Below are 72,089 nucleotides of genomic sequence, written 5' to 3' on the forward strand. Positions count from 1 at the left end.
TAGGCCTCCCAAAGTACTAGGATTACAGGCATGAGGTACCACACCCAGACCCAAACTAGGTTTTTTTAGACCTCAGTTTTTTGACCCTTTCTGTCTTCAGCATTCTGAAGGCCAGGCAATGTCTTTGCATTCTGAATATGTTAGGGGGCATCTGAATCAATGGAACGACCTTAAACAGAATTGTATAATTGTTTCCCTTGTTGCTATTTACTTTCCCAAACCATTGCAGCAGTTTCTGCTGATGACATTTTCTCATCTGTAGTCAGCTCTGCAGCTCCCTCTTTGATACTTCCATTTTATTTTATTTAAAAAATAAAATTCGAATTCTTTTTTAGTTTAGTCAATGTATACCTGCAGCAGCACACAAATTTGATTATAACTGTACTGTGTTTTGGAAAATCTTGCAATTGGATTCCAAAACGACAGGCAATGTAAATTACAAAGTACAAAACACTGTATGTGAAAGCATTGTCAGCAATAAATAAAAATAGCTTTTGGGGAGGAAATAACTTTGGAAAGGAGAGAACTGGGCTGGAGGAAGAAACAATCCAGTTAGGAAAGAAAGGGCCACATTCAGGGGAGCATCTGAGAGACAAGGACAACAGAAACACAGAGACTCGATCTCTAGCAATCCTACAAGCGGTAACAGAGGGCAGTTAGGTTGCCTTAGATTTGCCAGTTTCTCTTCTGTCAGATATACTGGACCTTTATTTCCAAGGACGACTCATTCAGCATTTTTGAGCACCTAAATTGTGCCGGAGATTGTACAGGAACTAGGTTTACAAAGATGAAAAGTGCACAGTTTCTGTCCCCAAGCTCTCCTAGTATTTAAAACAGAACATCTTAAGAGGTAAGTATAAAGAGCCCTGTTACAAAAAGGGAGCGCAGCAACTGAAATCTTGAAAGAGTCCCTAGGACTTCACCGAGGAAGTGAGCTGTGGTCCGAGGGACAAACAGATTTTTGACAGGCGTTCGTATCTCTCCAAAATAAATGATAAAGTGAAATAGATTGTCCAAAAGTGAAACAATTGGGATGAAGGATGAAATTTTATATGGAAGGTTTAAAACATATTTAACTGGAGCAGGGGCTTCACAGACAAGTCCCTTATGCCGCCCTTAAAGAAGGGCCCAGACTGCAAGCGAGCGATAACCGCTCAAACTGACATGCGCCCGTGCAGAGCGTCTCCTACGGACTTGCACCTCGCTGGCACTCCACAAATGTTGACAGCTGTTCTCGAATATCTAGGCAGGGGCGGGAGGAGAGTCCACCCACTTGTATTACATTTTGTACACAACATAGTGGGAAGGCTAATTTCATGGTTCCAAACCCTTTTCTCCCTGCATCCCTTGCCGTTTTAGGGCTCTGTGAGATGTCTGTAGGGATGTTAGAGGTTTTCCTCATCCTCTCTTGAAGAGAATAAAAGCATTTAAATTAGCGGGAGGGCGGTTAACACCCGCAGCTCTGGCGCCACTGCACGCTTAAGCGCCCGCCCGGGTTCACTCCGAGCCTGGCCTCGGGTGCGAGCCTTACAACGCCAACGGCTGCAACCGATCCCAGCGGCGCGCGGCGGGCGTTGCGCGGCTGGGTCTCTCAGGCCAGCCGAGAGTTCAGAAGGCGCCGGCGGGGAGGCGAGGCCTGGCTGCGGGCGGTTTTTGATGAGCATCCCTGAGAGCCAATTGGAAACCTGGTCGACTTTTCCCCTGCCAATAGGGAGCAGGATCCAGGCTTGGGGGGGGCGCTTCCCGCGGGCTGCTGCTGGATTCGATCCTGCGCGGCGGCCGCTAAGGCGGGGGCGGAGGCTCGGCCTGGGCGGCGGGGAGCGGATTAGGGGAGGGGGGAAGACCGGAAGCCACGGTCGCGTCCCCATCCTTAGAGTCGCTCCCTGGGGCTCGGAGAGGAGACGGAGGAGAGAGAGGCTGAATGTTGGCTCGGTAATAAAGGGGAGCGGCCGCTCCGGAGCCTTCTCCCGGGGCGACCCCTCTCAGGCCCCAGGTCTCCTCAGCCACCCGGCTCCTGGGCGCGCGGCCCCCGCGGACCGCCCGGCAGCGGAGACCTTCGCTGAAGAGGCGCTGCCCGCGGCGGGGACTGGCCGGCGGCATCCGAGGCCCGCGCCCCACCACCACCACCACCACCCGCCTGCCCGCCGGTCCCTCCGGCCGCCGCCATGTCCTCCTCCTCCTCTTCCCCCAGGGAGACTTACGAGGAGGACCGGGAGTATGAGAGCCAGGCCAAGCGCCTCAAGACCGAGGAGGGGGAGATCGACTACTCGGCCGAGGAAGGCGAAAACCGCCGGGAAGCGACGCCCCGGGGCGGGGGCGATGGCAGCGGCGGCGGCCGGAGCTTCTCACAGCCGGTAACAAAGCGCGGCGCCCCGTCCGCTGTGCCTGGGGGCTCCCCGGGAAGCAGGGCCCTTTTCCTTTACCTTTTCTGCTGCGCTGACCCGGTCGGGAAGTGCCCTCTCTTCTCTTTGGGGCTTCTGTTCGTGCCTCTACCTGTTTCCCGCATCCCGATTGCCAGCCCGGCCCGGCCTGGCTGCAGGCCCCGCAGCGAGTCGGCCGCCGGGCCCTGAACTTGGGGAGGGTCGCGGGGCGGGGGCGGCGGGGAGGCGTTGCTTCCGCTCCGGGGGGCGATGAGCTCTTTGTTAGTTTAACTCCTCGGGCTTGGGGCCAGCGTCCGGACCGCCCGCTGCCCACCGCCCCGCTGCCCGCTGCGCCCTCGCGCTGGTCACCGTCGCGGGATGGGCGCCTCGGTTCCTCTGAGGAATGAATCTCTTCGCCCCGGTCCTGTGGAGAGCCTTGACTAAATGACATATTACGCCCTGGCGCTTACTCCCTAGTTCCTTTGAAGGTTTCATTTAGAAAAATGTAGTCTTTGCAAGCATGGCGTGCGTGCTTTGCTACCCAGTTTTGTAATGATTGCTCAGTACTTTTACCTCCTCGGTTACAAAAATGAGTTGGCAGGTGTTAGTACACCCCTACCTTCAAGTAAAACAAATCTTAAAATTACTTCAGTTCTTCATCGGCAGTTTATTCCCTATTTGCCCCACGAAAGGAGGAACTGAACTCAGTCAGGGCTGCATTAAACACACATTCCTGGAGTCTTGTCTTACTGTTACCGAAAATGTTAGCTGGAGGCAGGAGGAACGTGAAAATCATTTTACCCACAGCAAGTAGTCGCTCAGCTTCAGTGGGATGGAGACTTTAAGGAAACAAAGCAAAGCAAAAGTTTTTGCCCTTTTTGGTGCACTTAAACTGTCTTAATGACTTAGATGTTTTTTTAAACATTTAACACGTTTGAATTGTGATTAATTCAGCAAACTTTAACCGAAATTTACGAAGTTGTACACTTCTCTAGTATTAGATTAAATTGTTTTCCACCTTCCTTCTACAGGAGGCAAATTAGAAGCCTTTTTTAGCTGTTTGAATTTTTATGTAAAAAATTCTGGTTGGTATACTCAACGTAAGAGTTTCCAATTACAGGAATGTGACGGCTCAGTTTCTAACACATATAAGGAACTTTTTCTCTTGCTAAATGAAAGTTTCCTTATGGTTAGCCATTACTTTTGATTTTTGTGTCTAGCTATTTGAAATATTCAAAATGTAACTTGGAAGTATGAATAAAGGAAATGCATTTCTTAAGTTTCAGTTCAAAGCCAACTCTTGTGGAAGTTGGAAACAAGAATAGGTATAACTGATACTTAGGTGTATTTGATCAGTATACCTCCTTTGTCAGAAGTCTTGTTTGGGTTTTTATGCAGCAGCATGTAATGTCTTCAAGCGTCTCAAAAAGGTACTTCAATAAGTTTATAAAAATTTGTTTTTGAAAACAGACAAAGCATGAAACCAATAATGTTTTGTATACTGGAAAGAAAATAATATATAACATATCCAAAGTGAATTGTATAGAGCAGTGGAAATAGCATTTGAGCAGGGTTTGGGGAGGGTCTTAGCTAGCATAAATTTATGTGAACTTGAGAAAGTTATCTACTACTCTGAGTTCTCTTAGTCTGTAAAATATTAACGTTGAACTACGTGCCATTTTTATCTGAAGCAGTTCAGTGACTAATGCAGCTTTTATCAGGCAAGAATTAACATACACAGATTGAGTTACAAATTCTAATTTTTATCTTACTGCTGTATATTTCTTAGGAAAGGGCTAATTGCTTTTATTTAACAGTAGAACCAATGTTGTACAGTGAAATCTAAGGAAGGGCTGGGCATAGTGACTCATGCCTGTAATTCTACCACTTTGGGAGGCTGAGGACAGGATTGCTTGACGCCAGGAGTTTGAGACCAGCCTGAGCCAGAGTGAGACCCCCGTCTCTACAAAAAAATAGAAAAATAAGCGGGTGTGGTGGCTCTAGTAGTTCCAACTACTCCAGAGGCTGAGGTAGAGGGATTGTCTGAGGCCGGGAGTTTGAGGTTGCAGTGAGCTATGATTATGCCACTGCACTCTAGCTCAGGAGACAGAGCGAGAGATCCTGTCTTAAAAAAAAAAAAAAGAAAAGAAAAAATCTAAGGAAGGTTTTTTTTTTTTTCTTGTTTTTAAACATTTTTTTCATCATGTAGTTTTTGGTACTATTTTGAAATCATTGCAACTATGGATACCTGTACATAATAAAATTTTATTATTAGGGTAGGCATTCCCTGGATAGATGTTTACCATCTAGGGTTGCTTCATACAGAAATACAGTAATTCATCTACTTGAAAAGGGTTTGACAATAGCGCAGTGGTCCTTCAGCCCAAAGAAGAAATACTTTTGTGGTCAGACTATTAAAGTAAATGTAGATTAGGTACAATGATAGGCAATCTTTTCAACTCTAGTTGGAAGTTTGTAAAGTACAAAGTAAGATTTTGAAGATTTACATTGTTTGGCTTTTTATAGTTAAGTTTCCTCGAGTGCTTTAATAATATATTAACTAGATTTAAAGAGGAAAATGAGTATTTAAGAAAAACATTGTGGTTCTACAAATGCTCTTAACTTAAAGATTATGGATCATTGTGAATGATCATGATGTTTGAAGGTGTGAAGAGAGAGAGTTTTTTGGATATGAGGAATAAGACATCCTTCAAATTTATGTCTCCTGGCACTTATTTTTTATAGAGCAAAAACTTCCAGGGTTTTTCAGATTCACTGAGTTATACTGTTAAACAAGGGTTGCTTAGAGAGGTCCATGCCATGTATTATACAGTTACTTTATTCTTGTGGAGTAAATAGTGTCCTTAAATTTAGTAGGTATGATCTTCAAGATCATATTAATAGTAAGTTTCTGTAGTTCCTTACTTCTAAGAAGGCAGCTTGACTTTCAAATATTAGAGCTTCACTTGGCAAAGCCACTTCAGGAATTGAATTGGGATATATCTCTAATTTGTTTTGGAGATGTTTAAGTTTTTCTTTTACTCTATTCTGCTGGTGAATAAACAGGCAGATCGTAGTATTAATTGTTTGCTGATGAGGTGAAAATTTAAGTTTCTCAAACTTTAATAAATAGACTTGCAAGACAGCAAAATGCCAAGATAAAATTGTAGCTTCTAGGATTTCCAAACAGGATTGTACACTACATAGAGAATCCGGTTTGAATGTAGTTCAAGGATGTGTGCCCCAGAGGTAAGTGCCAGAGCCTTAAGGCTTGCATAGCAGTAGTGTCTTGTGTCTTCTTTAGCTAAAGTGCTATAGCAGAGTAAGGATTTTTAGGCCTAGTTTTGGGAAAGAAATGAAAAGCAGTAGGTTTTACTGTCTTTTGGCTTTAACAAGTGACTATTTCTTCATGTTAGTACATACAGTAAAAAGAGCTGCTATTAGAGCCAGTAGCACAACCAAGGCAGGTGTCTTGGCTGTGCTACCAACCAACGTTTTGACTTAACTTTCTGAGGCTCAGTGATCTCTATGATCTCATACCTCATTGAAAAATAATAATTGAGCTTCTACCATGTGCCAGGTGCCTGTCTTGGTGATGGGGATATAATAGGGAAAAAATACTCCAGATCTAAAAATCCCTCATTCTGTGTCATATTGCTTTTATCCTCCCTGAAATTGAATTCAACTCTCAGGGATTATAGCCACAGCAACAACTCAGATGAGCAAAAGGCAGGGAGGGGTAGGGAATTTATTGGCCCATGTAACTGGGAAAGCCAAATTGTGGTACTAGTTCCAGGGATGGCTACTTCTAGGAATTTAGATGATATCATAGGGACTTGATGCTGTCTCCTTCCATGTTTCAGTTCTGCAGAGTCGAAAAGTTAGGCTTATATTCTTATAGCTAGTAGTTAAAAAGAGCACTCTCTCTCTCAAAGCCCATATTTAATCCTCCCCTCTTTTTTAAGGGAATGGGGTCTTACTCTGTTGCTCAGGCTGGAGTACAGTGGCACAGTCATAACTCACTGCAACCTCAAACTCCTGGGCTCAAGCAATCTTTCTGCCTCAGCCTTCTCCTGAGTAGCAGAGACTACAGGTGCTCACCACCATGCCTGGCTAATTAAAACAAAAAATTTTTTTTGAGATGGGGTCTTGCTATGTTGCCCAGGCTGGTCTCTAACTCCTGGCTTCAAGTGATCCTCCTGTCTCAGTCTCCTGAGTCCCTGAGATTACAGGAATGAGCTACCATGCCTGGTTCTGTCCCTTCTTATCAATCATTTTTGCTCCTCCCCTCTTCTCCCAACTAATCAGTGGTCCATCTCTGAGGTTGGGGAGGGAGGCATAACTGTATGATTGAAAATACCAGTGTAATAATACGGAGTTGAGGAGTTTAATAAAAACAAAAGAGGTAGAGGGCTCTGGTTAGACAAAACCAACCATGTATTTTTTTCACATGAGCAAAAAAATAAAGACTATTATTTTTTTTTTTTTTTTTGAGACAGAGTCTCACTCTGTTGCCCAGGCTAGAGTGCCGTGGCGTCAGCCTAGCTCACGGCAACCTCAAACTCCTGGGCTCAAGCAATCCTCCTGCCTCAGCCTCCCGAGTAGCTGGGACTACATGCATGTGCCACTATGCCCAGCTAATTTTTTCTATATATTTTTAGTTGTTCAGCTAATTTCTTTCTATTTTTTTCGTAGAGACGGGGTCACGCTCTTAGTCAGGTTGGTCTAGAACTCCTGAGCTCAAAAATCCACCCGCCTCGGCCTCCCAGAGTGCTAGGATTATAGGTGTGAGCCACCGCGCCTGGCCAAGATTATTTTTTAAAAAGTTATTTGAATCAGATGATTGTTCTTTTTAATCTTTGCTTTATGACCAAATGGATCTAAAAACTTTGGATAGGAAAATTAAAGAATTTTGCATATTTTGAATCTGCCATATTATTTCTTTATAAAGAGAAAAAGTCCAAATAGAGATATTTGTTTAATTTAATAAGAAGAAAACATATAGGTTAACTCTAAGCATAGTATGAGTTAAAATAATATTTACAGTTGCCCCTTACAACATTGTCCTTGGTCTATATGAAGTATCCAAAGTAAGGTAGGAAATAATCTTATGTACCTGAAAATATTGTACTCATTTCTTGCTACTATGTTAATAAATACTAATGTATCCAGAGAAAGATTACCAGGATGGAGAAGGCACTAGAAATCAGGTCGTACGAGTAGTGACCGAAGAATCTGGAGGATAGTTAGCTTGAAGGGTAAACTTAGGTGTGATTTAAGAAATCATTACAAATCCAGGTAATTGGAAGGTTATGTAGAAAAGGGAAATGTGTAAATGAGGGTAGCAAGTGCCAACTTTCCTTATTGAACACTTGTTCAATAACTACATCTAGCACCATGCTTGACATTTTACGTATGTTTTATTCATTGTAGTCATGCATGATAAGGAATTTGTGGTTTTTTAACTTTTTGTGTTTGTCTTTTAACAGAGAAACTCAGGCTTAGAAATTTAAAGTAATTAACCTAAAATCACTGAGCTAGTAAATGTCCAAAGATTCAAACACTGGTCTGACTCCAAAAGCCATTTTGGATAGGGAGCTATAGAAGACAGATTTGGATGCATGTAATGAAGACTTTTCTAAAAATATAGTGGATTGTTGTGAGGTAGTATGTTTCTTGTCATTTGAAGATGTTTAAGGAGAGTTTAGATTATCATTTGGCAGTGGTTCTGTGTGTGTTTGGTGTCAGAGAATGAAAGGAATGAATTTTAGGTTGATCTTTTAAAATTCTATAATTATAGGAGGGCAGAAAAAGTTATTCAATGGTTGTTGAGCTTGTGCTATGCATGGAGACAATTGAGAAAATTAAAAAAAAGCTTTAAAGACATTATACCTAGCCTTTGTGAGTTTATGGTTTAGTTGTTTCTTTTTACTATAGGAAAAGTTGTTAATGGGCCTTTCTTATTCCTTTTTTCTTTTTCTTTCTTTTTTTTTTTTTTTGAGACAGATTCTTGCTCTGTTGCCTGGGGTAGAGTGCCATGGCATCAGCCTAGCTCACGACAACCTCATACTCCTGGGCTCAAGCAATCCTCCTGCCTCAGCCTCCTGTGTAGCTGAGACTACAGGCACATGTCACCATGCCTGGCTAATTTTTCTATTTTTAGTAGAGACGGGGTATCGCTCTTGCTTAGGCTGGTCTCGAACTCCTGACCTCAAGGGATCCTCCTGCCTCCGGCCTCCCAGAGTGCTAGGATTACAGACATGAGCCGCCACACCCAGCCTTTTATTCCTTTTAGATAGAAGCTTCATTTATACTGTACTGAGGTGCTCTTCTCTTCAGTAGAGTCTGATCTTTAATCTTCAGTAGTCAAAGTTACTACTGGTCTACTCATAACCATTCCAAACTACCAGCCCCTCAAAGACCAGCCTGTAGTGGGGACCAGATAATGTCTCCATTATAGTTAGCTCAGTTTACCTAAAGAAAGGATTTTGCAATAAAAAAAAAAATATTCCTACATTGCAGGCATTCCTTCATTTGCTGGGTATGCATGTGGAATATTGTTTCTAGTCTGGTAAGTATTAAATATAATAGACCAAGAAAGAGCCTAGATAACTAAACATTTGAAATGGAGAGAACCTGTGCTTCTTTATGAGAAAGGATTAAAAAAAAGACTCCTTAAGCTGGAGAAGACATGACCAAAATATTAATATATGGATGGGGATAAACAATACAGATCTATCCATCAATTTAGGAATCAGATGCATAATATAATGCTTAAAAGAGGTAATTTTAGGGTAGGTAAAAGAAGCTTTACAAATGATTTCAGATTTCTTCTCATCAGTAAATAGTACAGATAGAGAAAAGAAAGTGATTTAAGAAGAGTGTTAGTATTTTGGGGGGAAAAGTGAGGGTAGAAAACTAAGCTCTGGAGAGCATGTGGAAATATAGTTTGAAAAGACATCTTTATCTTTTTTTCCCCCCTGGTTGTCAATACAGAACAAAGAAAAGACATCTTTAATATATCAGTTTTATATTTGGAAATAACCCTATGGTTTTTTTCTTCTTTAAATAAACTACAAAAAGGATGAGAAAGTTTTAGATTAAAGAAAAGGGGATGTAATTTAATGTTAGGGAAACATCAAGGTAGATACACCCATGAATGGCAGATTCATGGAGTGGGAATAAGGGAAATACATGAGGTATGGGATGTGTTTTCTGTCTTGAGGTTGAGATAATCTTATCTTCCCCTAACTACCATGTTGATTGTATTTAACATCTTCCAGCTTTTAGGGAATGACTTTGGTTTCAAGCTATTCCATTTAGAAAATATAGTTAAATAATAATATATTAAAATGAGATCTTTGGAGGGATTTTTAAATTGGTCCTGTAATCCATTTCTTTGTTGGAAGACCAATTTGAAAAATAGTCATATTTTTTAACACTATATTCAGGATGGTGGTTACCCATGATAGGAAGGGAAGCATAAGAAGAGGAGATGTGATCAATTGATTAGTAGTGTTTTACTTTTTAAACAGGATGGTGGGTTCATGGGTATTTTTATATTCTTCATACCTTTTTATAGGTTTCAAATATTATAATAAAATATCACACCCTTTTCATTACATAAAATGCTCAATTACATATACTTATAACCTAGATTCCACAGTTTTTAACATTTTGCCACTTGGAGTTTGATAAAAACATCTTTATCTATATTTATATACATACTTTTTCCCCTAAACTATTTGAAAGTAAGTTATAGATTTCATGACACTTCATCCCTAAATATCCCAGCATTCCTAAGAGTAAGGGTATTCTTTTTTTTTTTTTTTTTTTTTGAGACAGAGTCTCACTTTGTTGCCCGGGCTAGAGTGAGTGGGCTAGAGTGAGTGCCGTGGCGTCAGCCTAGCTCACAGCAACCTCAAACTCCTGGGCTTAAGCGATCCTACTGCCTCAGCCTCCCGAGTGGCTGGGACTACAGACATGCACCACCATGCCCAGCTAATTTTTTTTTCTCTATATATTTTTAGTTGGCCATATAATTTCTTTCTATTTTTAGTAGAGACGGGGTCTCGCTCTTGCTTAGGCTGGTCTCGAACTCCTGACCTCGAGCGATCCACCCGCCTCGGCCTCCCAGAGTGCTAGGATTACAGGCGTGAGCCACCGCGCCCGGCCGAGTAAGGGTATTCTTTCACATAACCATTACTTTTCATACTTAAGACAATAATAATTCTATTATGTTAATGTAATATCTTGTGTGTATTCACATTTCTCCTAATATGTCCCTAACTGTCCCTAGTATGTCTTCTATAGCAGTTTTAACTATTATAAAATGAAGCCTCACACATGGCATTTGGTTGTTGTGTCTCTTTAGTCTCAAACTACAATCTTCCTTCTACTATTTGTTGATACTGACTGAAGAGTTCAGGCCAGTACAATTTTCTGTTTCCCTTTTACCTTTTCCACCTGATTTCTAAGAATTGACTGAAATGACTGTCTTAATTATATGGTGCAGTTTATTATTGTCTAATTATTTTGAGAATTAAACTTGTTATACTTTAAATATGTACTCTAAATTCGGTATTTAGGTATTATTTAGAGCTTTTTTTCCTTACTGTTCTTGAGTTATATTTAATAATTTAGTGATGATAATGCACATTTGCTTGTTGAATTTCACTTAGGCAGAATCTCATTTGTTAACATTGCTTAAAGGGGAGTGTTGGTTTATATAGGCTACAATCAAGAGTGATTCATTTCGAACTTAGTGGCATGTAATGACTATCTGTTTAACCATAGAAAAGGCTGAGCATAAGCAATTAAATGAAATTCCAAGGACTGAATTAGTATTTGCAAAGGACTGAATTTATTTTTTAGGTTTGACAAAAGTATAAGAGGAGTCCCGTGGTTACTTTATATGTTTAAATCAGTTTCTTTCTTTAAACTAGCTTTTTTTATTGGCAGGGCATTTCATTTGTTATATTTTCCTAATGGTCGTATAATAAGAAAAATTGATGAGTCATTTAAGATAGCCTTAAAGAGATTTAATTTTATTAAAGTAATTGTTAAGTTTGATTGGTAAAACATTAGTGCTTTCAGATTAGACCATTTATAGGAGGAAAAAACCTTTATTTAACAGATTGTCTTGTGTATATAAATGGATGGTACATGTAAGTTGTTTGTGACGTGATGCAAGAGAAGTGCCTGGTGGCATTTGTAAATATAGATCTTTGTCTTAATAGAACTTGAATAAGTAAATGAGAGCTATTTGCATTTAAAAGTAATTCTTACAGATATTACATTTTAAAACAAACTTTAAGACCATATGCTTTTTTTTTTTTAATTTATTTTTTTATTTTTTGAGACAGTCTCGCTCTGTTGCCTGGGCTAGAGTGCTATGGCATCAGCCTAGCTCACAGTCTCCCGAGTAGCTGGGACTATAGGCATGCGCCACCATGCCCAGATAATTTTTTTCTCTATATATTTTAAGTTGGCCATATAATTTCGTTCTATTTTTAGTAGAGACGGGGTCTCACTCTTGCTCAGGCTGGTCTCGAACTCCTGACCTCGAGCCATCTTCCCGCCTTGGCCTCCCAATGTGCTAGGATTACAGGTGTGAGCCACCGCGCCCGGCTAAAGACCATATTCTTACATTTTTGAAACATCTTGCTGGGCATGCTCAAATATACATAATAGTCAGTAGATGCCCAGGAGGGCTTGCACTTTTGAATATTCCTTGTTCATCAGCAAAGATGGTACCTTGTATAAGTTTGTCATGTGTATTGACATGCTAAGTGAGTAACTTCAAGTTATAGTGGGACTAGATAACCAATAAAATAAGAATAAGAAAAATAAATCATGTTACAGGAAAAATAAGTATATAATCTTTATATTAAGGAAAAATTTTTAATTGGGACTTTTTCGTTTTGGACTACTTAAGATTTTGATTTTAGGGAGGTAAAACTATGAAATTGTATTATATATTTCCAATTATAGCATGCCTTATATATCTGCTGAAATTTTTTCTGAGATTTCCTTGAAGTTGAAATAAGTTATTAAATAACTTCTTTGTACTTCTCATTAAGGTAGAATGCTCCCTTTTTAGAAATAAGTATTTCAAAACAAACATTTGATGATTTTTTTCTCAGCTGCTTTTGCTAACTTGTATGTTGCAGTTTGGTTTGGGATTTTTTTTTTTTTAAGTTGCTTCTCATCTGGGAATGGGATTTTTTTTAATGTTCACTTTTTAATGCAAGTTGAATTTACTAAAAGGTAAAATTTTGACTTTTAAAGTTTTTAACTAGAAATTATTTTCTCTTGCTAGGAGGCAGGTGGAAGTCACCATAAAGTTTCTGTTTCACCTGTTGTCCATGTTCGAGGACTCTGTGAATCTGTGGTGGAAGCAGACCTTGTGGAGGCTCTGGAAAAATTTGGGACAATATGGTAAGAACAATAGGGACTTCATGCAGATTGAAAACAGTATGGTAGAACGAGGCTGGCTTGCTTGCTGTAAGGCTTGATATTTAGCATAGCATATATTGTTTGCCTATGACTGTATTTCTTTGGAACCTTTTAAACCTGTTATTTTTAACCTTCCTGAGTGATGCATGGATGTATTTTTGTGAATCCATGATCACCTCTCACTCCCCCCACCAAAGTGGTATGTAAAATTATGTGTATTTTTCATCTGATTTTCAAATGCATCCATGATTGCTTCTCAAACACTGCTGTAAACTGATGAGTTGATAATGCCCCTCATGTTCAGAGTACAAGTAGTAGTACTTGAATACTGATTTTTTTTTTTTTTTTTTGGTTCTGGAATATTTAGGAATTGGCAACTAAAAGTGGGTAGATTAAGGGTAGACATTATTTGCTTAGGTGCATATTGCTGAGTTGTTAATGTAGATCATGAACAGTCAATGTTTTAGCCCAGTTTGTCTTCCTTTTGTGCTTTGTATTCTCTCAGGCTCCTCTTTTCTCTTCCCACAGCTGATATATGCTTAAGAATATTAAGTGAAAACATAATTAGAAAAGTGGATCTGAAGAGTGAAAATAAACACTCAAAAATTCTAAATTATTTTTGGACTATACCTGGCTGTTGTTCTCAGTATAGATAATCTAGAGTTGATTTTATAATTTTTTTCTTAATGGATATGTTTGGGTTCTTTGTTATAGACATCCAAAACACAGAGCAAGTTGAAATGTATAAATAGGAGATAAATTTCAATACATTTGCTGAGATGGCTTGATTGCTTCAATTTTATAGAAATTCATGTTAAATTTTCAAGTATTGAGAGGATAATGCATAAATAGATAGGAGTGATCAGAAATGTCCAGCAGAAGCAGATCATTCTTTCAATGGAGTAGAAATAGTGTTAGGTGACACCTTCTATCATGGAATCATTTTATTTCTTTGGTGACCTCATTGAGAGGTAGATGACTTGACAAACATGTTATGCTCTACATGTGTAACTAGAACCACTATTACACTTTGTTTATCCTTGGGTGTACAAATTGAGAATCCACATGGACATAGTAAAGCCTGTGTGTTGAAAGTGTATCACTAAGATGACTATATCAATTCTTAGTCATTTGGAGTGGATATTGGAAGTTAAGTCTGTTTTGAGAGTTATACGTTGAAGCAGGCAGACTCCTTAGACCTCCTTTAGTCTTACATGTTGGCACTAAACTACCCCTGGTCTCTGTAAGTACCTTCAAATGATATATAAGTGGTACGTTGTCCCATGGAGTTCTAAGAGGTGAGTGTCTCTGGCTTATTTTCCTCTATTCTTCTATATTAATATTTAGGGCTTTGAAAATTATTATAGTCAAGAAGTACTGAGGCAAATGTCAGAAAACAAGTTGGTGAGCAAACTTTAGGGAAAATAACTATTTTGATGTTAATTAGTACCATGACCTGATTGTTGGGGATTAAAGAAATTAAACTATTTTAAATTGGTGAGTTGCTTGAATTACTCCTGGATGGCCTGTTTTTAGATTCTAGATTTTTTGATACTTAGTCTATGGTAAAGTCTTGCATAGATGAATGTCATTCAGTTAATTTGCATCATTCTGCCCTCAAGATTGGTAGTTATGTGGATAGAAAAGTCATGAAATAATTGGAACAAATTAGTGTATAATTAAGAGCTTAATTGGCATAACTAAGTATAATAGGAGTTTCAGTAGTCTAAAATGATCTTGAATAAGAGGAGGCTGCTGTTAAGGCTGAAGGAACCTTGAACAGCCTCCAGGAGTAGAAGTTGTGCTTCAAAATGTTACAATTATAGAACCTTTCCCTATTTGTGTATTTATGTATGTATGTATATAGTTAATTTTTTTTTTTTTTGAGACAGAGTCTCACTCTGTGGCCCGGGCTGGAGTGCCATGGCATCAGCCTAGCTCACAGCAACCTCAAACTCCCGGGCTTAAGCAATCCTTCTGCCTCAGCCTCCCAAGTAGCTGGAACTACAGGCATGTGCCACCATGCACGGCTAATTTTTTTCTATATATATTTTTAGCTGTCCAGATCATTTCTTTCTTTCTTTTTTTTTTTTTTAGTAGAGACGAGGTCTCACTCTTGCTCAGGCTGGTCTCAAACTCCTGACCTCGAGACATCCTCCCGCCTTGGCCTCCCAGAGTGCTGGGATTACAGGCATGAGCCACCGCACCCAGCCTATATTTAATGTTATGTGTGGGATTATAAAGATTATAGAAACTGCTTATATTAAAAAGGTGAATCACCAAGTTCAATATAGAGTAAGTTTATGCCTAAAAACTAGATACGTGGGAAAGAAGTTTAGAAGAAGATACAACAAGATATTAAGCATGATTTTGTCAGAGTAATAAAACTGCTATATTTTTACCTTTTTGTCTTTTTTCTAATTCTGTAATATATTTATATAATGTAATCAAAAGGATATTAAAAATATATCGTATGTCTCTTTTCTCCATTCTCCCTTCCAGTTAAAAGAGAAGATGTTAGATAGTGATTAGCTACGCTAGTTTTAACAAAACTTTTGGGACCCAGTTTGTGCACTAAATTTGTTGCCTTTTCCTATGTTTCTAATTTAAAAATTAGTAAAGATTTTTCATTCTGTGGAGGTAAAAGCATTGACCCTATCATGTCCCGTAACCTTTTTGTTTTGTTATGCTTTTCTCTCTTTGGTCTTCTACTCGCTTGTATTAATGCTTTTTAAGGATTTTTTTTTTTTAAATTGTATACCAGACAATTTAAGCACATGGTAAAATATTTTGTAGCATTTTAATTTTTTTCTTCTCTATCTTCTTATGATGCCACTTTTCTGGTAACCGTTTTCACTTTTAAGTTTGTGTTTCTAGCTCGCTAACTTCTTTTTAGTTATAGAAAGCAATTTTAGTATGTCCAGGTCTATAATAGGCCAATAAATATTTCTGTACCTTTATTTTTTGTGTGTGTTTCCAGGTGGCATTATTAATATAATATTATAAAAACATAAACTTGGTGATACGTTTACGTTTTAAACCAACTTTTTTGTTGTATAAGAGAACATTTATTCTTCTTGAATTTTCTTTAGCATAGATAGACCTGATTCCAGGGTTTTCTATTTTTCATATGCAAGACTTTAGACTTCATTGAAGAGTCTGTGTTTTTAAAAGAAGTGTTTTCTGTCCTGGGATTTATATTTTGCACTTAACAGTTGGTAAATTTAAGGCCTTGTTGTTTCTGTATTTACTTCTTTAATTCTGAATGATGTAGGTGGAGAGAGCTAATAAACCTCCTAGATCAACAAATACTGAGTACTTGCTACGTACCAGGCTCTGTTTATAGCTTCTGAGGATATAAAGATGAATGTGACAAGGTCTGTAGAAACTACAGTAATAGTTACCTTTTATTGAGGGCTTACAATGTGGCAGACACTGGGATCAGTACTTTGTATGCAATAACTGTGATCTTGACAGCAGTTGTCCCAGTTTTATAAATGAGGAAGCTGATATTTATAAGAATAATAATTTGCCAGGCTGTAAGGTGGTCTGTTTCTTACTAATGTTGTACCATTTGTCAGTTTCTAAAGTGTAGCAGTAGGTCCTGGTTGCCTGATTGAGAAGCAGTGATGTCACTGAGTATCTGACTTGATGTCATTTCTCTGGTCTTCTGCTATTATAAAAACCATTTAATTGTATTTTAAAATATTTTCAAGGTTCTTGTTCCTGTGAATAGATGGCATGTTATTTCCCCATTTGTGATCCATGTGCTGTGATTTCTGTTTCTTCCTTCCTTCATTTCTTTTTTTTTTTTTTTGGAGAGAGTCTCGTTCTGTCACCCCGCCCCAGGTAGTATAGTGGTGCCGTCATAGCTATAGCTCACTGCAACCTCAAATTCGTGGGCTCAAGTGATCCTCCTGTTTTAACCCTCAAGTAGCTAGGACTACAGGCACCCAGCTAATTTTTTGATTTTTAGTAGAGACAGGGTCCCATTCCTGCTCAGGCTGGTCTCAAACTCTTGAGCTCATGCAGTCTTCCTGCCTCTGCCTCCCAAAGTGCTAGGATTACAGGTGTGACCCACCATGCCTGGCCCCTTTCATTTCTTCATTCTTTACTTCTTCTATTAAAATAGATCTCCCCACCCCCACCAAAAGATTATACTATGAAAAATAAATACCACACCCTCCTGCCCATAGGCAACCATGATTACCATATTCTAGATACTCTAGTATCTTCATGGATTCTTTTTTTTTTTCCCCTTGAGAGATGAAGTTTTGCTATGTTGCCCAGGCTGGAATCAAACTCTTGGGCTCAAGCGATGCTTCTGTCTCAGCCTCTTCAGTAGCTGGGAGTACAGACACATGCCACCACGCCTGGCTTTTTCATAGATTCTTTAATATTTAAAAAAATGTTTTGGAGGAGATTATTTTTATGAACTTTGGTCAGTCTATGGTGGTTTCTGTTTATCTTCTGGTTCCTTGTTTTTGATAAGATAAATAAAAGTATAGTCAGTTCTTAGTTATTGGTGTGGACATTTATTTATTTGGAAAATTCAGGAGACGTTATACTTTCTGCTGTTAAGTAGATGTTCTGTCTGCCTGCCTACCTTTTGAGTTTTGTTATCAGTTGGTTTCTGTATCTTGATATTTTCTAATACTGTTTGGGAGTATCAGCCCGAAGGATAAACTGGGTAGTGTCATTAGTAACTGATAACAGCGAATTGTATTTGAGAAGGGGATGATGAGAGTGGATAAGCTTTTAATCACAGAGAGGTAAGCTTTCAAATTTGTACGATTTACCTGATACATCACAATTTATTTGGATGATTTAAGAGTTGACTTATATTGGATATAGGTAGTGAAGAATACTAATCTGTATGATTTGATGCATTTTTATTAAAGTCTGCTTTTACTTGATTGAGAACAAATAATGTTAAGTAAACTGGTTATTTATATTTGTGTTGTTTCCTCCCAATCTCCCTTTTCAGTTATGTGATGATGATGCCATTTAAAAGGCAGGCTCTCGTGGAATTTGAAAACATAGATAGTGCCAAAGAATGTGTGACATTTGCTGCGGACGAACCTGTGTACATTGCTGGCCAACAGGCTTTTTTCAACTATTCTACAAGCAAAAGGATCACTCGGCCAGGAAATACTGATGACCCATCAGGAGGCAACAAAGTTCTTCTGCTTTCAATTCAGAATCCTCTTTATCCAATTACAGTGGTATGTATTTTAGTATGACAAATGAAATTAAAAGTTATTTTGCAGTTTGCATCTAGAGTGACTGATCGATAGTTTCCTTCACTGCCATCTAGATATTTGAAAATGGTTTTAAAAAATTATTAAAATTAACTTTAATTTTGACTATCAATTTTAATGAACAAAGAAAAACATTGAACACTGAAGCTAAGATCAGAATCACAGTTTTCTTAATTAAATAGGCACATTAAAAATTTAATTCTTTACCATCAGTGTCCATTCTGTTTCTGATAATAAGGGATTATAGATAGACTTGTTGGAAATGGTCCAAGAAATCTCTCTTACTCATATGCCAGCATATGTAAGTATAAGAGCATCTACTAGGGAATGACAGACTCCCATAGTATAGTAAGATGCACATATTATTATAAGCTATTCTGAGATAGTATGTTAAAAAACCTGTCTTTGATTTACTTGAAATTCTCTGCTGCTTCACCCTTTTAAAAAGTGATATTATTCCTGCAGCTGTGAAGCAGAAACAACAACAACAAAAAAAATAAAAAAATAAAATAAAAAGTGATATTAGTAGAATTTTTAAAAAGTATTCATGTCTTGAACCAGTTGAGTTTTCTACTTGGTGATTGTATGCTGTTTCATAATAAACTAGTGACAAAGACACTTGATTTTTATAATGAATGGGAGAATATCACAGTAAGGGAAGCTTTGATTGGTAATTTCTAGTATGGGCATATGATATTGGGACATAAACTTAAAGCAAAGCATAAGATATTCTTTAGATTTAATTAGGCATTTTGATTGTACTTATTTTAGTCATAAACTTATTAATAGATAGTATTAATATATTTACAATATTTAGTGTTTTAGGAAAAAGAATATAACTAATCTAGTATAGGTAATTTGATTTGTTTTTGTTATGTCCCTAGTGCCTAACAATACATCTGTGTAATCATAGGTGCTCAAGATATTTCTTGATAGTTGAATAATTATTCCTGAGTGGGTATTTAGATTCTTTCTTAGATGACTGAGGCATCTTGTTTGGTGACATCAAATACTGTATAATCTTGTTTGCATCTTTTTTCTGTAGCCGTTGTGCCTTGTGAAATGAATACTAGAGTTGTTCTAATACTACCCCTTAATAAATATTTATTACTAAAATTCAAGTGATTATAATATTAAATATTTCAGAGTCACATTTGAAAAAAACAAATTGATTATAGTTATGATTTATTAATTATATATTGTCAGGAGATATTTTAGTTACCTGTTGAAGTAAAAATTGAGGATTCATTTAAGAGATAAAATGTTTCATTGAAACTTCTCTAAAGTGAGTATATATTTTTTAAAGTGTAACAATCTTAAAAATTAGTTTCATAGGTAAAAAATAAAAGTGACATCTTGATAGTTGTTGTTTTTTAGGTAAAATAAAATGAAGTATAGCTTTAATATTTTTCTAAATGTAAAATGTGAAGAAATCTTGTTTGTTTCTTCATAGGATGTTTTATATACTGTATGCAACCCCGTTGGAAAAGTGCAACGTATTGTTATATTCAAGAGAAATGGGATACAAGCAATGGTTGAATATCCTTTATTTGTAAATTTTTTATTGATATGTATGAATGATGTGTAAATTCATATGCATCTTATTTTTTCCTGTTTAAGCATTTCTAGACAAGTAGTGTTTACTTTCTCCTCCCACAACAATGTATTTGACTTAGATTGAAAATATCAAACTGCAGTACCCGTAAAGAATTTTACTATTTATGATAAGAATAATTTGGTTTTTTTTTTTTTTTTTTTTTGAGACAGGGTCTCACTCTGTTGCCCAGGCTAGAGTGAGTGCCGTGGCGTCAGCCTAGCTCACAGCAACCTCAAACTCCTGGGCTTAAGCGATCCTACTGCCTCAGCCTCCCAAGTAGCTGGGACTATAGGCATGCGCCACCATGCCCAGCTAATTTTTTTCTATATATATATTTTAGTTGGCCATATAATTTCTTTCTATTTTTAGTAGTAGAAACGGGGGTCTCGCTCTTGCTCAGGCTGGTCTCAAACTCCTGACCTTCAGCGATCCACCCGCCTCTGCCTCCCAGAGTGCTAGGATTACAGGCATGAGCCATCTCGCCCGGCCATGATAAGAATAATTTGATATCTGCTGGAGGACAGGAGTTCAAAACCAGCCTAGGCAACATAGTGAGACCCCATTTCTGCAAAAAATAAAAAAAATTAGCCAGGTGTGGTGGAATGCACCTGTAGTCCCAACTACTCAGGAGGCCGAGGCAGGAGGATTGCTTGACCCCAGCTGTTTGAGGCTGCAGTGAGCTCTGATTGTACCACTACACTTCAGGCTGGGTGACAGAGTTGAGACCCTGCTTCAGGAAAAAAAAAAAAGAATAACTTGCTACCATAAAACAGTCCAGTGCTTCCTCTTACAGTGCAAAATAGCACTATTTGATGATATGTACACCTTGTACCTTTTCAAAATTTATTACAAATGAACTTTTCTGTCTCTTTACTTAAAATCGTTTGGCAGTCCCAAAATTTTAGAGTCAGTAGCATCTTTCTTACTTTTCTTTATTGAACCTTTTAAATGGTCACGATTTATGTAAGAACTGCTTCTCTATGTTAAATTTGTTATATGTTGAGTAAAAAGAGAGCAAGTTGCAAAATAGTATATATAGTATAAGCCCTTTTTAAAAAAATAATAAAAATAAAGAAAAATCCCTAATCTATGTATGTATGTGCATACGTGGGAAAGGGTGGCGTCATACAGCAAACTCTTTAACAGTGCTTACTTCTGGCAAGGTGTTTTTTTTGTTTTTGTTTTTTGTTTGTTTTTGAATTTTTTTTTTTTTTTTTTTGAGACAGAGTCTCACTCTATTGCTCAGGCTAGAGTGCTTTGGCGTCAGCCTAGCTCATAGCAACCTCAAACTCCTGGGCTCAAGCAATCCTCCTGCCTCAGCCTCCCCAGTAGCTACAGGCATGCGCCACCATGCCCAGCTAATTTTTTCTATATATTTTTAGTTGTCCAGCTAATTTCTTTCTGTTTTTAGTAGAGATGGGGTCTGGCTCTTGCTCAGGCTGGTCTCGAACTCCTGAGCTCAAACGATCCACCCGCCTTGGCCTCCCAGAGTGCTAGGATTACAGGCATGAGCCACCACGCCTGTCCTGGTTTTTGTTTTTTACTTTATGTACTTATGTGATTTGATTTTTTTTCAAAAAATTATAGATTTAAGTAACTTAAAAAAAAAATTTCTGCCTTCTCAGAAATGTATAAAAATCATATATTTGTTTTGTATTTTGATTCTTTGCAATGTTGTTCTTACTTTTAAGTAAAATAGGTTCTCTTTCAGGGTTGCAAGGTTCTTTGCTAGGGAATGGGACGACACTCCATTATCTCCCCTACCCCCAGTTTATAAAGTACTTCTGATGACTTAGAAGGATTAATGTGGATAGTTTGGTTGTATTATATTTTCTTTGGTACCCTTGATCTTAAAAGTAAATTCTCCTACTAAAATTCATCTAGAAATTTTATTTGGTAACACATTTCTGGAAGTAAAAGAGTTACTTCTGATTATTTTAAGTCCTTTTCTTTGGAAGTGAATAACGATTAAGTATCAGATACCTTAAACCTAATTTCCTTAACAGTGCTTATGTTTGAATCAGTTCTTTGTGCCCAGAAGGCTAAAGCAGCACTCAATGGAGCAGATATATATGCTGGATGTTGCACACTAAAAATTGAATATGCAAGGGTAAATATTTTTTTCAACACTTTACCAAAGAATATTTATGCTTTGGATATACAATTTGAACTTACTTTATTTTCAATCTTAACAGCCAACTCGTCTAAATGTTATTAGGAATGACAATGACAGTTGGGACTACACTAAACCATATTTGGGAAGACGAGGTAGGTATTTTATGCATTTTAGAAAGTACTTACATCTGCTGACAAATTTTTAAATGCAGTTAGATTCCTTTTCCTGAGATGAGCTAGTTAATTCAAATAAAAACCTTGTTGGTGAATGCTTCTGTTGCAAAGGCCATGTAATGCTGGAAAATAACCTTGAACGTTAGTGCCCCCTACTGATATGTGCTGAGCTATTTATATTTAGTTCAACAAGGAACCCACACATACAGGCACGCCCGCAGTTCAAGGACTTGCATTTCTCCAAGCAGCTCTCTCTCTTTGGAGGAGAGGAAACTGATTCAGAATATTCCTTACAAACTGCAAACTTGCACACTGCTTCTCTATGGAAAGGACTTTTCCCCCAAGCTGGACGAGGCATTAAGAAGGATAGAGGACTCCGGCAGGCTGACTCTACACTTCATCATGCACAACATCGGCATCAGCAAAAAGCCCTCTGAAAAACTCAGACTTGCAATTCACCTTGACTGCATACTGCATGCACCATCACCCCAAGTTTTTAAAGGAGGACACTTAACAGTACTTCAGACTTGCATGGGATGAACACCATGATAGACTGTGCCCATTTATTCAAGTTGTATGTGTATATTGGTCTGATTTCCCTAAGGTTTCAGTTGTAGAATTTAAAACTTTTCACTAACGGAAACTAGACTTTATCTACAATGTTGTAAATCTTAATGCCCTTTACTGTAACTGTTTGCAGCTTAGATTCAAATTGTTAATTGGCAAATAACCAGGGCCAATTTATCCACAGGTCTTGGGAATTGATAATGCTCAACCAATCCACACAATTAGAAATTAAAGGATTAGAAAGGTGCACACTTGCTGCACTTATGTTTACTTTTTTTGTTTTTTTCCTCAATTGTGGACATTGAACAGAAATTCTAACATAATGAAAAGGTGCATTATATGTAACGTGTTTTTCTGTGTAGTTTGATTTTTGTAAAGTGGCTGTTTATGAGTTGTCACTTTTTGTAACAATTTAAGGTTATCACTTATGTTAATTTCTGTAACTAGTAAGTTTTGACATTTCAAATGTAGGTTAAAGTAACATGTCTGTCCAAAGTAGAATATATTTAAACTTGATAAATCTGAGAAAATAACAGCATTTCATTTGAGATGCGTTTTCACCTATAACCTATAAATGCTAGATTTCATGAGCATAGACTTGACTGATAAGATTGTTCAACTAACTGTGTGGCAATTCTGGAATATACAAATTAAAATGTGGATCTTGTAAAAACAAGGGGGCTGCAGTATTGGCTACATCTCAACTACAATATCAGTGTTTGAACCAGGGGTTGGAAAAACTCAAGATGAGTATGCCTGTAAAAGTCAGTAACTAGATAAAATTTTTATGGCATCCAAAATATCTTGGGCAGTGGGGTGCTCTATAGTGCATGTACTCTAGCAAAAGAAAAGTAAAAGATAATGAGATGATCCTTTGCATGTTCAAATATTTAGGACTTTTGAATGATTGGCTCCTTTCAGTTCCCAGTAAATCGTCTTGCCTTATGCATGAGGTTGCAAATAGGTTTATTTTGTAATGCAGTTTTGCCCCGCCATTTTACCACTTACAGAAGTCTGCTTGGCCTAGGCTTAATGCAGTTGAATTACAGTATTGGAAAACAATCCCTTAGCACTCAAACAACAGGACAAGTGGTTGATGAGAAATCTCTCACTTCTGTCAATTTACAGTCAGTTATTGAACACTCAAGTTTTTTTTTCTCATTTGAAATAGTTTTGGCTGCATTTTTCTTATTGCCTCTTAAAACACTCATCCTATGGATATGCTTCTTATTTTTAACAGTGTTTATATCTGTTCTTTTAAAAGGTCTGAAGTTTACACAAAGCCAGCTTAAGTTAGTTTTTCATACAATTCTTGTTAGATAAATTCAGAAATGTGTGAGGTAGATATTTAAACAGTGAAACATATTTAAAGGAAGTAAAATAGAATTTTATGTTGTTTTGCTTTCAAAGTTGTCTATGCTTTCAAGGAAAAAAATTCTTTTCTAATTCTTTACAGATAGATATTTATCGGCAAGAATATAGCACTTTATGTTTGTTTCTGTAGTGATCTTAGCATGCACTCAAGTTGATAGATACTGAAACTGTTTAGTTGCTATCCCTAAATAAAGACTTTCATATAAATTTTTCTACCCCTCTGCCCCTGCAAAAGAGCTCTTTTAAAAACTTAACTTTATTTTTAAAAGTCCTTTTCAGCCCTAATTACATTTTAGTACAAAGAATCCTTAGCCTGGACTCCAGGGAACCCCTCCAGAAATGTTAAGCAAAACTTGTGTATATGTACATCTTTTTGAGGAGAAGGTCCATAGCTTCCATCAGACTTCATTTGAATCTATGAAAACTCACAAACTACTGTTTAGAAAGTGATATATTCAGCGTTTGACTTTTCTGTTCAACTTCTGTTTTATTTGACTTATATCAGGTAGTGAATGCTCCAAATAAAGTGAATTATTAATAATGAGAATGTTGAGCTGAAAGATACCTTGAGATCAACTACTCTCTGACTCTTCCTTGTTACGAATGAAGATTGTGACTTTCTGTGACTATACAGCCAATTAGTGGTTAAGTTGGAATCATCTGATTCCCAACCCAGTTCTTTTTCCTTTATGGCATACTATTTTTTTTTTTTTTTGTTGAGACAGAGTCTCACTTTGTTGCCCAGGCTAGAGTGAGTGCCGTGGCGTCAGCTTAGCTCACAGCAACCTCAGACTCCTCGGCTTAAGCGATCCTACTGCCTCAGCCTCCCGAGTAGCTGGGACTACAGGCATGCGCCACTATGCCCGGCTAATTTTTTCTATATAGATTTTTAGTTGTCCATATAATGTCTTTCTATTTTTAGTAGAGACGGGGTCTTGCTCAGGCTGGTCTCGAACTCCTGACCTTGAGCGATCCACCCGCCTCGGCCTCCCAGAGTGCTAGGATTACAGGCGTGAGCCACCGCGCCCGGCCCTATTTTTTTTTTAAATTTTTAACATCATTTATTTATAGCTAACATGAATTCAAAGGAAGTGTGCAGTTTTTTTTTAATACTAGAACAAATCAGGTAATCAAGACAATTGCCATCATTAAGTCTTAATCTTCAGAGAACAACATCTCCATAAGGTTGGCTTGAAGACGCTCAGATTCTACCAGTTTTTGAGGTGTTCCCTATTTAAGTAGTGTAGGCACTGCAGTTATTTTCAGGGTTTTTCTAAAGTCATTGTTTGGATCTTTCCAGTAAGGTTTTTCTCCTACTTGGCAGTAGATGAACACACATCCTTCACTAACATTCTTCAGCTCCTCTCGTACGACTGGTTCAGCCTGCACGCAGTCGGGACACCAGCTTTTCCCTTCGTCGTCCTTATATGGCACACTATTAACTGTTTTAATAAAACTGAGTCATGAAGACATTATGGTGGTTTTGGTTTTAAGATTCATAGGCCAGTTAAGAAATTGTGTTTAGTGTTTGGCATATATGGTTAAGCAGGGGAACTTTAATGGAATGGATTATTAGCAAGCAGACTGGATTGGTTCAAGAGGAGTGAGACTTAAATGATGAGAGATGCAGAAAGCCATGCAATAGAAGGAATTTAATGTTTGGACATTTAGACTGGAGAAGAAATAACTTTGGGGAAATGGGAAGAGGGTCATAATAGTTCGTGAGGCCTTAAACAGGGTAGAATATGGGTAGAAGATCAATATCTGTATGGTATAAAAGTTAATTTTTTCACAATTTAGGACTATCTGAAAATGTAAGGGAAGGTAGTACTTACCTTGTTACTGGTTTGGGGTAAGCAGAGGCTGTTGGCCCCAGTTGATAGGGATGATGTAAAGATAGTTTTTACGTTGAATACAAGTTGAACTAGATGATCTCCTAATCCCTTTCAATGCTATAATAACTTGGACTAGGTAGTTAAAACTATGCTTCTCTAGACTGAAGTGAAAATTAAAGTATTTCTCATCTCCCATAAACCTCATTTGTTTAGGTGACTAAGGATATATGGAAAGCCTCTGAATTTTCAAAGATCAGAATGACCAGAGTCTTAAGATACATATTTAAAAAAATGTATTGGGCCTTATGATTTGATCAGGAAACTTTCTAAAAGCATTGTATAGTTATTTAAAAAATTTACTAACCAACACAAGAAGTGCTGTTTTAGAAACCTACAAGTAATTTTTTAATTGATATCTCAAATTAGATTTGGGGAAAATTGGCATGCCTTCCCTGAAAATGTAGCTAGAATAAAAATTATCCTTTAGAGTATTGTAGTATTCTCATCCAATAATGTAGCCCCCTTGGTTAGCTTTATCTTGGCATATTTAAACTTTGGGGGTTGCTCATAGTCCTGCCTGGTGTTAAGGTCTATAGGCAATGACCTATCCATGATATAATATGGGCCAGTGATGTGCAAATTTTCAGCTCTCAAGTCAGTAGGTGTTTATAAATATGTATATATACATATAAAATACTCTGTGTTTACTGATTGTGAAACCATGTAATACAGGTTGTTGTTGGCTTATGCTGAAACTTCTTGAAAGAAGCCTACTTTGAAAATGTGTTGCTGTTGAAGCTAATAGTATGATTCAGGTACTGTCTTTCAAAAGTACTGCACTTAAAGCTTGTTTTAAAGACATGTATTGGTAAGAACTTCTGTACAGTGTCAAACTCTAGCATTGTGTACATTCACTTTCTGAAAAGTATCCATTCTTCCCTTAAATTTGAAAGTGTGATTGTATTTGGCATTTGCCAAAAAGATATTTTCAAGTTAAGTGGAATTTGTTAGATAGAATTATTTTTTTAAACTTTTTGGTGTTTGTATTTAAATTGGATATGAATGGATGTTTAAAGTTAACCAGGAATCTTATTTCTTTTATGAATTGTAATGGATGTTTTGAATGGGTGTTTCCCATGTGAGAACTCTGTTAAGTACTTGGGTCAAAATTGTTAAAACAATGTTTCTACTTTTGTGTCAGATAGAGGAAAGGGTCGCCAGAGACAAGCCATTTTGGGAGAACACCCTTCTTCGTTTAGACATGATGGCTATGGTAAGTTTGTCAAGGCAGAAGGAAGGTAGTATAGATGAATTATTAGAATTCTTGCATTTCTGATGAAGAATTGCACATTTCTTGTCTCTGTATTTTTCCTGCTCACCTGACTTGGTTTATGTAGGATCAGTCACTTATAACGTATTCCCAAGGAGTTGTCCAAAATCCCTTGTTTTCTTAGGATATTGATAAACCAAATAATTCTTGAGGTAAATGAGAGCTATTGGTTGGGTATTGAAAACTTTTTTGCCCACTATATTTTGTTTTGGGTTTTGATTTGTAGTGGGCACTGGCCTGTAAGAGGACCAGAAAGAAGCATTATTGCTCAGTAAGTGTATTTTCTTTCATTCCAGCGATTATGAGAAAAGAGGAAATTTGAGTAATAAAGGCAGAAAGGGTGGAATATTTGTCAAAAAGGAAATGTGCTTCTGGTCAGACTCTTAACTTCTTTTAGTTCTGCAGTTGGCATTTTGGCTTTGGTTAAATTTGTTCATATTTAATTCCCCTTTTAAAACTTCTCAGCTTTTATTGTTTGCTATGTTAAGATTATGAAACCTGGAATAACAATCTTCTCCAGGAGAAAATTAGGTTTCAGACTATTGTTCTTGTAAGTAGATGTCTTGTAGGTAGATGTTGTAAGTAGAATTGCTATTGATAAGACTTTAACCGGCTATAAATTGTTTTCAAATATTTTTTAGTTTTTAGTGGTAGTTATTGATCCCACCTATGGTGTGCTTTAAAGTTGAAACACAAAATTATTAGAAAGTGGCAGAAAATAGAAATTGCTATATTGTGGTTTTGGGATTTATCATTGAGAAGCCCACCAGAGTTGCCTGTTGTCCTAAATGTTTTCAAATTGTCAACGTATTTACTTTAATGACCATTATTAGCTGTGCGTTTTAGCTTATTCCCTAGTGTCTTTTTTTTGAACTCCAGGAATTTATTACCTGTGTGTATGGGTGTGTATATATTTGTTGAAGGATCCACAGTAGTCTATACAGCAGAAAAGATTAAAATGATCTCTATGTTATGTCAAAACAACGTGTGGTATATATATAATGAAACTCTTATTACAGTCGTTTTAGTGAGTCTGTAACTTGATCATTTTTCTTAGTTCTTGTGACCAATTAAATATTAAATATGGTTGTATGGGCAGTAAAAAAAAAACAGGGAGCCTGTTATGCTTTGCATAATGGAGGGTTACAAAAAAATTGCTAGTTGCAAGTTTGTAGTATAGTTGTGGTGTTAAGTGTGTCAAGGCAGTCAGCTGAAGGTTAAAAAACTGGTTAAATGTTTTGCCAAAGGAGGCCAGAAAAATCTGTGGAAGAATAAATGAAGGGTAAGAACACTACTGTAGAAGTGTTAAAACAGAGCATTTTCTTAGTTTAGGTTTGCCTTCTTTTATAAAATATACTGAAAAATTGTATAACTAAAAATATTATCTACCCTACAAGAACCTTTTTTTTTTAAAAAGCGTATTGTGAAATTCTTTGGTAGTTATAGTGAGATTGTAAGATTGTGTAGGGATTCTGAGCTATGTACATTAAGATGTTTATCTCTTAGGTTAATTTGTTCTACTTTCCTAGGGAAGAAAGCAGAATGGGATGTAGGAGGAGAGAGAATGAATAAAAAGAGGTGTGGAGAAGAGAAATAAGATGAGGAAATGGTGGAAAAAGCAAAGAAGATGGGGATGTGTGCTGGTGGTATTGAACCTTTTTCTGAATATTGCAAATCACAGCTGTATCCCTTCAGATCAGCAGTTCAGCAAAACAGATTTATTTGCATTTTGAGGTCACATGGGTGGCTTTTCCTATGTGATGTTCTATAAGAAAGGGGATAGAAAAGGTTATGATTCAGGACCCATAGATTCTATGAGATTAATTTATTCATTGGTTTATTATAGCAGTTTAAAATGTGTGCTAATCATCAGTTCTTTAAATCTTTTTTTCTTTTTAAACTACAAATCTAGAGAAAATCTTTAAATCTTTTAATTTTAGAAGCCCAGCCCTGTGAGATGAACTGGTAGAAGCTCTCACATTTGAACAGTGGCAAAACTGAGTATATAGATTGGCTGTGAGCCTAAGAAAAGTTTGTATATTAATTGCTAGCATCTTTGGCTATGATTCTTGGACCAAAGATTTTAAAGTTTGAAAGATAGGAAATGCCTTGAAAATGTTAATAATACCATTTATGTAGCATTTTCTCACATACGTGAATGTTTTAAATACAGGAAACATTAGTTTTTTAAGCACCCAAATTTTTTACATTACCTATTTAGTATAGGAGCTTTTAATTTTTCTTATCTTAAACAATATAGGTGATTTGAATAGTGTAGGTAACATAATTTAATCCTGATGGCTCAAAGTCATAATTACAAACATCAGTTATTCTCTTGCATTGATTTTGATTGTTACCTAGGGCAGTGGTTCTTTAAGTTTTTGGACCTTAGCCATTGTAAGCAAAGTGAAAGTTTCCACTGTCCGTATACCGTACTTTTTTCCACTGCCTATGAAAATGAAGATTTAGGTATAATGAAGTATCATTACTATGTACAAGCAAGTGGTAGTGGTGGGGAGGCAATATAATATATTCATGTACTTTTATAGTAGAGATAAGGGTGATTGATATTTGAACTTTGGTGTTGGTATAATAGTCTAAATTAGAGGCTGAAATATGTATGGTTATAACACACACACAGTGAGCTAGATTAATTATTTTGGCAAAGTGCCAGTTGTCAGATGAGCAGTTGAAAACCATGATTGATCTAAGGCAACTGATGATGGTGCATTGATAAAGTATTCCTCCCCAAAATTGCAGAAGTTGATACTGTGTTCTTGTGTACTCAGTGGTATTATTGCTGTATTGTTATGAATGGCAGCTTTATTTGGAATACTGAAAATTGGAGTCCACCATAAAGCTCTTAAATAGCATGTAATGAATAACAAAATTTAGTAGTATTTAGTAACTCACTTGGTAGACAGATGTCCCTCAGTTGTACATAAAAATGAAAGTTAATGGCATTATATACTCTTTACTTCTTAAGAAATGAGGACAGGACTCGGGTTTTTGATTGGATTTTTGCACATCAGCAGGATCTTTGCATGCGCTCTGGACTATGCTTCTGTAATCACTAACTCAGGAGTACCTAAGAGGCGTAGGGTTTATGTTTCTAAGCTATGTATCTCCATCTTAGTTGCTTGTTGCTTCTGAGTTCTTCCTTCTTGTTGCTGTAAAATGTGCCCTATGCTTGCTTTTAGTATCAGTTTCTCCACACTCTCATTCCTTTCCATTCCACACTCTACCTTTATTTTTCTTATTACTTCTAATCTGTTGTGGATGGGAAAATCAGATAAAGTTGTTTAAAACTACTGTAAAGTTAGCAAGTTGATTCTTGAAACGGAATCTCTGTGTAAGAGATGTAGATTTATGTGTGTGTTTCCTTACTCTCAGGCATTATTTCCTTCTGGATTCTTGATATTGTTTCAAGCAATGGAGGTTGTAGAGTAGTAAGACACTTGTGTTTAGATAAAATATTAACTAAACCTAGGGTTTTAACTTGCTAAATTAAAATTAGAGGAATAAAATACCAGCACGAGAGTACATTATAGTTAAATATATTCAAGTACACAGCTTTCCAATGGAACTAAGGATATTCTTTTTGTTATATCTGCACAGAGATAGCTTCCTAGATTTCACTGTGTATTTTAAGATATTACTCCTCCGGAAGATATTGGCAAGAGGTTTATTTTTTAAATTTATATATAGTGGCCCAAAGTTTTATATTGATTTCCCTCCCCCCCCACCATAGCCTATACTTTATTGTTAAATTACTATTTTTTAAAAATATAAATTGACAGCCTTGTGTATGCAGGTATAGGTCACTATATCTTGGATCTGGTACAAATAAATATAGGTTTTATTACTTTCCCATAGGTTATGTTTAGATATCCATACATTTGAGTTTTCTTTGGACATCAAACTAGCAAATGTTAAGAGTTTATTTTTTATGTGGTGAAGTGTATCTACTGAATTATTTATAACAGAACTATGTATATGGGTTTTATTTATTTATTTATTTTGATCATTTTTATAGGATCCCATGGTCCATTACTACCTTTACCAAGTCGTTACAGAATGGGCTCTCGAGATACACCTGAGCTTGTCGCATATCCATTACCGCAGGCTTCTTCCTCTTACATGCATGGAGGAAATCCCTCTGGTTCAGTTGTAATGGTTAGTGGATTACATCAACTAAAAATGAATTGTTCAAGAGTCTTCAACCTATTCTGCTTATATGGGAATATTGAAAAGGTAAGTTTCACTTTATATTTGTTTCTTTTGCTAGGATATCTGGTAGTAATTCAGCAAAGTCTGCCAATATGTAAGTATCTTCTACTTGTATCAGGAACATCCAAGTTCTTTTCAGTAGTGACCCATATGAGGTAAAAATCCATTATATAGAAACCCTAGAACTTGTTTTTTGTTGGTAAGTAGTAAGTTTAGGTTGTTGGTACCGAAAATATTTTTAAAATAACCAATATAAAAAAATCTAAAGCAATACTTTAACTACTAGAGTATCATAGGTATAAAACCTGTATTTTGATGATCATCTCAAAGAGATTCTTACATTTAACATTGAACTGTAAAATTTGAAAGAGCAGTTGCTTTCATGGAGATAGGTATACATAAACATATCTCAGAGCTTGGCCAGAAGTGAATTTTAGGAGAGTTCTAGGATTTATACATCTTCCTCCTAAGTGCTAGAGTTCTATTATCTTCTGAGGAACAATGTGCTTTAGTATAATCAATATTTGAAACTGATTCTCTTTGATAGAATGTGTCCTAGACTTTCCATCTAGAGGTTTACACTCAAAAAGTAGCAAAACATTTAAAATTTACATATTTTGAAGGTCTTTAAAAATTGTAACTATATTTTTACCAGGTAACTGGTTTTCCCAAATCTGTGACATTTTATTCCTTGATATCTTAACAAATGCCTAGAATTGTGCCTGACACAAAGTAGATACTAATCTAGTTTTTAAAGAATCATGGAAAATTTATCTAGGGAAATGAATGGTAGTCTTAAGTTACCAGTTGTTTGATACACTTGCTAATAATTTTAGTTTATAGTAATGTTATTTTTTCCCTCTTGTTTTAAGTGATTTTAGTGTTCTTTTCATAACAATAAGAAAGTACAGGCCGGGTGTGGTAGCTCATGCCTTTAATTCTACCACTGTAGGAGGCCGAGGCAGGAGGATCGCTCGAGGGTGGGAGTTCAAGACCAGCCTCTGAGCAAGAGTGAGATCCTGTCTCTACAAAAAATAGAAAAATTAGCTGGGCGTGGTGGTGTGCTTGTAGTCCCAGCTACTGGGGAAGCTGAGGCAGGAGGATCGCTCCAGCACAGGAGTTTGAGGTTGCAATGAGCTATTGATAATGCCACTGCACTCTAGCCAGGGCAACAGAGTGAGACTCTGTCTCAAAATAAATAAATAAATAAATAAACATGTGAGTCATAAGTGTGTGAGAAGAGGGAATGGCTTGAAAGGTTGGTACTTTTAGTTCTTAGTTCATAAAGCTCCTTGATCTCATGAAGTGACTCTTACAGATTCTGAAATAAGAATTTCTTCAACTATTTGATCACAGAAAAAAGAAAAGAAAGAAAACTCCACATTTATTCTAGGGGATAACATATAGGATACTTCTGCTTGTATAACTGGCCATGAATACATGGGATAGCTTTAGCAACATTGGGAGAAGTAGTTCAGATTTTTTTCATACAGACATTTATCTTAGACCCAGGTAAAAGTCTAGGTACTGGATGTTTGATAAGTAAATGGTTTTACATATATATACAAAGTTTCTTTACAGAGTGTTACTTTTTGTGCATTTCCTATAAATGTGTAGTGTAGACAATCAGAATCAGTTTAATCAACATTTTTGGTAGATCTTTGTCTTTTGTGCTTTGAACAAATTGTATCCTATGATTTAGAAACCCAGATAACTTTTTTTTTTTTTTGAGACAGAGTCTCACTCTGTTGCCCACGTTAGAGTGCCTTGGCATCAGCCTTGCTCACAGCAACGTCAAACTCCTGGGCTCAAGCAATCCTACTGCCTCAGCCTCCCAAGTAGCTGCGACTACAGGCATGCGCCACCATGCCCGGCTAATTTTTTCTATATATATTTTTAGTTGTCCATATAATTTTTTTGTATTTTTAGTAGAGACAGGATCTCACTCTTGCTCAGGCTGGTCTCAAACTTCTGAGCTCAAACGATCCACCCACCAAAGCGTCCCAGAGTGCTAGGATTACAGGCGTGAACCACCACGCCTGGCCCCAGATAACTTTTTATAATAAAACTTAATTTCTCTGTATGTGATTTGACTAATTCTAGTCTCTTTTACTCCACATCTCTTTAAATTTTTTTAAACATTTTAGGCCCAGCGCGGTGGCTCACGCCTGTAATCCTAGCACTCTGGGAGGCCAAGGCGGGAGGATTGCTCGAAGTCAGGAGTTCAAGACCAGCCTGAGCAAGAGCAAGATCCTGACTCTACTAAAAATAGAAAGAAATGATCTGGACAGCTAAAAATATATAGAAAAAAATTAGCTGGGCATGGTGCCACATGCCTGTAGTCCCAGCTACTTGGGAGGCTGAGGCAGAAGGATTGCTTAAGCCCAGGAGTTTGAGGTTGCTGTGAGCTAGGCTGATGCCATGGCATTCTAGCTAGGGCAAAAGAGCAAGACTCTGTCTCCAAAAAAAAAAAAAAAAACAAAAAGAACAACCTGAGCAAGAGCAAGACCCCCTGTCTGTACTAAAAATAGAGAGAAATTAGCTGGACAACTAAAAATACATAGAAATAATTAGCCGAGCATGGTGGCACATGCCTGTAGTCCCAGTTATTTGGGAGGCTGAGGCAGAAGGATTGCTTGAGCCTGGGAGTTTGAGGTTGTGGTGAGCTAGGCTGATGCCACGGCACTCTAGCCTGGGCAACAGAGTGAGACTGTCTCAAAAAAAAAAAATTTTTTTTAAACATTTTAGGCCGGGCGCGGTGGCTCATGCCTGTAATCCTAGCACCCTGGGAGGCTGAGGCAGGAGGATCACTTGAGGTCAGGAGTTCAAGACCAGCCTGAGCAAGAACAAGACCTCCTCTCTACTAAAAATAGGAAAAGTTAACCGGGCGTGGTGGCGTGTACCTGTAGTCCCAGCTACTTGGGAGGCTGAGGCAGGAGGATCTCTTGAGCTTAGGAGTTTGAGGTTGCTGTGAGTTAGGCTGACACCATGGCGCTCTAGCCTGGGTGACAGAGGAGCACTCTGTCTCAAATAAAATAAAATAAAATGGGGGAAAAAAGCATTTTAAATATGTTATGATACATTAAACTCAAACCAATCATAATCTTTTAATGATTTATATATGCTTCATTTTTCCTAACTTTCTTTTGAAGGTTTACCACATATTTAACATATTATTTTGTCACTGTTAGATTTGTAGCTTGCTATTGATTAAATCAAGAGAGAGGAATTTTGCTCCCAAGGAGACAAGTGATTTCAAATCTGAAAAATCCTTCTGTGAGTTTTTTTATCAAGTATAGGTGTAGTATATCCCATTAAAATTGATAGTTGAAGTGATGGAGATAAATGCCATCTTTCATTTGTCATATAAATATGTTCTCAGTATTCCTTTGAGGTTAATAGATAAGAAGGAAGTACATTCAAGGTGTCATGTATGTTAATTGTACAGTACTCTTCCCTTATCCATGGTTTCAATTACCTGCGGTTAGCTGAGGTAATTGAATAGGTTAAATAGTTGAGTATAGTATAATAAGATATTTTGAGAAAGAACCTGTCACATAATTTTATTACAGTGTATTGTTATAATTGTTCTGTTTTATTATTAGTTGTTAATCTCTTTAATCTCTTACTGTGCCTAATTTATCAATTAAACTTTGTTATAGGTATGTATGTATAGGGAAAAACATGGCATACATATGGTTTGTTACTATCTGTGGTTTCAGGCATCCACTGGAGGTCTTGGAATGTATCCTTTGCAGATGAGGAGGAACTACTGTAAATGATACTTAAGGACTTTCCAAGGGCTAGGCACTATGCTGAATGATTATCATACTGTATCTCGTCTAACCCTTAACAGCATTATTATTATCTTATTTATTTATTTTTGAGACAGAGTCTCACTCTTTTGCCCAGGTTAGAGTGCCGTGGTGTCAGCCTGGCTCACGGCAACCTCAAACTCCTGGGCTCAAGTGATCCTCTTGCCTCAGCCTCCCAAGTAGCTGGGACTACCGGCGTTTGCCACCTGGCCTGGCTAATTTTTTGTTTCTATTTTTAGTTGGCCCGCTAATTTTTTCTATTTTTAGTGGAGATAGGGTCTCACTCTAGATGTGGCTGGTCTCAACTCCTTCCCTCAAGCGATCCTCCCACATTGGCCTCCCAGAATGCTAAGATTACAGGCATGGGCCACCATACCCAGCCCTTTACAGCATCATATACTAAAACTGGAATAGTACGAGAATATAAGTATGGTCTCTGCCTAGCATGTCATGAAAACTCATGAAGTATTGCTTATTTTTTTAAATTTCCCCTATATTGCACAAGCCTTCCTACTGACCATGCTATCTCATGGCCATTTTATATTATTTATTTTTGTTGTTGTTTTTTGGTAGAGTGGGGTCTCGCTTTGTTGCCCAGGCTGGTCTCAAACTCTTGGCCTCAAGTGATCTTCCCGCCTTGGCCTCCCAAAGTGCTAGGATTATAGGTGTGAGCCATTGTGCCCTGTATTATTTCTTATACAGAATCTTGTTTATTGCCTTAACATAACTCTGCATAGTTTGTAATTATTATTTGTTTACTTTTAAATTTCTGACCTGCCTACTAGAATATAAGGTTCGAGAAGATAATGTCTATTATGTTCACCATTAAATCCCCAGTACCTAGCTCAGTGTTCATCAAAACATTAGACAATTAATAAATGTTTGTTGAATGAATAAATATTGAGTCCTGCCAGGTGTTGTCATTATCTTCATTTTATAGGGATAACACAGAAAAGTTAAGTAAATTGCCCCCCCCCCCGCCCCGTCACACAGTTAATAACAACAGAGCCAGGATAACCCTGTGCTATTCTTCAATATGCTATTGTATAGAATTATAATCTTCCTTTTTAATTTTACTGAATTTTGATGAGAGTTAAGGGTGTCTCATAACATGGCAGAATATAGTTAAAAGATTCTAGGTGATCTTCTATATTTGACTTTAACCACTTAAAAATCATATTGTCTTCTAAAAATTCTGTTATTGTAAAAGGGAATTAAATGGTGATCTTTTTGGGATTTTGTATTTCCAGGTAAAATTTATGAAGACCATTCCTGGTACAGCACTGGTAGAAATGGGTGATGAATATGCAGTAGAAAGAGCTGTCACACACCTTAATAATGTCAAATTATTTGGGAAAAGACTTAATGTTTGGTAATTATTTATCTTAAGTAATGAATTTTAAAAATATTTAAAAATCGTCCTTTTTATTAGAGAACATTAATTTCAACTTCAGAATATTTTAATGTAACTGAGGGTACATCTAAAACTAGCAGCTGTAGTATTCTCATTTTAGATAAGTTTTAGGGTCATATAATTTAGATTTTGCTTAGCTATATCTTGTTTTTAGTTTTATAATCATAAAACATGGTTAAAATGGGCAAATTTTTAAGTTAAAAGTTTTCTGAGAATATATTCAATAGGTTTTCTTTCTAATTGATGCCTAAAATATAAGAGTGATTGATTATAACTCAAACTAAATCCTGTATTTAAATAGCTGCATATGCCTTTTTTTTTTGTTAAGATTCATGGAAGCAAAGTATGTTAGCATTTTGAGACTATTTGCTGCTTTTTATCTAACAAGGTGTGTTCTGTATGTTTTTCTTTTCCTATCTTCAGTGTGTCTAAACAACATTCAGTTGTTCCAAGTCAGATATTTGAGTTGGAGGATGGTACAAGTAGCTACAAAGATTTTGCAATGAGCAAAAATAATCGCTTTACAAGTGCTGGTCAAGCATCTAAGAATATAATCCAGCCACCCTCATGTGTGCTGCATTATTATAATGTTCCATTGTGTGTCACAGAAGAGACCTTCACAAAGGTATGCACTGAGATACAAATGTGTACAGAATGTTACCATTTCCTATTTTAAATATACTTCAGCCTCACTTTGAAGTCCTCTTGCTCTGTCTTCTACTTTTGATGTTGTTTGTTATTTATTTGGTACTTGTACCTTTGTGGCCTCCATTCTTCATTGGTTTTCACTGGTTTGTGGCTCATTCCTTTTGAGAATTGGAATTAGAATGAGATAATCCTTACTCTTGCATTCAGAAAGTTATTTTACCATGTCCTTAAATCTCACCTATAACAAAATTTTATGTAACCCTGCCTTTTTCTCTAACTTAAGAAATGCTAAGTAGGAACTTTAAGAAATGCTTCATAAAAGAACGGATTTTTCTGGAACTTTACACTACCTTAGGTTCTAGATAAATCCTGGTCAATTCTGAGAATATGTATCTTAGTTAACAAATCTGTGGTTTTGGCCGGGCGCGGTGGCTCACGCCTGTAATCCTAGCACTCTGGGAGGCCGAGGCGGGTGGATCGCTCAAGGTCAGGAGTTCGAGACCAGCCTGAGCGAGACCCCGTCTCTACTAAGAATAGAAAGACATTATATGGACAACTAAAAATCTATATAGAAAAAATTAGCCGGGCATAGTGGTGCATGCCTGTAGTCCCAGCTACTCGGGAGGCTGAGGCAGTAGGATCGCTTAAGCCCAGGAGTCTGAGGTTGCTGTGAGCTAAGCTGATGCCACGGCACTCACTCTAGCCTGGGCAACAAAGTGAGACTCTGTCTCAACAACAAAAAAAAAAAAAAAAAAAAACAAAACAAATCTGTGGTTTTATTATACAGCTCTAAGTTATTTACATAGTTTATAGAATTTTACTATTTTTGATTTTCTCATGTAGCTTGATATTAATATAAAAACATTTGATTTAATTAAGCCATATCAGACTCAAAACTTAAATGCTGCCATAAAGTTTACTGTCTACAAAAATAGTGGAAATTTTATTTTGGCCATATTTTTAATGAAGTTTTCACTTTTCTTTGGCAGTTGTGTAATGACCATGAAGTTCTTACCTTCATCAAATACAAAGTATTTGATGCAAAACGTAAGTGAACAGCTCCTCTTTTAAAGTTTTCTGGTTAAGTTGATGACAGGCAAATAACAACTGGGTTTGTGTTTGTTTGTTTTGTTTCAGCTTCTGCCAAAACACTTTCTGGGCTGTTAGAATGGGAATGCAAAACTGATGCAGTAGAAGCCCTGACGGCACTTAATCACTACCAGATAAGAGTCCCAAGTAAGTAAAATGCTTTATTTTTGTTATAATAATTCAGTGGGAGTTACCTTTAGAAACATTGACAATAATTTTAAGATAATACGTATTAGATTTTTTAAATACAGAGAATTACGAAGAAAAAAAGGCATATTGATCCCTGTATTAGTTATCTATTGCTGTGTAACAAATTACCACAATATTTAGCATCTTAAAACAGCAAACATTTATTATTTTACTATTTCTGAGGGTCAGTAATCTGGGTGCAGTTCAGCTGGGTGGTTCTTGCTAGGGTCTTTTTTGGGGTTGCAATCAAACTATTGTGTAGGTCTGCATTCATCATAAGGCTTATCTGAGGCTGGAAAATCCACTTCCATGCTCACTCATGTCTTCTTGTTTACAGGCTCAGTGAAGCCATGTTGGCCTTTACATAATAGTTGGCTTCACTGAGAGTGAGCAGTTAGAGAAAAACAACAATGTTTTTTATAACCTAATATTGGAAGTGACTTACCATCACTTACATTGTGTTCTTTTGGTCACACAGACTAAATGTGGTACATTATAGGGGAGGGGACTGTACATGGGTGTGACTATCAGGAGGTGGGGATTACTGGAACCATCTTGGAGGCTGGCTTGCACAATCCCCGTTGACCATTTTAGAGGAAAGCATTACATATGTATGGTTAGAAAACTCAGGCAGTACTTAAATCTACAAAAAGAAAAGTGAAAGCTTTCTACAACCTTAACTTTTTTTTGTTTCATCCTTTTTTCCCTCTCTAGTGTGTATATATACATTTTTAAAACTTACACAAAATGGTTTCTCTGTACATACTTTTCAATGCCTTCCTGTTTTCACTTAATATGTCTTGCATTTATTTCTATATTGGCACATCCAAAGAACTTTTTTTAAATTTTAAAGCATTTTCAGGGTAGTTATTAATAGTAGAGATGTACCACACAGTTTATCTTATTTACCATTTCCCCATTGATGAACGCTCTTGTTGTTTCTGTTTGTTTTTTCTGTTATTACAGCAAACAGCCTTATAGTTGCACTTTTTTTTTTTTTTTTTTTTTTTTGGAGACAGAGACTCACTCTGTTGCCTGGGCTAGAGTGCCGTGGCGTCAGCCTAGCTCACAGCAACCTCAAACTCCTGGGCTCAAGCAATCCTTCTGCCTCAGCATTCCGAGTAGCTGGGACTACAGGCATGCGCCACCATGCCTGGCTAATTTTTTTCTCTATATATTTTTAGCTGTCCAGATAATTTCTTTCTATATTTAGTAGAGATGGGGTTTCGCTCTTGCTCAGGCTGGTCTCGAACTCCTGACCTCGAGCGATCCTCCCGCCTCGGCCTCCCAGAATGCTAGGATTACAGGCGTGAGCCACTGGGCCCAGCCCTAGTTGCACTTTTTAATGTGTCTTTGTAGAGCAAAATTTCCCAGCAGTGGAAGACATAAAAGAAGTTTATATTTTGGTAAAATGTCATTAGATAGCTCGTTAGAAAGGTTGCACCTTACTTTACCACCTCTTTGTAGTATGTGAAAATGCCCATTGCCTAACACTTACATTGAGTGTTGTCAGACATTCAATTTTTACCAGTATGATAGATGAAAAATGATATTCCATTATTTTAATTTGTGTCAAGTGTAATTGTCATCCTCTTTGTTTAACATCTCCATAATGATGAATGGCCTCTTTTTTACCATGCATAGGACACCTAAGTTTAACTCTTGAAATTTTGTGCTATGTAATTTACTTGGTTTCTGGATCTAAATGGTATTAAAATTTCATTTTTTTTAAGTAATAGGGGAAAATTTATTAATTTCATTGAGTGTGGTGTGATGAATGTTGGTTAGGAAAAAAGAAAAATACACAGGGAAGGATTTATGGGTGGAATAACACGTCTGGAATTTGCTTTAAAATATTCTAGCTCTCAGCAATGCATATTGATGGTAGTTACATGAAATAAGACTGTCAGATGTTTACAGTTACTGAAGCTAGGTGATAGGTATGTGGGATTCATTAAATTAATCTACATTTTTGTGTGTGTTTGAAAATTCCTTAATAAAAAGTTAAAAATAAAAGAAGTACCTCCTCTCATTTTACTTTTAGTCACAAAAGGAAATTTTAAGTAGTGAGTCAGGCTTGATTTTTGATACAAAGTTTTAAAAGGCTTTAAAGTCATATGAGATGTATTTGATAGTTGTATGGATTGTAAACTCCTCGGAGATGGGGACAATTATTTATCATTTTATCCACTGTAGTATCTTGCACATACTCGTTTACACATATGCTTTTTCTCTTCCAGTAGTTTTTTTTTTAAGGAGCTATAGCTTTTAATAATAAAATACCAGAATTGTTTCTTTGCTTTGATTTCTTTCTTTCTTTCTTTCTTTTTTTTTTTTTGAGACAGAGTCTCACTCTGTTGCCCAGGCTAGAGTGCCGTGGCATCAGTGTAGCTCACAGCAACCTCAAATTCCTGGGCTCAAGCAATCCTTCTCCTTCAGCCTCCTGAGTAGCCGAGACTACAGGCATGTGCCACCATGCCCGGCTAATTTTTTCTATATATGTTTTTTGATGTCCAGCTAATTTCTTTCTTTCTTGTTTTTTTTTAAGTAGAGACGGGGGTCTCGCTCTTGCTCAGGCTGGTCTCGAACTCCTGAGCTCAAATGATCCACCTGCCTCAGCCTCCCAGAGTGCTAGGATTACAGGCGTGAGCCACTGGGCCTGGCCTGCTTTGATTTCTTATATAAGCAATTGATGAAGAGTTATTTCTGCTTGATCTGAAAAATTAAAGGAAAGAAGAATTTATAAAATGGAAATATTTTTGTGATTTATACCCAATTTTTTTTTGAGTAGTTTTAGAATTTATATGCCCAATTGATGATCAGAAATTTTTTAAAACTAGATTTCCTGGAATCTTTTGAGATCACAGATATCTTCACGTACATTCTAGTTTTGTCCCACTTCCCAAGCTGTTTGAATTGGCTTTTTATGGACTATTAACATTGATGGTATTTTCTCCAAAGCAAGCTTTGCTAATGGATATATGCGTAATTGTGATACTATTTATCTTTAATGATTAATTAATTCACTGGAGAAATATTGAGTGCCTTCTATTTGCTAGATAATGTTTAGAACAACAGCATTGTAACAATGAGCAAAGTCCTTGCATTCACGGAGCTTTACCTTTTAGTAAATGTGAATAAAAATAGTCTTCTGGCTGGCATGGTGGCTCACACCTGAAATCCTAGCTCTTTGGGAGGCTGAGGCAGGAGGATCGCTTGAGACCAAGAATTTGAGGTTGCAGTGAACTATGATGATGCCACTACACTCTAGTCTAGGCAAAAGAGAGAGCTCCTGCCTCAAAAAAATAAAAAAATAAAAAATATTCTTCCCCTTACCTTTTTTTTTATTAGTTGTTTTAAGTTCAGTTTAGTCTTTTCTCTTCCCCTTATCTTATGTAGGTAGAATTTTCCTTCTTTATATTCCTGTTTTTGATGCTATTAAAAGGTGAACTAATTTACTCTGCTAATTCAAGGTGATCTTGAAAGTTCAATGAACTATTAACTTTGTTTTTTTAATTTTTACAGATGGTTCCAACCCCTATACATTGAAGCTTTGCTTTTCTACATCATCCCATTTATAAGAAGAGAAGAGCATGTTAGAATTTATGTTCATCTTTATTATAATTTTAAAGCTATACTTCATTAAAAATAATCTAAAATGGTTGATCTAAAGTTGCCTTGCTTACTTTAAGATCCTGTTCTGTAATAAACATATTTTGCCTTGAGTAAATTTGTTGTAAACTTAAATATTGAATTGTTTTCATTTTAAGATAGAATATCATTATGTAGACTATCTACAGCTTCATTGTAGATTATATAAATATATGATTTCTAACCTTATTACTATAATTTTTCTCCCACAGTAAAAATATATTTGCATTCTTAATGCTAATTATCTACAAGTATTTTTCCATTGTGTATGAGATTAATGCAGGTGAAAAGTATTGCATTTTAATATAGAATTCCTATTATATGTTTAGATGTTTGAGGATGTTGCCAGTTACTCATATTAAACATAACTTGTATTTATTATTTTAATCAAGTTTGAGAATAACATTGCACATGTTGAGTTTTAAGTACTACAGATTTAGCTGATTTTATATTTCTGAAAGGCTAACAGATATGAATACACTTGTACAATACGCACTCAAACTTATTTAAATTGGTGTATTTTTTTTAAGTCATTGTCCATTTGTAATTGACATGCCTCTGTTTCTAGTTCTCTTTTGGAGATTTTATAAAGTTATAACAATGAGTTAATGTGTTCATCTTCATTTGTTGCATGTGACTTAATCTTTAAAATATATTTAGTATTTGGCATTGAGATTTTATTTTAATAAAAGTTATGATTAACAATACCTATTATAGATAACAATCTGGGATCCATGGATGGGTTTAGAGAGTCTGTGAACTCCCTAAAATTATATGTAGAATTTTAAGTATTTGCATTTTTATTGTTTACTCTTGGATCCATCAGTAATATATGTATTTTTCTATATGGTGGAAAATTTAAGGACCTGGTTTTATTTTTATTCCAAACATAGCTGTTTGTTTCAATACCATTTATTAAACATTCTTTCTCCCACAGGATCTGTTTTTTTTTGGGTTTTTTGGGTTTTTTTTCCTTTTAAAAGTAATATGTGGCGGCCGGGTGCCATGGCTCACGCCTATAATCCTAGCACTCTGGGAGGCCAAGGCAGGAGGATCACTTGAGGCCAGGAGTTCAAGACCAGCCTGAGCAAGAGACCTCGTCTCTCCAGAAAGAAAAACTCACTGGGCGTGGTGGTGTGTAACTATAGTCCCCACTATTCAGGAGGTTAAGGCAGGAGGATTGTTTGAGCCCAGGAGTTTGAAGTTGCAGTGAGCTATTAAGATGCCACTACATTGTAGCCAAGGGGACAGAGCAAGACTCTGTGTGAAAAAAAAAAAAAAATAATAATATATCTCGTACCTAGGCAAGTAAGATTTAAAGACAAAACATGTTATTAAGAGACAGTTAAGCACAATTGTTATCAAATTCACAATTTCTTAATAATAGAAAACTTATGTGACTATTTTGTTTTCTTCTTTCAAAAAAGGGACAATGTGTCATCTATCTAGAATAACTGTGAAGTTCATAGTTGGTAATAGCAGGTTTGTGATCCTGAGACTTTTAAACAAATTTGCAAATGGAAGTTCCATTTAGATCTTTTGTAAAGACTTTATTTTGAATTTTAATGTAAAAATAAATCCTTAATCCTTTTGGAAATGAGACAAGGGTTTAAAAAAATTTAAGATGTGTTGAATAGAAAATTTAGATGGAAACTAAACATACATTAACGTTTATTTCCTCTTAAATTTTGATGGCAGTGGACCAGTGTGTATTTAGTCCTCTTAAAATCTAGAAAAATTTAAATTCAATCTAGAGGTATTTTAGACCCTTATGGAATCCAGTAAATTATGCCAAGGGTAACTTGTGTGAGTGAACTATAAATGTACGATACTAGGCTATATGTGTTTTCATTCATTGCCAATTTAATACCTAAGTTTATCTAACTTTACAATACACAAAGCTTTTTTTCCCCCATAAGTACTTTTCTACTTTTGTTGTAAAATTGAAATGTCTTTTCTTTTTTCTTTTGAGACAGGGTCTTCCTCTGTTACCTGAGCTGGAGTGCAGTGGCATCATCATAGTTCACCTCAACCTCGAACTCCTGGGCTCAAGCAATTCTCCTACCTCTGCCTCCCAAGCAGCTGGGACTATAGGTGTGCACCACCATGCCAGGCTTATTTTTCTATTATTTGTAGAGACAGCGTCTCACTCTTGCTCAGGCTGATCTCGAACTCCCAGTCTCAAGCAGTCCTCCCGCCTTGCCTTCCAAAGTGCTAGGATTATAGGTGTGAGCCACTGCACACAGCAAGATGACACTGATATGTCTTAATTTTGAAAGGTAACTTGTGGCCTTATGTAATAGTTGTGTCCTTCCCTTCCCCTCCTCTGAGAACTTAGTATGGGTTGTCAAATGTTAGATTTTTTTGTGCCTAAGATTTTAGGAAATAAACCTGTGGATATTGGCAGGGCTTATGTAATTTAGATTTGCTTTAAATAATATTGACTTTTAGATATGATTTCTATCTTTTAACACTCCCTTCCAACCAAAATGATAAGTGAATTCTTTAGGAATAGACTAGTTGGTAAGTTGGGCCTTGCTGATACATGCATTGTGTATAAACTCTATACTACTTGTCACTAATGTCTTTGATTGTTTACTTGAGCATCACTTCTGTTAATGGCATTTGCTTTATGAACATTCCCTCTTTCCTTACCCTTGACAGTAACATTCTTCTTTGTGCTATCTTTCTGCTTTTAGGAGAATATGAAAAAGCAGATTTTAGAGCTATAAAGAAATAATACTAGCTTTGAGTTTATTTTTTTAATATTGAAATTTCTTCTCCATGTACAAATCCCATTACATATTTGGTAATAAATCTGCCAAACTGAGTTATGGAATATGAGCTGCCTTTTAAAATCTCTACTCTCCTGCTGAAAGTCTTAACCCCCACCCAATAAATAATTGCATCCTAGCTGAACCTTCTTCTATAATTAGGAGTCTAAAGCACAAGGAGCTTTGCTTTACTTACAGGTTCTCAGAGGGCCAGATGTGGTGGCTCGTGCCTGTAATCCCAGCACTTTGGGAAGCTGAGGTGGAAGGATGGCTTGAGCACACAGGAGTTGGAGGCTTTGGTGAGCTATGATTGTGTCACTGCATTCCAGCCTGGACGGCAGCAAGATCTTATCTTTATTTATTTATTTTTTGAGACACTTGCCTGGGCTAGAGTGCCGTGGTGTCAGCTTAGCTCACAGCAACCTCAAACTCCTGGGTTCAAGCAATCCTCCTGCCTCAGCCTCCCGAGTAGCTGGGACTACAAGCATGTGCCACCATGCCCGGCTAATTTTTTTCTATATATATTTTCAGCTGTCCAGATCATTTCTTTCTATTTTTAGTAGAGACGGGGTCTTGCTCTTGTTCAGGCTGGTCTCGAACTCCTGACCTCGAGCGATCCACCCACCTCGGCCTCCCAGAATGCTAGGATTACAGGCGTGAGCCACCTCGCCTGGCCAAGATCCTGTCTTTTTTTTGTTGTTGTTGTTGAGACAGAGTCTCACTTTGTTGCCCAGGCTAGAATGAGTGCCGTGGCGTCAGCCTAGCTCACAGCAACCTCAGACTCCTGGGCTTAAGCGATCCTACTGCCTCAGCCTCCCGAGTAGCTGGGACTACAGGCATGTGCCACCATGCCCGGCTAATTTTTTCTATATAGATTTTTAGTTGTCCATATAATGTCTTTCTATTTTTAGTAGAGACGGGGTCTCGCTCAGGCTGGTCTCGAACTCCTGACCTTGAGCGATCCACCCACCTCGGCCTCCCAGAGTGCTAGGATTACAGGCGTGAGCCACCGCACCTGGCCAAGATCCTGTCTTTTTAAAAAAAAAAAAAAAAAAAAGTTATCTGGTAACAAAAGTCCTTACAAGAAGGATTAACTATAATAACCTTCCTATCTCTATATGGTTGTTAGACCCAAGAGACTTTTAGTTCATTGAGGGTGCATTTGAAGAGTAGCAAGCCTTTTAATTCATAGTATCACTGATCTGCTTGTAGAGTTAAGCCTTAAAAAACAAGGATAAATGAAACAAAAAACTAAGGTTTGTCGGTTCTATGCCTCAGCATGTTTTATTCCTTCAGAAGTTTTTTTTTTTTCCACTATGACATGATGATTTCCAGTGTCAACCACAAAGTAAATGAATGTATAAACGTGAATCCCATTTAAGCCAAAGAAGTTACCTAGAATTTTAAATCTAGTGGATGTTTAATCCATGATATCACTGCTTTTGCCTAAAATCTAGCATTTCCACCAAATGTTGATTAAAACCTAATACATATTTGTTTAGCCAATCACCTTTTTGGGGATCTCAGTTTTAATATGTGTTGAACTTGAACAAATACAATGTATTTTGATTTACTGGTACAGTTGCTCCAATATAAAGACCTTCATCTGAGGGAACACTTGATATTCTCTTAATTTCAGAACAAGAAAGTTAGTAATGGTGGATATTGTCATTACCTCTCTATCGTCCATTCCCTCCATTTTGTAGCAGTAATCAAGATTTGAGTGTGCCTGATTAACTTAGTCTCATCACATTTAGCTCAGTGGCTCTTAAGGGAGGTACTGTTTCCTAGAGGGACATTTTGATAGTTTGAACTTTTTTTTTTTTTTTTTCTTGAGACAGAGTCTCACTCTGTTGCTGAGGCTAGAGTGCAGTGCAGTAGCATCATCATAGCTTGCTGCAACCCCAGGCTCCTGGGCTCAAGCAATTCTCATGCCTCAGCCTCCTGAGCACCTGGGACTAGAGGTGCATGCCACAACCCAGCTAATTTTTCGTAGAGACGAGGTCTCGCTGTGTTGCTCAGGCTGGTCTCCAACGCCTGGCCTCAAGCACTCCTCTTCCCTTGATCTCCCAAAGTGCTAGGAATATAGGCATAAGCCACTGCACCCAGCCCCATTTTGATGGTTTGTAGGGGTGTTTTTTCAGTGTTTGTGGACACTACAGTTTGATGGGCAGGAACCAGGAATGATTATCTTTTGTCCTACATGACTTTCCAATGTCCTATCAGATACTCTTATAGGTAAAGAACCTGTTTTTAATGCTCTGATCTGATCCTAGAATCTCTTTTATGTATATAAACAATATTTTTATATGGTTTTATTAATAATCTGCAGTACACTGAATTTTCTAGCAATCTGTTAAATACCTTATAAATCAAAGGAAGGATTGTTTTGTTGAGAATGTTTCTAAGAGTTGTTCACCATTCTGGAAAATTGTATCATTGACGTGGTATTGGTGTTGCCATTACAACACACCAGGAGCAGTTTTCATTTGTAGCTGTCACATTCATCTCTTTTTGTCTTCCTTTGTAGTCATGCCTGAGTATTTGTGTGTCACAACATTTTAGGAATTTTTTCTCTCTTATAATTAGGATTTTATTTTTTTCTTCAAATTTTGTGTCTGTAGATAGAAAAGTATTATCTAGAAATTTTATTTCAGCATTATAAAAGGGTATCAGATTGGGTTGGGAACCATTGCTTTAAACAAGGTAATCTGGTTCTGTGTTGAATAGGTAACTTAGCTTGATCCATAGAGAGGGACACCTAGGATTTGTTGAAGAATGGATGAGGAGTTGCCCTCCCTAAAGGATGTGGTCTGCGTGCATAAGGTTAGGCTTGGGACTGCTATAGTCAATTTGGTATTTTAAGGGAAACTAGCCAGTGTGGAACTAAGGGATCCTAAGTGAGACTTCAGCATGTGGAGACCGCCTTGAACTAGTTTGATCATTTTGTGCTCAATATACCCGTTCCCAGAGTTTCCTTTTAAGTTTGAAACCACAACTATATATTTTAAGGATCTCTAGTTGACCAAATCTCACCTTTAACTAGTGTTTTTTTTCCTAATGTACAAACAACCAAATCAAATGAAAGAAAGCACTGAGAGGCTGGGTGTGGTGGCTCATGCCTATAATCCTAGCACTCTGGGAGGCTGAGACGGGAGGCTTGCTTGAGGTCAAGAGTTTGAGACCAGCCTCAACAAGAGGGAGATCCCGTCTCTACTAAAAATAGAAAAAATTAGCCGGGCATGATGGTGCATGTCTATAGTCCCAGCGGCTTGGGAGGATGGGGCATGGGGATCACTTGAGCCCAGGAGTTTGAGGTTGCCGTGAGCTAGGCTGATGCCACAGCACTCTAGCCCAGATGAAAGAGCGAGAATCTGGCCGGGCGCGGTGGCTCACGCCTGTAATCCTAGCACTCTGGGAGGCCGAGGTGGGCGGATCGTTTGAGCTCAGGAGTTCGAGACCAGCCTGAGCAAGAGCGAGACCCCATCTCTACTAAAAATAGAAAGAAATTATATAGACAGCTAAAAATATATATAGAAAAAATTAGCCGGGCATGGTGGCACATGCCTGTAGTCCCAGCTACTCGGGAGGCTGAGACAGGAGGATCCCTTGAGCTCAGGAGTTTGAGGTTGCTGTGAGCTAGGCTGACGCCACGGCACTCACTCTAGCCTGGGCAACAGTGAGACTCTGTCTCCAAAAAAAAAAAAAAAAAAGAGCGAGAATCTGTCTCAAAAAAAAAAAAAAAGGGGGGGGGGAGAAAGCACTGAGAATTGTTTGGCAGAGGGTCCTATTTTAAATCTGAAATATCTTTTATCCTTTTGCCAGTTGTAGACCTATGACTCATCTTTTTTTTCTTTTAATCTGTCATAAATACTACCACAAAGTTTAACACATTAACTGCCATGTGAGTTGTATTTAACTTATGCTAGTTTTGAGCCTAGGGCCTTGTGAAACATGTAATTCACATGTCTCTACTTTGGGAGCCGTGTGAACTATTTTTTAAGTTGCGTATAACTCACACACAGAAAACAATAAAAAATAACAAATTTTTCATTAAATTAGAAAGGGTCTTTTGTTTTTAAAGTTTTTATTCTGTTTTTCTGATAAAACACCATGGCCCCAAGGAAAAATTTTTTTTCTAGTGTGGCAGTCAGTGTTAAACATAGGTGCAATATTTCTGGACACTTCTACACAGAAAGTGTTGTCTGTAGATTTGTTAATGGCTTTTTTTTTAGAGTTTTAGAAATTTAATTGACAAACATTGTATATATGGTATACAAGAAGGCGTTCCCCTATATGTATCGATTGTAGAATGGCTAAATCAAGCTAATTAACATATCCATTACTTTACATACTTTTTTTGTGTTAAAAACATTTAAAATCTAATCTAGGGTCACTTTATTTTCAAGAGCAGAAAGTTTATATACGTGCAACTTAGAAAATCTGCTGTGTACATTAATCCTTTAAGTCATATAGAGAACTGTTAATTAAGTAAAAGCACTGAATAAGTGGCAATTCCTGATTTGGAAATTTACACAGCTCTCTTGTGGTATGACACAGAAACCAGATAGGCTAAGCTGCTGAACAACCTTGAAATTTTTGCTTTTGAGATGATTTGATAATTTGGTTATCATTTCTTGTTTTTTTTTTCTCCCCAGTAATACCAAGAGAAATTAAGGGGCAATATTAATCCTTTCTGGGGAGTAGTCATGGTTTACTGAGAGCCTGGAAAATAAGCCAGTTAATGGCCTGAAAGATCATGATTGTTACCATAATTTTAGCTTATTAGACAATGGAATACCAAGGGAACAGTTTTGGAGGTGTGAAAGCTTGATTACAGTTTATGATTGTGAAACTTAGGTTATTAAGGTGATTTTTGGATGTGATTTTGTTTATTTGAAATACATTTTTCTTGGGAGAGAGGGAAGAAAAAGTAGATAATGCCTGTATTGCACAGTAGTAGTTAGCAGTCCTTCTCAACAGGAAAAGAATGTTTTCTTTTGGAGGGCAGATTTCATGCACAGAAACTAGAATCATGTGGGAAAACTTTTAAAAAATACTGATATTCTGGGTCATCTGCAGATTCTGACTTAGCCTGTATGTATATGTGCGTATATATTCAAATCAAATGGTATTATCCATTGACTTCCATTTAAAGTTTATCTTTGTGGGTTATTTGATGTCACAAAACATGAATGTAAAGTAGATAAGATTATTTTTGTTATAACTTAGAGATGCAAAGAAAGAATGACAGTTTGAACCAAAAGGCCTTCAGTTTCTACAAAAACCATTTCAGAAGTGTCACTTGTAACTGTTTGGTTTCTTGGACATTTAACTCACTTATTGTAACTTCTGTCCGAGTGCACATTGACTGCAATCCAGATGTTAATCCTCAAAATTTTTACAAAACCCTTTGATTCATTGAAATAATTGACCCTTCTCAGTGACTGTATGTTAATACAATTTTACAATTGTTTAATTGTATTAAACAATTTTAATTGCTTTGGTAAATGGTTAGAAAGCAAAATGGTTGCCAACTGAGGGAAATGGGGGTGACTACTAATGGCTACAAGATTTCTTTTTGGGGTGATGAAAATGCTGTGGAACTAGATAGTGGTGATGGTTGTACACATTGTGAATGTACTAAATGCTGAGTCATACAATTTGAAATGGTAAAATGGTAATTTTGTGTATTTTACTACAATAATAAAGTATCAGTCTAGCCCTGCAATCCTTCAGTTTAAACAGGAGCTACTACAGTGCCTCAGGGCTTTAATATGGCTGGTTAGATACATTGAGAAAAGTGTGTAGGGGGAAATCTGTGAGTTAGTTTACCCCCACACCAGCAGGAGATGTGATTCTAAGTCTGGTTTATTGTATTGCTATGGTGGCTGGCTACTTCTGTCACTCTGGACTACGGGACAAGAGAATTGGTGATAGGGAAGAGAGCCAACTGGAGTCTTGTGCACAGTGAACAGTTAGAGGATTTGAGGGTGAGGAGGGGATGATTCCATGAGTGGAGAATAGAATTTCTCTGCATTCCTATACTAGAGTAATGCTCTGGTTGCTTAGTTTAGCTTCTGCTTGGGATTCCACCTAACTAGTTTTGAACTACTCTCACTGAATCCCAGCCTGTAAGAAGATTATATTCATGAATGTACTCAAATTTTCTTGAAAAATTAAGAGGATATTTTATCCAGTTTACCCAATTTTATTTAGACTTTTACCCGCATACTAATATACATAGCTGCTTCAAAGTCTTAAAAAGAAACTCAATAAGAGACTAAGTTATATAAACAACAGTGCATAAAAAAAATTATGTGTGTAATTATTTATAAATCCTCCAGAAGCTTTAGGATTCTTTTCTAAAAACTCTTAAGATGAGGTAGCTAATGCATTTCGTTTTATGTACCTGTATAATACATGTTAAAACCTGAGATTTTCTGCCTGATAGAAAATGCTATTACCAACCTCAGTTGTTTTCTTGCTAATCTGTTAGAAGGATAACATTTACAGGACTATTGCCAGTAGAAGTACAAGTTTGTCCTACAAAGGGCTACTATGATCATCTTTAACACTACAGTATTTCTCACCAAGATGCCTGTATTTGAGCTGAAATTTCTACCACTTGACCAAAAAGACTAAAATTGTTCTATAGCCTGTTATACCTCTTCCTGCTGTGTAATAACCCTTTGCTCCCTATGGTTTCTGCTCTAAACACTAGTCTCAGGATCAGTAAAACCTGTTATTTTCATTAGTTTATTTATGTATCTGAGAAAGGTAGGACTGCTCTGGCGAATTATTGCCATTGGTTTATAAATTGCCACATGGTTTATAAATTGTAGAGCAAGACACTGAAAATGCACAGGGAAAACATCTTGGGATTCCATCCTCAACCTGCTTGCCACCAGGTGTGGCGCATTGGATGGAACTGTAACCCAGGGCTGTGTGATGGGTTGTGATGCTTCCAATGAAGAACATGTGACAGTGTACAGGGGAAAGGCTGAGACTGAGGAGTGACCTGGATTCAAGTAATCTCTGCCACTAACTATTTGGTCTTGGGCAACTCAGTTCCTAAGTCTAGGTCTAATTCCTCATCTATACAGTGTAGAGTTTAGGCTAGATGGCATGGTTTGTTCAAGAATGCAGTTCTATTTGATGGTGTTTTTTCTGATTCTTTTCTGGCTTAGCAGTTACCACTTGTGGAAATGGGCTATTGAAATTATTTGAATAAAATAGATAAAACTTATTGAAGGCCTGGCATGGTGGTGCATGCCTATAATCCTAGCACTCTGGGAGGTGGGAGGATTGCTTGAGCTCAGGAGTTCGAGACCTGAGCAAGAGTGAGACCCTGTCTCTACTAAAAATAAAAAAATTAGCCGGGCTTTGTGGTACATACCTGTAGTCCCAGCTACTCAGGAGCCTGAGGCAAAAGGATCGCCTGAGCCCAGGAGTTTGAGGTTGCAGCGAGCTATGATGATGACACTGCACTCTACCCAGGGCGACAGAGTGAGGCTCTGTTTCAAGGAAAAGACAGAGTGAGGCTCTGTCTCAAGGAAAAGACAGAGTGAGGCTCTGTCTCAAGGAAAAAAAAAAAAAACAACTTACTGAGTAAAGGTAATTCTTGCCTGAATTATCCAGATAGGTTTCTTAAACTGATCAAGTTTGTTCCCTGGTAATTTGGGAACAAAATTACTTTGTAGCAATAGTTTTAGTGAATAAAGGAAAGGATCAGGCTGCCTGCCAATTTCCTGAGTCATGAAAAATGCTCATGTGAGGATCCTTAAAGCTGTATCAGTCAGAGAGGTAGCTTGGACAGGGAACTTTCTATCCCAGCATATGGGAAACTAGCTGAGGAAATGGTTGTTAAGCAGCGGTGGTTCCGTGCCATGGGATTCTCAAATGACACCAACTACCTCCTCTTAATTTAAGTTATGAGTAAGGTGTTGGGAGACAGGATATGGGTTAGGTTGATGGGGGGAGGGGAATGATAGTGTTGGCACACCAAGGCATTGGATTTGGCTATCTTGAAAGCTGTGTTCTTCAAGGACTAGCCATTCTGAGCTTGAACAAATTTCTGGGGTATACGAGGTCCTAACTCAGACTTGGGAAAAAGATACACGATAGAGAACTTTGATTCCTCCCTCCAGCCCTACCCTGCAGTCATGTGGCTTTGGAAAATAACTAAACTGAGCGTTTATGGTCACAAGGAAAATCTCACTGTGCTATTGGCCATCTAGTGGTGAGAGGGAGCTACGCATTTTTAAAACTATTAATAGCTCCATTAAATTGCAGAGTTTGCTGGGAAGACCTGGATGTAGGGGTGGGGAACCTGTGGCCTTGGGACCACATGTGGCCTTCTGGATCCTTGAGTGTGGCCTTTTGACTGAATTCAAATTTTAAAGAACAATCCTTTTAATAAAAGATTAACAAAGGATTCCTGCTTTGATCACATACACATCTTGCCAGCTCCCAGAGGGTCTTGGAAGAAATCCTTTTGTGCTAGCAGACAGGTTAACTTGGTTATACTGTAGGAAAGAGTAGTATTTTCAATTAAGGCACAGTTTATATGTATCCCAGTATCATGTGTTGGATAGAGTTAAGAAGGGACAGAAACAGAACTCATTACATTCTGGTCATTTTGGATGAGTCAAAAATAATTCCCAATAACTTTGAGATGGCATTGTACAGTAGAGCACTGGGTTAGGACCCTGTAAGGCCTAGCTTCTTATCCCAGCTCTGCCTACTTATCTCACAGTGAAATAATATGTAGAAAAGTACTTCTGGGAATACTCGGTACAAATCTCTAGGAGAGATAAGGGCCCTTTCCATTCCAGAGGGGCCTGGCACTACCACAGGATTAACACTTGGGAAGAAAATGTCACTTGCCACAATCCAGTCATTGCCACTGTGAATCCAAATAAAAATGGATTTTATAGATTAAAAAGTAGCCTAGCTCAGGTACTGAAAAATAACAGCAAGTTGGCAATTCAATTTATTCTAACCTACATGAACAGGCTTTTTTTCTTTTCTTTTTTAAAGAGACGGGGGTCTCATTATGTACCCCAGGCTGGAGTGCAGTGGCCTGATCATAGCATGCTGCAACCTCAAACTCCTGGGCTCAAGCGATCAAGTCGCTGAGGCAGGAGGCACATGCCACTGCCCAGCCTTTTTTTTTTTCTTAAAGATTTACCTCATTTATATAATATCAATAAAAGCTCTCCTAAATTCTAAAGGTAGGCAAGGTTAATATTTTAACTACTAGGTTTAAGGGAAATTTATGATAGAAGTTTTAGTGTATATAAAAATTATATTTGTATACATAGCTTATGGTAAACGGAACTTCCTTATGATTCCAGGATATGGTATATATAAACCCTTTTATTTTTAATGAATATGGAGTTTTCCAGTCACAATATTGGATTTTAATATTATGTTGGCCATATGTGTAGTTTATTTGACATGATATCTCCTGGGTCAGGACCCCTCATCATATTGCTGTTCATATGAGAAAACACAATTTAATTCCCAATGATCCAATTTATGATTTTTTTCCAGAACTCAACAGCATGAAGACTGCCTGCCTGAATATTTCTGGCTAACACTCTTTTTTTTTTTTTTTTTTTTTTTTTGAGACAGAGTCTCACTCTGTTGCCCGGGCTAGAGTGAGTGCCGTGGCATCAGCCTAGCTCACAGCAACCTCAAACTCCTGGGCTTAAGCGATCCTACTGCCTCAGCCTCCCGAGTGGCTGGGACTACAGACATGTGCCACCATGCCCGGCTAATTTTTTGTATATATATATTTTAGTTGTCCATATAGTTTCTTTCTATTTTTAGTAGAGACGGGGGTCTCGCTCTTGCTCAGGCTGGTCTCGAACTCCTGACCTCGAGCGATCCACCCGCCTCGGCCTCCCAGAGTGCTAGGATTACAGGCGTGAGCCACCGCACCCGGCTGGCTAACACTCTTTATGGAAGTGTAGAATTTGATAAATTTGTTTTTTGCTTTGTGAAGAAGTACTTTAAAAGGAGTTTGAAAGATGCCAACTAGATTATAGTAAACCGTCCCTGTCAATCTTAGTTCTACTAGTCTGGATTTAGATTTTTTTTTTCTTCAACTAACATTTCTGGGCTGAAGAGTCCCAATTTTCTTTTCTTATTTAGTTTATTCTAATTAAGTAGCTCTTTCATCAAAGCCCCAAGAATTCTTCCATCATTTAGTTGTCCACTTTCTGAGGCTTTTCAGGTTCTGAGATGTGGCAAGCAGGACTGTGGCAGACCCCACTCCAGCCTTAGATAAACATGGGAAGCTGTTTTCTATTTTGGTTTCCACATCCTCAGGGGAAAAAAAATGCTGAGAGGGAGGGAATATAGGACTTGGAGTCAGAAATCTTGGATTCATGTCCTCACTCTGCCCTTTTTTAGCTGTATGCACCCGAGCAAGTTCCTTAAAATGGTCTAAGCCTTAGTTGATTGTTAATTTATAAAATAGGGATGTTCATATCTCCCTTATTTATGTCATCTATTCATTTAAACTCAAATTGAGTGACATAGAGTAGGCCTTGAGTACCATTGCAATGACCTTATTTTTTTCAATTTTTGTGAAAATGGCCATTAGATAATGAACTCTGTAAGGGCAGGGAACTTTGTATTTCTTTTCCCCATCCTCTCGGCACCTTGCCCATATAGTCAGGGCTTCCTACGTGAAATTGTTTTTCACAGATGAGAGTTGCCTCCCATTGTGCCAAAGCCACAGCTTGACCTGCCTAACTTTGTGACTGAGATGAAAGAGCAAGCATGCTTCTCAAGGGGAAGGTAACACAAATCTCAAAGGAAGTTATAATAATAAAAGGCCACAGAATCAAGATTAAAAACTATCTTGACAGGCTACAGCCCTGGGTTGGAAATAATAAGATGAAAACTGAGATAAGAAAATGTTCCTCATTTAAGTTTAATATTAATAATGATAGCTAACATTTATTGAACACATATGTTAGGCATCCTGCTAAATATGATTGAAATGTAATTCTTATGATGCTCGGCTTAGGTAGAGGCTATTATTATAAAGATAGGGAGGCTGGATGTGGTGACTCCCGCCTGTAATCCCAGCACGATGGGAGGCCAAGGCATTGGTGGGGGGGGGGGGGATTGCTTGAGCCCAGGAGTTCGAGACCAGCCTGGCAACAGAGTGAGATCTTGTCTCTACAAACAGTAAAAAAATTAGCCAGGTGCAGTGGTGTGCACCTATTGTCCTAGCTACTTAGGAGACTGAGGTGAGAGGATCGCTTGAGCCCAGGAGTTTGAGATTATAGTGAGTTATGATTGCGACACTGCACTCCACCCTGGGCAATAGAGCAAGACCCTGTCTCTAAAATAATAATAAATAAATAAATAAAGTTTAAACAAAAGGAAAATCATCTCTATCATTTCTGATTGCTGCAGATGGTATCTCATTGATGGAATGGTAACTTAATCCCATGCTGATGGATTTTTGCATATAGCTTTCAAATAGCCATTTATATGCTCTTGATACTCCCTGAACTGGAATTTCTCAAAACAGTATTTACATTTCAAATTTTGACAGGATTGCCAACTTGCACTCCTCACTCCAAGAAATGTTGGCCTGTTAAATTTTGTTAACCTGATAGGTAAAAGATAGCTCAATATTACTTTAATTTGCACATTTTATTGCAATATATTTAATATATTTTAACCATGTCTATTTCTTTTTCTATTGGGTATTCATTTTTTAATTGATAAGCATTCTTTTTTTTTTTTTTTTTTTTGAGACAGAGTCTCACTCTGTTGCCCAGGCTAGAGTGAGTGCCGTGGCATCAGCCTAGCTCACAGCAACCTCAAACTCCTGAGCTCAAGGGATCCTCCTGTCTCAGCCTCCCGAGTAGTTGGGACTACAGGCATGCACCACCATGCCCGGCTAATTTTTTCTATATATATTTTTAGCTGTCCATATAATTTCTTTCTATTTTTAGTAGAGATGGGGTCTCGCTCTTGCTCAGGCTGGTCTAGAACTCCTGAGCTCAAAGGATCCGCCCACCTCAGCCTCCCAGAGTGCTAGGATTACAGGCGTGAGCCACCGCGCCCGGCCTGATAAGCATTCTTTTTTTTTTTTCTTCTTTCTGTACCTCAGGAAAATAATTGATAAGCATTCTTTCATTCTTTTTATATTAGAGCCATTCTGTCTGACATACATGTTTTTTTGACCAGTTTGTCATAGAAGGATTATAAGTCATCTAAATGTTCTTATATATCTTTACAAGCTGTCAGGTTTTACTGTGAAAATGTTGGTTCTTGGTGCACTTGTGGTCAAAGAATGACCAGACGCACCAAAGTAAGGCAAGCATGAGGTGGAATTTATTGAGGGGGAGCAAGATAGGATTACAATAGGATTACAGGGCAAGGAGAAGATATAGGTTTACAGGACAAGATAACATACCCCACAGATGACTACCGGACCCCTTGCTGCTGCAGGAAAAGAGACTTTGGCTATGGTCTGCAACTTGTTATATAGTGCCCGGATTGGGACCTCCCTCATGGTTCAGACGTCACCATGGAACCACTTAGATTGGACAGTTGGGAGCTGCATGACTTGAGTCTTACTACGCATGCAGAACTCCCATGAGCCTCTCTGAAAGCCCATTTGGGGGTGAGGGGTGAGTCACAGCAGCACCTACTTTCATCCCTAAGAGACCCGGAATCCCAAGATAACTACCTAACAAAACTACCGTATATTCTTTAAAAATTACTAATTTGAGTGAACCAGACCCCACCTTTCAGCTTCACTTCTTTCCTTAGATGTAACCACCCCACAGCCCCACTGGATGAGATGAATGGTCAGGGCTGGACTTGGTGTTATTACTTAGTAATTCCAAACTATTCTGACTTCTAGATAAATGTTGTGTATTACAAACTTGTGAAAAAGATAAATATGTTTTAAATCCACATAGGACAAGAGAAACCAGAAAACTGGTGATGTCAACAAACACTGGAAAATGGGAAGTAGAAGTCACTAAGAAGTAACTGACTTAGCCTGTGTAGGAAAATGCCAATAGGCACACCAGTTTACACAGCAGAACTCCAAAAGGTTGAGTAACTGGAGGCACCAGTTATGCTGGATAGCTGGAGGTGAGAGAGGGGCTCATAACAGGGTGATTTGTTGAAAGATTTTTATCAGGAACAGTTAAACCACAGATCCCTTTCCATACCCCACCGTGCCAGATGACTACCTCTCCTTTACCTCAGAAGAAAAAAGGAAGTTTATTTTCTTGAGAAATTCAACTAGAGAAGCATCAGATTCAGGAACAAAGGCAGAGAGGATGAGTGGCTGAGTCATCCTGAAAATGAAAATGAAGTGAAAATCTACATATGAAAGACTGAGACTCAGTCTTCTTCCTGCTCTCTCCCCCCTCTTCTGCTCGGTTTCCTGAATGCTGGCAGTCAGCTGATAGCTCTTTATTTATTTATTTATTTTTTTGAGACAGTCTTGCTCTGTGCCTGGGCTTGAATGAAGTGCCATCATCATAGCCCATTGCAATCTCAAACTTCCTGGGCTCAAGTGATCCTCCTGCCTCAGTCTCCCAAGTAGCTGGTATAGTTGTGCGCCACCACACCCAGCTAATTTTTTCTATTTTTTGTAGAGATGAGGTCTTGATTTTGCTCAGGTTGGACTCAAACTCCTGGCCTCAAACAGTCCTCCTGCCTCAGCCTCCCAAAGTGCTAGGATTACAGTTGTGAGCTACTGCACCTGGCTATTTATAGCTCTTTAAGCAAAAGATTGGAGGATTCTTGTCTGGATAACCTGTTTAGCCTAAGGCAAAAATACTACAAATTCTGACATTTTAGGGTTTCTTGTGAAATGAGCAGTTACCCGACAGAGATGGCTACTAGGGAACCCTCCTTGCCTATGCACACAGAGCTTCCAACTGGCTTTTTAGTATCTCCTTAAATAGGAAGGGACTGCTAAAATTTAATCCTTTAGTATGAAAGGCCCCAAAGAAAACAGGCTATGCAGGGGGCAGAAAAAAATTAAAATTCCACAAAAAGTTTTATATTCTTAGATAAGATTTTACATGAGTGAAACAAATATGGGATGCTTTTAAACAACAACAAAAGGACAGGGGACCATAAAGAAGTGTAAGAAATAAAAAAAGAATCTAAAAGTCAATAGATATAAGCAACAAATAATCAGAAATAAAAAATTTTTTAAATACCACTTACGATAGCATAAAAATACAAAGTACTTAGGGATAAATCTGACAAAAGGTGTGCAAGACCTGTACATTGAAAACTGTAAAATATTGCTGAGAAAAATTGAAGAAGACCTCGATAAATTGAGAGATATATTTTGTTCACGGGTCAAAAGGCTCAATATAGTTAAATTGTTAATTGCCCCAAATTGACCTATAGATTTAATGCAGTCTTTATCAAGATCTTAGCAGGATTTTAGATAGAAATTTATAAGCTAATTGTAAAAATCACATGAAATGCAAAGGACCTAGAATAGCCAATACAACTGAAAAAGAACAAAGTTGGACTACGTCTTAGTCTGGTTAGGCCGCTATAACAAAATACCACAAACTGGGTAGCTTATAAACAACAAAAATTTATTTCTCATAGTCTGGAGCCTGGAAAGTCCAAGATTAAGGCATCAGAAAATTCCATATCTAGTGAGGACCTGTTTTGTCATAGATGGCTATCTTCTCACTATAACCTTACATAGCAGAAGGGGTAGGGGATCTCTCTGGAGCCTCTTTTATAAGGGCACTAATCTCATTCATAAAGGGAGCCCTATGATTAAATCATCTCCCCAAATCCCCACCTCTTAAATACCTTGGGGGTTAAGAGTTCAACATATGAATTTTATATTCAGTCTGTGGCAGAGAACTAAAACTACCTGGTTTCAACACTTATACAGTTATAGTAATCAAGACACTGTGAAGGGGTGTGAAATATTAATAGAAATAGATCAATGAAACAATAAAAATATAAAGATCTATACATATGATATATATTGATTTTTTTACAAATATGAAAAGATAATTCAGTGAAGAAAGGATAGTCTTTTCAACAAATGTTGCTGGAATAACTGGATATACATATGCAAAAAAGACACTTCATATCCTCAACCATGTACAAAAATTAACTCAGGATGGGTGATAGACCTAAATGTAAGAGCTAAAACTGTAAATCTTATAGGAGAAAACTCCTTGTGATTCTTGTTTAGGTAAAGATTTCTTAGTTATGACACCAAAAGCATGATCTATAAAAGAACAAATTCATAAATTAGACTTCATCAAAATTAAAAACTTCTGTTCTTAGGAAGAGAAGGAAAAGACAAGCCACAGATTAGTAGAAAATATTTGCAATGTACACTTCTGATAAAGGACTTGTATCCAGAAAATATAAAGAACTCTCAAAGCTCAATAAGAAAATGACCAAATTAAAACTTGGCAAAAAGATTAGAATAGACATTTCACCAAAGAAGATATACAAAGGATCAAAAAGCACATGCAAAGATGCTTAATATCATTAGTTGATAGAGAAATAGAAATGAAAACCACAGTGAGATAGCACTCCATACCTATTAGAATAGCTAAAATTAGGAAGACTGATCATACTAAGTGATGGTGAGCATGTAAAGGAACTAGAACTCTCATATACTACTTGTAGTAATGTAAAATGGTGCTAACACTTTGCAAAAACAATTTGGCAGTTTCCTGGAAGTTAAACCATACACTTACCATATGATCCAGCCATTCACTCCTAGAGAAAAGAAAATATATGTCCATATAATGACTTGTAGACAAAGGTTCATAGCATCCTTATTTGTAATAGCCCCAAACTGGAAACAACCAACTGTCCATCAACAAGTGAATAAATAAACAAATTGTGGTATATCTATACATAGTGTCACTTCTTTTGTGTCATAAGCCTGGCCAGATTCAAGGATACCTTACTTCCCACTGGGAGGAATGTCAAAATTACATTGTAAGAAGAGGCCAGGCATCCCAGCTACTCGGAAGGCTAAGGTCCAAGGATTGCTTGAGTCCGAGAGCTTGAGGCTGCAGTGAGCTATGGTCATGCCACTGCACTCCAGCCTTGGTGACAGAGTGAGACCCCGTTTCTAAGAAACAAAAAAATTTAAAAATCATATTGTAAGAAGAAAAGAAGGTGTTGGATGAGAGAGATTGTTGCAACCACTTCTGGAAAATAAAATGCAGTGTATGATGTATGTCCCTTGGAAGTACTAATCGTTTTTAAATCCCTACATCGCATGTCAAACTCTAACACAAAGAATCATTGTTCCATAGTGTGGTACAGTGCTCCTTTTTGTTGACAGCCCATTAACTAGAACAGCTTTGCTTTTGCTTAATGAAAGCTCTTTTCTGAGAGGCAACAGAGTGTTCTATCATAAACTAAGTGCTCTTCAAGAACTGCCTGTGCTCAAAGAAATGCAGTACAGGATGCAACTTGAAGACCAGATGTGAAAACTGTAGTTAGCTTTGGCCACTACTTCTCATCTTGGCTACTGTTTCCAGTGGAATATTTCTGGTTGCCAATCACATCTGTGCATAGTGTGGCCAAACTTTTGGGCATTGTTTAGTTCTCCTACAACCACTAGTCTTTTCTAGAAGGTGCTCACTCTCTTGATGGAGATATTGCAAATAATTTGGACCCCAGAAATTGGGCCCAAGTGGCTACGAAACTAGCTCTGTAATTTGAAAATGGTAATCCAAGAGAAGGAAATAAATATTTAACTTGCCTTTCCAATAGGAACTGTGTTTCATGGTAACCAAATAGTTTCAGATGATGAGGAAAAAATCTCTGTTCTACTGAAGAGTATCTGCCAATCATGTAGAAGGATTGAAAGAACCAGCAAGTCAACATTCTGCAACAATTATCAATGGTATCAAAAGCATGAGGTGTACGGTTAACTGGAAATGGAATGCTTATATAGAGCCAAAGCAATACCATACAGATTATTTCCTACTTGCATAAAGAAAAATGTAATTATCCTGTCATGGGATTAAAGAGTCATCACCCTCATCCAGTGGTTGATTTTAGAGTCACTAATTGTGGATTATCCAGACATTACATTTTTCTTGATATGATACAAATATGAAGTAAACAATATTACCTGTAATGTATAGCCAAACTTGACTCTATCAAAATTTTAATCTAATTTCCAGTTGATAAGAAACACAGAAAATAGTAGACCAAACTAATTAACACCATAAAGAATTGTCCTGAAAAAATCCGAAAGCTTATAGTACATCTGGCCTATTCTATTAACAAGTCAGTGTCCGAGAGAAAGAGAGAGAGAGAGAGGTGTAAGGATATGGATTGGGGAGAGTGAGAAACTATTATGATGCCATGTGTAGATTGATTAAACCAGATGTGTAGAATGGTTTAGGGATAATGGAGAAAATCTGAGTATGGGTTGATGTTAGAAAAAATATAACTTTATATGGAAAAGTAGAAATTATTAAATAAAAAATTCAGATTATAAAATAGCATGTACACTATGGTCAGATTTCAGTACAAAAAATACAGAAATATATACATGTAAATTGATTGTCTAAACTGAACACTTATGAGGATAAAGGGAGGCACTATTGATATTTATGCCAGGGAAACATGTATAAATGGGTCTTCCAGGTGAGCACAGAGGAGCGGCCACCCTACAGGCAGCTGTTCTCCAACATCAGTATGTAGCAGAATTGTCTGGGAGTGGGGGCTACGGTGAGGCGAGTTAAATGAGGATTCCTAGGCTCTATCCCCAGAGATTCTGACTCAACAGGTCTGGGCTGAGCCCAAGAATCTGCCTTTTTCATATATGCCTGGGTTATTCTGATGCTGGGCTAGTAAAGAGATGGAGCTTAGCTAAGAGCAGTTTCTGTTGACATCACTACTAAGTAGGGATTAGCTAATCCTTGTGGTTATGTTTAACTGAATTTTCCTTCTTTTTTTCACTTGAGTTCATTGCTCAGAAATCCATCTGTTGCCCGTTAAAAGAGACAGGAAAGCAAAGTAATTAAATGAATGGCCTTTGCAGTTTGATGGAACCGGGTTTGAATACCAGCTTTAGCACTTAGTAGCTGTGTGACACTGGGTGTGTTTCTTAACATCTCTCAGTCTGTTTTCTTTTTTTTTTTTTTATTTTTTTATTTTTCTTTTTTTTTTTTTTGAGACAGAGTCTCACTCTGTTGCCCGGGCTAGAGTGAGTGCCGTGGCTTCAGCCTAGCTCACAGCAACCTCAAACTCCTGGGCTCAAGCGATCCTCCTGCCTCAGCCTCCCGAGTAGCTGGGACTACAGGCATGCACCACCATGCCCGGCTAATTTTTTGTATGTATATATTTTAGTTGTCCATATAATTTCTTTCTATTTTTAGTAGAGACGGGGTCTCACTCTTGCTCAGGCTGGTCTCGAACTCCTGACCTCGAGCGATCCAACCGCCTCGGCCTCCCAGAGTGCTAGGATTACAGGCGTGAGACACCGCGCCCGGCCTCAGTCTGTTTTCTTGTAGGCAAAATAGGAATATTGACAGAGTTGGTAGGATTAAGTAGGACAATACATTTAAAGTACATAGTCTTGATAAACACTGGTTATGACTGTTACTATGATCACTGTTACTATTATTGAACAGGCATTGAATACATATGCTAACCCTGGAAATGGCAGATAGGTGTCACCTGTCTTTCAGATATTACAGAGTGTCTCCTGGAAAGCAAAACAAACACCTTTTACCTGACCCTCACGGATGATTCATACATACTTGGTGAGTGGCTTTCACTACGTATTTGTTCTTTGACAGCTGCTTAGAAGTCTGTGGAATAGTTGCTTGAATCTTAGGGCATGGGAGATCTACACAACACAGATGCTTCAATATTGTGCTCTGAAATCTTGGCTCTGGTTACTATGGAATGAAAAGCTGAGAACAGGGACTAGAAGGAGTTTCTCCAGTAGTCTTTTGAACCCAGCTTGTCCATCCTAGCTAAATTTTGTTTCTTATCCAACATAAGCCTAGGAAGGCAAGATTTTCTTGGCAGCATAATTATTGCTACCCAATAAGGGAAGATAATTTCTTTCTAAAGATTTCTGCTGCTTTCTTAGCAGGTGGAAACTCCTAAGCTCTGCAGCTGCTGGGTGCTGTCATTGTCCTTCCTGGGTTTGCTTTTTCCATTCTAAGGTGGGAAACAAAACATCCATACGGAACAATTGGTAGTTCTATCTGTATTTGTACTCATTTTGAGGGGTTGGTTTTGTTTTTATCCTTTTGCTTTGTTTTTCCTTTGCACTTCCATTCTGTAAATATTATCACCTGTAGTTTTTGAAAAGTCAAGATGCATCATTTGATACATAATAAAAGATTTTAAACAACAAGGATTGTCCTGGAAACTCTGAGACTTTGGGTTGCTGTGTATACTACCTCATGTAGGGATTTGAACAGCTCTATCCATCTATCTACACATGAGGGATCAGAAAGGGTGCCCCAGGTATGTCCTTTTTTACTTCATATAAGGCCCTGGGGCAATTTTACCCTGAAGGTAAAGGAAATTAAGCTTCAGTAACCCCACTTGTCAGGGCCTGGCCTAAGATACCAGGAGGGGACCTAGCAATGTGTGTGTATGCTTTGTATAAATGGCAAAAAGAAGATATTTTTGTATTGTTTTTCATTACAGATAGTCTTAAACATTTTATAAATTTAGGCTCTACAAATCTGCGCCCTCTGACAAGGACTTCCTCTCTGGCCCTACCTGATGGACCCTTACATAACCAGATAGCAGCCTCAACTCCAAGCCAGGACACACTGGCATGCCAAGGGTCATGTGGGAACGCAAGGCAAGAGGAGCATTCACAACTCAGTTATGAATAGCTGCTGGATGCAGAGAAAACTGCAAGCTGGAGCAAGAGCCGCACTCTGGGGACAAACAAGTTATAGACTTGGGGTCTGGAGGAAAGAGTTCCTTCTTCAGACCAGTGGGTACCAAGTGGGACCAATCAAGTACCTGTTTCAAAGTCTTTGAGACAAAGAAAACTTTAAAATTTTCCTCAAATAAAAATACCATTGCCTGTGTGCTGTGCTCCAACCACCCCCAGTCCCTGAGAAGCCGTGTCCTGTAGTACAGTGGGTCCCAACCTTTTTGGCACCAGGGACCAGGGACCGGTTTCATGGAAGACAATTTTTCCAGGAGGTGGAGAAGGGGCGTGGGGCAGAGCTCAGGTGGTGATGCCAGCGATGGGCAGTGGCTGTAAATACAGATGAAGCTTCTCTGGCTTGCCTGCCACTCACCTCCTTCCGTGGGTGGGGGGGCCCACCATCCTAAATTTTATAGAAGACAATTTTTCCACGGACGGGTGGAAGGGGGAGGGAGGGGAAAGTGGTGGCCAACCTCTGCAGCCTGGTCCCTAACAGGCTGCTGGTACAGGTGTGGCCCAGGGGTTGGGGACCACAGCTGTAGTAGAGAAAGCCCTGGATTGGTCCTAGCCTCAGCAATGCCACTAAGTAGCCATGTGATTTTGGCCAAGTTCTGAATCCCTCCAAACCTCACTTTGTTCATCTTTAAAACGAGGGTGTTGGATTAGATAGCCTCAATCTGAAACTTAAATCATTTTATGATAAGGAGGTGGAATTTAAATGATTTCTGTAGTGATACAAGGGTATTGCTGAGGGAAAATATGATGCATGTGTTGAGAAGGAGCTTGACATATGGAGGAAAATTGGACCATATGGGATTAGGAAATTAAAAAATTATCTCCTCCTGCTCAGTAAACGTGCCAAATATGAGTCTCTCATCCTAAGAACCGTCTTCCGTTTAGCAAATGGGAAGATATTATGAGCATTCCCATTTCCAAAATTAAAAGGATATTCATGTCATGTCAAATATGTGACGTGTGTAGGCAGCAATGTGTTAGGTTCTAGGAAGTAAATTTGTATTTAAGACATGGTCTTTGTTATTTAGGAGATAACTAAAATAGGACTAACCCATATGAAACAATTACCAAAGCTGATAAGCTATAACCATAACCTATGATTAAGGATGGGTTTATTTAATAAATGATAGCATATCTATTCTATAGAATACTATGCAACCATCAAGTAGAACGAACCACATTTATATGTACTAACTTGGAAAGGTGTAGAAAACATTCTTTTTTTTTTTTGAGACAGAGTCTCACTCTGTTGCCTGGGCTAGAGTGCCGTGGCGTCAGCCTAGCTCACAGCAAGAAAACATTCTTAAGTGAAAATAATCAAGTGGTAGAATAATGAAGAGTATGATCATGTTTCCATAAAAAGCAAAAATGAGAGCCTAAATAGGTGATTCTATGTTTGCATAATCATAGAAAAAGTATGGAATTAGGCACATCAAGACGCTAATACCGGTTACTTCAAGAAGGTGCGGGCCGGGAGCAGTGGTTCAAGCCTGTAATCCTAGCACTCTGGGAGGCCAAGAAGAGTGGATTGTTTGAGCTCAGGAGTTCGAGACCAGCCTGAGCAAGAGCAAGGCCCAGCTACTCGGGAGGCTGAGGAAGGGGGTATTTCTTGAGCCCAGGAGTTTGAGGTTGGAGTGAGCTATGAGGGCTCCACTGTATTCTACCTGGGGCAAGAGAAAAAGAAATCTAAGGAAGGTTCTTTTGCTTGTTTTTAACATTTTTACTTCATGTAAATGCAGGTTTTCAGGGAACTCAGAGTATGTGTGTGCCCTCTTTAGCCGGCAAATGGCCGCCTGGCTCTATTTTAATTTTCGGCCCGCTTGGCCGCTTGGGATCCATCTTGAAGGATTGGCTCTTTCAGGGTGACAACTGTTCACAACCATAACAACAGCAACATTAAGAAGGCGAAAGAGAAAAACAGCCGGCCAGGCACTATTGACTAGACCGTGGTATATTTTTGTTAAACATAAATAATTTCACAGAACATCAACGTCTGACAGGGCTACTCTTGTGACCTGATGGATCAAAACAAAAACAAGACCAGTCTGTGATCATGTTGGATCATAATCAAAATTAAGAAATTGTCCAAACCACAAAAATGATCAAGAAATATTCACCTGTGCTGGGTAATAGGCGTGACTGATGCTTCTTTACCAGTTACAGCTGTAGGCTTGCTACCTTCCTCCTGCCTTCCAGATAAGAATTGCAGTACCAGTCGTGCAGCGATGAATCATCCCTGCTTCCTGACAACATCAGAGCCAAGTCCCACTTCCTTGAACCCTCCCCAGAATCGCTTAACACAAACCCTGTAATAAGCCCTTGGTGATACCTTCCTACTTAGGGTGTGTGTCTCCCTCATGGCAACAAGTAAGTAAACCCAACTGTTTGACTACAGGTGTGTTCTTGGTGGGTTTTGGCTGGAGGGCTCTGCCAAGAGGCAGGCACTGAGGTGGTCCGGGGAATGGGGCTGAAGGCAGAGGAGTCTTCACCCTGCCACTTACTTCCCCAGTTGTTGTGAGAAAGTCATTTACATATTTGCACATTTTGTGCTTGCTGATAGACAAGGATGTATTTATTGCCTGGATGAGCAAGGTGTGTGAGGGCCTTGCAGAGAAGGATCTAATGGGGGCAGAGTATTTCTTTGGAAAGGATTGGAGGCTGAGGGCGTGTTGGTGAAGTGGGGACAAATGAGGAAATGTTTGAATTCCAGGATGCCTTACCAATCTGGATTCCACCCTACAGGCAATTGGTGAGGAAACATGTGGACTTTGGGATCAGTCCTAGCTCTTCTGCTTATAAGATGTGTGACTTGGAGCAAGTTTCTTAACCTCTCTGAGCTGCAGGGTCTGCATCCGAAAAATGAAGATACTGTCACTTACCTTACCAGTTTGAACAGAGTATGTAAAATCACCAAGCACTCCCTGGTACAGAGGGTAGTGGACACTCAGCAAGTTATGTGCAGTCTCTTTCCTTCCCAGGAGGCAATGGACAGCCACTGTAGATTCCCAAGGAGAGTGGGCATTTTAGGAAGACAGACCTGATGGTGGTATGCAACAGGACTGTGTAGGGCGAGGGTAGGCGGTCCTGGGAGATGCTGCACCACTACAGCTCGTGTGGTGCTCCCTGAAGCCTGCAGAAATTGCTCCATATCCTCACAAGCAACACAATTGCCCTGGCTGGACACAGGCAAGGAATGAATGATGGTGACATGCCACTGCAGCATGTCCTATACAGCAGGGCTTAATGGGATATGGTAGAAAGAAGACATGCTAAAGCTAGGGACACTTCTAGAAATGCAGCCAAACTCTGGGCTGGTTGGGGCAGCAAGAGACACAGATCCCCTGAGTGCAGCAGTTAGCAATGGGGTGCCTGTTTCTAACAAACAAGTCCAGAGCCATAACATCTTCCACTTGTGGATGATTGCCAGGGCTTTGCAGTCACACAGAGAGGGAATAGGAAGAATGACGTTGTGCTCTGAAGGTCAGCTCATGCTTTCTTCTTCATACTACTTGTAGGTGAGTGAGCAGGGCAGGCCATTGCACTTCAGCCAGAGGGCAACTGACTCCAAGGAGAAGAAAATAGGTGAAAATGACGTTAAGAGCTACATTTTGCAACTACTCCTTCCTCACCAGCTCTACCTCTGGTCATTTCTAAACTCTAGTTAATAATACCCCGGGAGCATTCAAGGAGCCTCACTCAGCAAGGAGCCTTTGGATCTGGGGCATTTGTATTAAAAACAAATAAACTAAACCTCAAGTGATTTTATGAAAATGTAAAAAACAAAGTCAAAAACACATAAGTTAGCTGCAGATGATATAAACAAGAGCAAGGTTGTGGCAATAGCAAGTAGCCTCAGTGATCTGAGTCATCAAATCAATCAACATTGATTGGACACCCACTTTCTACGAGGCTGAGCACTGAGGAGCTTGAAGATGAAGGCTGAGTTCTGTCTTCATAGAGCTCGTCCTCTAGTGGGGAGGCTGATGGGTATATCAATAATTCTGGTGCAAGGACATAGGGAATGTGCTCAAATCGTCACGCTTATGTGGAGAAGGTGGAGATTACACATTACCAGAAAGATCAAGGATTTAAAGGAAGAAAAGGATTTTAAGAAGTTCTTCATCTGGGCTTCAGATCATTGGCCAATAGCCATAGACTTTAAGTGTATGTGTATGTATGTGTGTATTTATGGACTCCCTTGCATTTTAGTTTTAGTGTTCTCCTTTGTAAAATGGGTATAACACTAACGTCACAGGGTTGTGAGGATTAAATACAGTCTTTTTGGTGAAAGTGTGTTATAAACAGCAATATAAATACTGTCTGCTCCTGTTACACCAGGAAATGAGAAGCTCAGAAAGACCCGAGTGATGCCTGCTGCGGCCTCCCATCACGGCAGCACAGTCTGTCAGGCAGGCGGTGTGCAGTGACATAGCAGTAGTGCCGGATTTTAACAACATACCACCGAATGTGGGCTTTATTATTTCCCTGGTTTCCATCTTTCTCAAGTCTCAAAGGGCTCTTATTGTAGGGAATATTAAGCAGGGACATGTGTGTGTGTGTGTGTGTATCTTAAGTCAATAATTTAAAATGTTAACATAGTTCCAGAATTCCTTGAGGAAAGAAAGTGCAGTTAAATCTTTAGTGCGAAAGTGACAAAGGCAGTGTGTAAGGACACCTCAGACAGCCAGTGCTTTACCCTGAAGTATTGGCTGTATGTCCTAAAATCTTCAAGTGTCTGGAGAAGTGGTTTCCGTCTTAAAATGGATCATATCCTTCTCTGAGTGCAGGAATCTGACTAATTAGGGGAAATCTCCTTCCCTGGAGTAGTAATTCAGCCTGGGAGTTATCACCATGGATAGAAGAGCATCCTCTAGATCCTCACTAGGAGGGAGCCGGCGGCTGAACGTAATGTTCCAGTCCTTAGGGAGAACACATCTCTTGAGAAGTGGAAATGCTTTTCAGGCAAAGAAACCACTGCTCCAAATTTTTCATAATTGGTTCAGTATTCAGTTTCAATCTCTGTGTCAAATGCTGGTGTGGACAAGATTTCCAGTGTCATGGAAATCTATGGGCTGATGAATATAACAGATTGTGTGTGGAGGCAGTGTTAAATAAACATTGAGCTTAAAAAAAATACTGTATAATATTCAAGTATGTATGAAGGAAATTATATGTAATCTGGGCTTTGCTTTAAAATAACCCAGCTGGCTGGGAACAGGGGTTGGGTAGAGATGAAACAGAATTGGCCATGTGTAGATAATTACTGACACTGGGTCATGGGCCTTTTGGGGCAGGGGTGGGTGGGTGGTGGGGGTTCATTATACTATTTTCTCAACTTCTGTAAATGTTAAAAAATTTCCGTATAAAAAGTTAACAAAAAAAACCCCGACGGCATGACTTTCTTTTCATCGAAATAAATGTTTTTAAAAATTAATACTTTAGGAGTTGCATAATGAAATATAAAATATAGCTAACATTATTGGTGCTTACCATGTGCTAGTACTATATTACTATGTACGTATATAACATATAGTATATATAATAAATATAATTTTATGTGTACATATTTAAATTTATATTAAACACACACATATATATGGTGTATCAATTCACTTAATTCCTGTCAACAACCCATGACGTAAGGTCCAAGTATTAATAAATCATCGGCACTTGCAGATGAGACAGTGGGGTTATATGGGGTTAAATCCCGCGCCAAGGTCGTTAAGCAGGATTTGAACTCAGCCATTTGGACTCCAGAACTCATACTGCTTCTTAAAAGCTGCCTTTATCCACGCTGCTCTGTACTATCGTCGCCCACAATTTTCCCCGGCACAGTTTATTTTTTATTTTTGAATTGATTTGGGGGGTGGGGTGGGGAAACTATTTTAAAAAGACTGTCCGGCAATTTTGCAGGAGCCGCCTGTGCACGTTGGCCCCGGGGTCGGGCATTCTGGGCACGGAGCTGTCTGCTCTGGGGACCCGACACCCTCGGTCCTGGGTCCTCGGGACGCCAGAGCCCGGCCGCCTCTGTCGTGTGGCGCCACCTAGTGGCCGGGAGCCGCGTAGGCGGATTCTGAGCAGCGCGTTCCCCGGCCTGGGCGGTGGGGACGCGGCCTCGGCCGTGGGGACTGAGACCACCTGGACTTGACCAGCCGCTCCTGGTCGTTTGCGCCGCAATCGGCCCGCGGGCCTGGCCCAGCCGCTGGACCAAGCACACAGGGTTTGTCTGGTCCTCACCTTTGACCTTTGCCCGGAGGGTCTTCGTGGCCGCCTCGAGGGCAGCGGGCTGGGAGGCAGAGGGGCGGCGCAGGCCAGGCCGCCTGCTCCTGCCTTGCTCCTCCGAGCCGCAGCTCCACCTTTGACCAGAGGAATTAACTTGAGAAGGGGGTGCTTTTGCTTAAGGATTTTTAAAATGAACTCTTCAACATTTCCAAGTACTTAAAAGTCATGCATTTATGTACATAGGTATATATATATACCGTTGTATCCGCATCTCTTTCCAGAAAGGATATTAAAGCCGGAATGCTGTATTTTCCTCACGACAGCCGTCCTAGGCTTGAGAAGAGCACAAGCGATGGCCCTAGCGCCCAGTTCTGCAGAGTGGGCCATGCGGGACTCCCCGAGCGTGTGGAAGGGCATGGTGAGCAGGGTCTTGAGGGCCTTCTCCGCAAGGTCTGAGACACTCTGAAGCTCGCAGACCAGCCCTTCTCGCCCGTGCTGGGGGAAGATGGCACAACTGCAGAGACGGAGCAGTATTTTGGGACTCTGGCAGGGGGCACAGTGTTCATGATGCTCTGGAAGCTGTGGCCCCGGCCCCATCAGAGCAAAGGGCTGGTACCAACTTTCCCTCTCCCGTAAACCTGCCAAGAAGATCAGTGAGGCCTGCGGAGCTTTCTACCTGTACAAGGTGAACCTGCAGGACTTCATTTGTTATCTGAACATGAAGGCGACTCTCCACCTCGAGGGCTCCCTTTCCTGCGGTCCACACTGCTATGGGCTGGCGTACCCAGCAAGGAGCTGGGTCCTTCAGCATGCAAGCCACCAGTCACGTGCTGCGCTGCACCTCCTGTCATTACAGCAGGTCCTCGGTGCCACGCAGGGCAGCTCCTCCAAAGCAAGGCCCTATCCCTCATCCAGACCTGTCTGAAGGTACTGCAACAAAGGCTCAAGTCCATGGGGTCCTCCCCTGGCCAAGGGCGAGATTGGCCGTCTAGTTCGCTTTGTGAATCCTGTGTGACTGTGCTTGCGGGCACACCT

General features: G+C 38.4%; 1 protein-coding gene across 2 annotated transcripts; it reads left to right on the forward strand.

Annotated features, from left to right (window-relative positions):
- The first annotated feature begins 1,849 nt into the window (after positions 1-1,849).
- On the forward strand, positions 1,850-42,079 carry HNRNPLL (heterogeneous nuclear ribonucleoprotein L like). 2 transcript variants are annotated; one of them, XM_069494287.1, is made up of 14 exons: positions 1,850-1,932; positions 2,192-2,354; positions 12,682-12,800; positions 17,806-18,043; positions 19,533-19,618; positions 21,690-21,786; positions 21,872-21,944; positions 26,943-27,014; positions 31,108-31,325; positions 36,367-36,488; positions 36,954-37,155; positions 38,168-38,225; positions 38,316-38,414; positions 41,982-42,079. In XM_069494287.1, exons 1-14 carry the CDS (start codon positions 1,922-1,924, stop codon positions 42,035-42,037), a joined length of 1,614 nt encoding a protein of 537 aa, XP_069350388.1. In that variant the 5' UTR covers positions 1,850-1,921; the 3' UTR covers positions 42,038-42,079. The 2 variants fall into 2 exon arrangements, with proteins under 2 accessions (XP_069350388.1, XP_069350387.1); XM_069494286.1 differs by having other exon boundaries at positions 1,918-2,354.
- Positions 42,080-72,089: the final 30,010 nt, after the last annotated feature.

Source organism: Eulemur rufifrons, chromosome 19 (genome assembly GCF_041146395.1).
Source record: "Eulemur rufifrons isolate Redbay chromosome 19, OSU_ERuf_1, whole genome shotgun sequence".
Classification (NCBI taxonomy): Eukaryota; Metazoa; Chordata; class Mammalia; order Primates; family Lemuridae; genus Eulemur; species Eulemur rufifrons.

Bases quoted from the DNA above. Each gene is read 5' to 3' on its own strand.
- HNRNPLL (XM_069494286.1), top strand. From the start codon at position 2,166: ATGTCCTCCTCCTCCTCTTCCCCCAGGGAGACTTACGAGGAGGACCGG. The intron at 19,619-21,689 runs ATATCCTTTATT...AACAGTGCTTAT, and splicing joins GGGATACAAGCAATGGTTGA to GTTTGAATCAGTTCTTTGTG. The intron at 21,787-21,871 runs GTAAATATTTTT...CAATCTTAACAG, and splicing joins TAAAAATTGAATATGCAAGG to CCAACTCGTCTAAATGTTAT.